Here is a 72,089-nt window from a genome sequence, read left to right as displayed (position 1 = left end):
AGTTTAAAATACGATTTAAAAAACTTATTTTAAATTAGCCCCATGATTAAAATTTACCATGCTAAAAAACCCCGTTTAAGATTAATAAATTTACAATTAAGATCCCAATTTAAGCCAGCCCCGCGCGGATAAAAAGATGAGTCTTGAGTTCGCGACGAAATGTCCGAAGGTCGGGTATTTGAAGGCTTCCTGGGGCCGCCAGCCGACATTGTTTGAGAAGTCCTCTCTATGGGAGAGGCATGTGGTAATTGAGACTGACTCAAAGGCTGCATGTATGTACTGTATACATTTTGTCCAGAAGGCAAAGGAAGGCACAAAAAGATCAGCTGTTCTTGCATTGATATTAACCAATAATTAAGAGTTAGTCAAGCAAGGGAAAATAGCAGGTACATTAGGAGTAAGTGATTGTGTTATACTAGAATTATTGATCTTAAGTTAAACAAAAGCTGAGTATAGATGAATGTATACCTTGGACTTCAGAATTTTGTTTTTCCTAATGAACTCAGAACAAGGACAAGTATGAACCCATGTCAGGAAATGGTTGTCAGCAGCAGGGGCTATTCGTTTATTTATACACATACATACAAAGTAAGTGTTAATCTCTGCAAATGTGCAACTCTGAGTGATATACAACAGCACAAAAACAAGACACCTGGTTCATCCTATCGTATGTGGTAGACATGTCAAAAAGCAAAAAAAAAATATTGGACAAAAATACATACATGGCTGGAAAAAAATGATAAAACAACATATAGATTTGAAACCAGAGACATTTTTGTTGGGCATTTTACCAGACAAATATAACAAAGAGAATGTATATCTAATTTTGCATGTATCGACTGCAGCAAGAATAGTATTTGCACAAAAATGGAAAAGTGAAGAGATCCCAACAGATGAAGATGTGATTAGAAAAATAGTAGAATATGCAGAAATGGAAAGCTAACACTTACAATTAAAGAAAAGAAAGAAACTGAATATTTTTTGACTTGGGATTTATTTTATCAATGGCTAGCTGACAAAAACAGGAGCGAGAAACAGGGAAATATATGGAAGGATCAGTGATATAAGGAAGATATGTTAACTTGGTTAAACAAATATTATGATTATTACTATCAATATTAATATAATTGATATTAATGCAGTGAATATTGTTGTAAATACTTTATTATTTGCTAAAATGATTTATACCCAGAGAACAAACTGTTCAATTGAAATTGGAATCTTTGTATGTTATAAAATAAAATAAAATTTAAAAACCAAAGAAAATATAAGTAATAAAATAATAATGAAACAAAATGATACACATATGGTGGAATAACTATCCGAGGAAGGAGAAAAGAGGGAATGGGTTAAGGGCAGTAATGGGTTTCAAATTTTTATTGGTTCTGTGGGTGTGGCTTGGTGAGCATGGCATGGCTTGGTGGGCGTGGCAGGGAAAGGATACTGTAAAATCTCCATTCCCACCCCACTCCAGAGGAAGGATACTGTAAAATCTCCATTCCCTCCTTACTCCAGGGAAAGGTTACTGCAAAATCCCCATTTCCTCCCAATCAGCTGGGACTTGGGAGGCAGAGAATAGATGGGGGTGAGGCCAGTCAGAATTTTTACTACCGGTTCTCCGAACTACTCAAAATTTCCGCTACTGGTTCTCCAGAACTGGTCAGAACCTGCTGAAACCCACCTCTGGTTAAGGGGATTTCCAGTCAGTCTTTTCAATCAGACTAGAGCTAGATGAAATCTTGGGGGTCTTCTAGTTCAGCTGCCTGCTCAAGCAGGGGACACTATACCATTTCAGACAAGTGCCTGTCTAGTCTCTTCTTAAAAACCTCCAGTGATGAAGCACCCACAACTTCTGAAGTCAAGCCATTCCACTGATTAATTGTTCTCACTGTTAGGAAGTTTCTCCTTAATTCCTGGTTGCTTCTCTCCTTGAGTAGTTTCCATCTATTGTCTTGCCTTCTGGTGCTTTGGTAAATAAGTTAACTGCCTCTTTGTGGCAGCCCCTGAAATACTGGAATACTGCTATCGTGTCACCCCTAGTCCTTTTTTCTAGGCTAGCCATATCCAATTCCTGCAACTGTTCTTCACATGTTTTAGTCTCCAGGCCTTTAATCAGCCTAGTTGCTCTTCTCTTTCTTGTTCCTCTTCTCTTTGTGGTTGCTCTTCTCTTTCATTGATGCCTATGAAGATTCAAAAACAGATCATGAAGTGATTGATATATGAGCAACTTGAAACCAAGGTGGTAATTAGTGAATTCAGCATGTCAGATTAACTCTGAGTTTTGATCAGATAGCTTCTGTAGTAGATTGTAGGCATTTTGTAAATATAGTGTTTAATTTTTTTATACAGTATTATATTTCAGCAAAGGATTTGACAGCATACTCATGACATTCTAATAAGAAGTTAGATAAGTGTGGGTTGAATGACATGACAATGCAGTGGAAAGCCAGCTGGCTCAAAGTGGGCTCATTGATGGTTCCTTGTCAAATCTGAGGGAGCTATTGAGCAGGACTTTTAAAATGCTTTTAAAAGTAAAAAAAAAATAGCCTCTGATGATCACGCAGCTCAGCTGGGCATGGGGGTGGGCAGGGATTTTTGCTACTGGTTCTCCAAACCATCCGCTGCCATTGCTACTGGATCGGGCGATCTGGTCTGATCTGGGAGCATTTCACCCCTGCTCAGGGTGGAATATGAAGTCCTTGATGCTCTTTGAGCTTGGTTGTTTTCTTACAGAAATTTCATTATCCAGCTAGGTAACATCTTCAGTGTCAAGTTCCGAAAGGACCAAAGACTCTACAGTATGGAAATTGTTTAATGTTGCCTTTTTCTAAGATTTTTAGCAATTTCCAGTCTGGTTTATAACCCTAGGATTTCCTAGGGTTATAACCCAGACTGTTTACTATTCTAGTACTATTTAGGTCCACCCCTGCTTAGCTTTTTGATTGCCTAGGTGCTGGGACTTATAGGGATGGACAATTTCAAATAGTTTCTCAGCAGTAAATGATATTAAATATATCTGGAAATAGGATTGACCCCATATATTTGTAAATACAAATGTGAAGAATCCAAAATAACAGCATTGAAAAATGTACATCTTCAGTAGTAATAAATATTGATATCCTTTACTTACTCTAAATATTTTCTACAAAAAGGGCAACTTAAATTTGTATACAGTAAGTACCATATTTTTTGCTCCATAAGACCCACTGCCCCACAAAAAAGTGGGTGGAAATGTCTGTGAGTCTTTGGTGAATAGCAGCCGGGCTGCTGTGGCGGGGTCTTTTTACAGTGCTGAACCCTGCCTCTTCTGTCTTTGTCATTGCCCGCCTTTTCCGCAATGCAGGAGTCAATAGGCAGAGCTGGCACATGAGAAGACACCTATCTGTGGTCCTCTCAGGCTCTACCTGAAATTTTTTGGTCTTGTTTTCCTCCTCTAAACCTTGGTGTGTCTTATGGTCAGGTGCGTCTTTTGGAGCAAAAAATATGGTACATTATAAATACAACAGAAATTCCATCTAACATGACATTTCATGTATATGTGGTTTTCTCTTCAGGCTAAATAACTATGATATTTTAGATTTTTTTAAAAAGAACTAGTAAATTTATCAAGGGATTTCATGTTTCTATATGTGGTGAATTCAGAGGTTTTTGTATAACCCAAGATGAATAGTGCAATAGCTAAAGAGCCATTATTGACTGAATGAAATTTCTGCTGTGGTCGAAGACTGTGTATAATGCCTGTTGCTTTTCAAAAATTATCATTCAGCCTTCAAAATTAAACTGCACATAATCAGTCTTCTTTCTTTTAGTGGTTCGGTCTTAATTTTACAGAACTTCAGGTATCTTGCTGTTAGTCATCTTAATACTTCATCAGAATAAATATGTCATCAGTTTTTAGTTTCAATCTAAAGGAAAAGTATGCAGAATGCTTGCATTTTGGTTTCAATAGATGAAGATGACAAAAATAATAGAAAACTCCATGAGCTGTCAGATTCAATGAAGGATTCAATTATTTTTCTATATCTTTTTACCATCTGGAAGTATGCATGTATGTAGAACTCAAATCTTTCTCAATGAGCTCAATAATATTGATAGTTTTCAACATACCATCTTGAAAACTAAATAATAGAGGAGCTAAAATTATAATCTTAAATTCAATCTTCAGATAAAAAACCATTACCTGCATTCCCATTTTGAGTATATAATGCTTTCTTCACTCAGTTCTTCAAGACATTTAAAACACCTAATCTAAAGTAATGTTGCTTAACATTTGATCTAATACGTTCCCAAGGATTGAAGGTGGAAACCGATGGCTATGGAAATTGCCTTAACTCATTTGGAATTAAGTGGAATTATCAGAAGGAGCAGGCTGAATGCTTTGGGATTCACTGTCTTGCGGTTGGCACCCCTTTTATCAGCATTTCGATTACCTATTAAAAGTTCCTATTCTTATGCTATATTTATGGGGTTTCTTTTAGGTTGCTGATTTTTGTTTGGTCCTCTGTTTTAAGAAGTTCAGGTCAGACCCCTCAGAATAATGCATAAATGGATGCTGGTTTTAAGAGCAAAATCAGAATAGAGTTGAAATCAAAAGGCAGAAATCATAGGCAAAGAAAGACATTATGACCCATGTGAATATGGAAGGGGACATGACAGAGAATGTACTATTTGCCATAAAATTGCAAGGGAAAACTTCCCATTTCTTAGAAATTGCCATGGGGTATTTAAAGGAGTTGTTTAAGAACAAACAAACTTTTCTGCCTCCCCTTCCCCCAAAAAGAGAGAAGCCAATGCAACTAGAATTCATTGTCTTCAAAAAACAACAACAACCATATTGTTACTGATGGACTTCACTTTGCCAATAACTTAACAACAGTGTAAATCAGTTAAGTCAATGAAATTCTATTGCACTTGAGTCAGTAGTAAATTAGGACCCATTATCTGCTGAAATAACTTGGTTTCATAATTACGAGAGAAACAGGAACATCTATACAAGTGAAATTAGAATTAAAAGAACCGAACCACCAATGAGAGTTTTCAAACAGTAGCACAGTAAGTAACAGCATCCAAGGTTAAAATTGGCAATATAAAAAATGTTGTGTACTACAGAACCAAATTATTGTTTATTCAAACAAATTTAAAACATATCCAACTCAATTTAATATCTCTCCAGAGTAGATCTATAATTTATGTACACAATGTGCTCATTGTTTATTCATTCTTACAAAAATCTTTATTGTAAGTTAACGAAGTGATTGCTGATTCACTATTATTTTTCTGTAGCCCATAAAGAGTCAACAACAAAAGTAAGATAGCTATCCTCAACTTTGTTGGAGATTACAAGTCCAATATATGGTTTTCCCAGTTGTAATGTATGGCTGTGAAAGTTGAACCATAAGAAAGGCTGAGTGCCAAAGAATTGAGGCCTTTGAACTCTGGTGCTGGAGAAGACTCCTGCGAGTCCCTTGGACTGCAAGGCGAACAAACAAGTCAGTCCTAGAGGAGATCAACCCTGACTGCTCTTTAGAAGGCCAGATCCTGAAGATGAAACTGAAATACTTTGGCCACCTAATGAGAAGGAAGGACTCACTGGAGAAGAGCCTAATGCTGGGAATGATTGCGGGCAAAAGAAGGAGACAACAGAGAATGAGGTGGCTGGATGGAGTCACTGAAGCAGTTGGTATGAGCTTAAATGAACTCCAGAGGATGGTAGAGGATAGGAAGGCCTGGAGGAATGTTGTCCAGGGGGTCGCGATGGGTGAGACATGACTTCGCAACTAACAACAAGAAGAAGTCCAAACAATCTGAATCAGCATATCCATAGAACAAAGGTAAGAGAACAGAGGCTGGAATAATATCTGCTCTTTTAAGTTGATTATTTCTTACAAGATAATGACCATCCCAGATAAAAGTGCACAATTCAAGGGTGAACTCATAAATCCATAAACGATTGGTTCACAATCTATAGGCTCATTACATGTGGGGAAAACCCACATATGCATAGGAAAAAGAAAAAGATTGTATAGCCTACTCTTCAGTCTGCCTTTAGCCTAACCTTCAGTCAAGGATATATGATAGATGTATTCCCTTGCTAGAATCTTCAAACAAGCTCAAATCTGCTCTTCTGATTATGAGAATAGACTTTCTGAAACTTGGTTACTAAAAAATACTTACCATATTTTTTTGCTCCATAAGACACACTCCACATACCCGCCCCCCCAAAGTGGTTAGAAACGGTGCCGGTCCACCCCTGCTTAGCTTTTTGAGAATAGCACAAATTGCCCAAGTGCTGGAACTTTTATAGGGGATGGACAATTTCAAATAGTTTCTCAGCAGTAGGGTATATTAAATTTATCTGGAAATAGGATTGACCCCATATATTTGGAAAATACAAATGTGAAGAATCCAAATAACAGCATTGAAAAATGCACATCATCAGTAGTAATAAATACTGACATCCTTTACTTACTCTAAATATTTTCTACAGAAAGGGCAACTTAAATTTTTATACAGTAAGTACCGTAATTTTCGCTCTATAAAATGCACTTCCCCCCAAAAAAAGTGGGTGGAAATGTCTGTGCGTCTTTGGTGAATAGCAGCCTGGCCGCCGCCGCGGGGTCCTTTTACAGTGCTGAACCCCGCCTCTTCTGTCTTTGTCATTGCCTGCCTCTTCTGTCTCTTTCCCGCAGTGCAGGAGTCAATAGGCAGAGCTGGCACATGAGAAGACACCTATCTGTGGCCTTTTCAGGCTCTGTCTGATATTTTTTGTCTTGTTTTCCTCCTCTAAACCTTGGTGCGTCTTATGGTCAGGTCCTCTTATGGAGCAAAAAACACAGTAATTCCTGAACCAAAGAGAATAGAAGCAACTCATCTATATTATCATAGTTATCACCTACAATGTAAATCAAAACAATGTTGGCTTCTTACACATTTTCCTAAAAAAAAAAATGGATTCAAAATTCAGTCAATTAAAGTCCACAAATGGAGATCAGACAGCTAATAAGAGGAATGAGCAGAAGACACCAGCAAGAATTAATGCCAAATCTCAGATATAAGAAATCTGAATGTGAATTTTCCAGTAAGCTGCGGAAGATAACATTGTGACTTCCATGGAGTTAGATGAAGTTGGATATGAAAACAACCCTGAAAGGGATTTGTAATAGGGGCTGTTTTGGGGGGATAAGCAAAAGCCAGACAAGAAACATGCTTTGTATTTATTTTATTTTATTAATCAAACTTATATACCGCACCATCTCCCGTAGGACTCAGGGCAGTTCACAGGCATATTAAAACAGTATAATAAATAAACATTAAAACCCAATTAAAACTAAATATTATCATGGCCTGATCACTAAAACAGTAAAACCTATAAAAACCCCATTAAAATATGCTAAAACCTTCTATCTTAGGCTAGTCCTGCACGCTGAAACAATAGAGTCTTCAGTTCACGTCTGAAGGTCCGGAGGTCGGGTAGTTGTCGTAATCCTGGAGGAAGCTCGTTCCACAGAGCTGGTGCCGCCACAGAGAAGGCCCTCCCCCTGGGGGCCGCCAACCTACATTGTTTGGTCGACGGCACCCTGAGGAGGCCCACTCTGTGGGAGCGCACAGGTCGTTGGGAGGCAATCGGCGGCAGAAGGCGGTCTCGAAGGTATCCCGGTCCTAAGCCATGAAGCGCTTTAAAGGTGGTAACCAAGACCTTGAATTGCACCCGAAAGACTACCGGTAGCCAGTGCAGGCCGCGCAGGATAGGTGTTATATGGGAGCAACGCGGTGCTCCCTCTATCACCCGCGCGGCCGCATTCTGGACTAACTGGAGCCTCCGGGTGCTCTTCAAGGTGAATTTAAAATGTATCATATTGGTAGAATTAAATTATAATTTAAATTAGCCAGGTCCTAAAATAATGCTATCAAATTTGTACTGCAAAAATCAAAATGGTTGTCAGATGACAGCAATGTTAAAGAGGTTTGCCTGCTTTTAAAGAAGCTGTCATCTAGTGGTCATCAGGATTTTTGCAGTATCCATTGGATAGTGCTAGCCCAGAGCTGTCAAACTCATGGCCCCCAGGCCAGATGCATCATGTGCTGGCCCTGCCCATGCCTGGTTTAGCGAAGGGGAAAATAGTCGCGATACGTTATGTGACGATGCAACTTTCACACCCCTGTGCTAGCCTGAAAGCTAATTAGTTATTAATTGTTTGATGAAATGATTAACTGAAGGCTTATTAGCTGCTACTAATTTGTCTTGTAACTAAGTGGCTGATTAATAATTCAGTTATGTATTGATTTGTAGCTACTAAAATTTCTATTATGAAAAGAAAAAGAATTTAAAAATGTTTGGATCTATAAACTTCTAACACTTTGGGAAGGAAAGAGTGTCTGTGAAATATGAAGCCGATTCTAGATAGATGACTGTTCCTGCCACTTCTGATTTTTGAAGTCATTCAAAATCTTGCCTTACCAGCACGATTCCAGGTAATCAATTTAAAGATTATTACATTCAGCAACAGTATGATAATTTGGGGAGATCTGCAGCACAAGGATGAAGCCAATCAGTTGAGCCATCTTCCCAGACGCTAAACCCATTCTTTCTGCAACTGAGCACATGGCAGTAGTGGGTTTCAAATTTTTTTACTACTGGTTCTGTGGGTGTGGCTTGGTGGGCATGGCATGGCTTGGTGGGGGTGGCTTGGTGGGTGTGGCAGGGGAGAATACTGTAAAATCTCCATTCCCTCCCAACTCCAGGGAAAGGTTACTGCAAAATCCCCATTTCCTCCTGATCAGCTAGGACTTGGGAGGCAGACAATAGATGGGGGCAGGGCTAGTCAGAGATGATATTTACCAGTTCTCCAAATTACTCGAAATTGCCACTACTGGTTCTCCAGAACTGGTCAGAACCTACTGAAATCCACCTCTGGCACAGGGGTCTACAATAGCTCTCCTCTGAGTTCTGCCAGGTTGGTGGCAGAAGGTGAAAATGGAATTGAAAATTTAAGTGCATGTTTTATTCCATTTTACTTATTTAGATTTATATGGATTCTTCTTACTTTATCTACAGCAACACTGAGCAGCTCATATCAATGATGCCTGTGTCTTTTCTTTCATTGGAAATACAATAAAAATCATGGCAGGGCTACATCAGATGGTTTGCTATTTATCTTTCTTGTTGGAAACAAATCTTCAGATGAGATTACTGTACTATGTTGTGGACTAGCTTTAATAATGATGTGGGAACTCATGTAGAATGGGCAGCAATAAGACTTTCAGTGTTCATCAAGTGAAACACATTTCATGGCTTTTATACTTGTTTTACTGGTTGCCTGATGGTTTACAGCATCTATTTAAAGTTTTAGACTTGGTTTTTGTAATGGAATCAGACAGAAAATGATCTGTAGTGGAGTGCACCCCTTTTCCTATGCACATGTGGGTTTTCCGCACACGTATTGAGCCTACAGACTGCAAAACAATCATTTAGAGATTTACGGGTTATAGTTTATGAGTTAATGTTAATTTACATTCTTAATTCTTTTCTTTTATGTACAGTGAGAGCATATGCACCAAGACAAATTCCTTGTGTGTCCAATCACACTTGGCCAATAAAATTCTATTCTATTCTATTCTATTAATTTCAAGGATCGTCACTTGGTATAAAAAATTAGGTGTGTTTTCTTCATTTATGTATATTCTTTATCTTTAGATTGTCCTTCACTAATGGTGGGTTTCAATTTTTTTTACTACCGGTTCTGTGGGCGTGGCTTGGTGGGCATGGCATGGCTTGGTGAGTGTGGCTTGGTGGGTGTGGCAGGGGAAGGATACTATAAAATCACCATTCCCTCCCTAGTCCAGGGAAAGGTTACTGCAAAATCCCCATTTCCTCCCAATCAGCTGGGACTTGGGAGGCAAAGAATAGATGGGGGCAGGACCAGTCAGAGGTGGCATTTGCCAGTTCTCCGAACTACTCAAAATTTCCACTACCGGTTCTCCAGGACTGGTCAGAACCTGCTGAAACCCACCTCTGTCCTTCACATATATATCAGCACCTTGACTGTGTCTTTTATTTTCTTATATGTTCTGCTTGCAGTTGCTTTAAAAAGGATTTGGTAATTGATGTAGAATAGGCAACAAGGAGACTTGCAGGTACTCATCGCCTTAATTGTTGATATTACAAAGGAAAGAGCGTAAAATAATGTCATTATATAATTATACTTGTATAATACGTCCTGCAAGATAATCCAAATCGTTCAATAAAGAAAGATAAGCTGATAGTTTTAAAAAAATCATTTTTCATCTGTATCTAAAGCTTGAATAGAAGAACCTAGAATTCTACTACCTCATTTTGCACAAGGGTCAGATCATCCTAACCCAAACTTAAGTATTTTGTAACTGCATTCTTTTCTTAAGAAAAGAATCTGTAAGAAAAGAATACATCTGTAAATATTTTAATCACCCATCTCACGTATTCTGCAATGGCGGGATCTGCTTACCAGCAATTTGGCCACTGTGTTCTCTACTATCTGGAATATCCAGGTTCTAATCAAAGGCTGTGCCACCCAGAGCACACTGCAGTAATCCAGTCGTATGCTCATCAAGGAATCAGTCACTTTTGCCAAAGACTCTTGAATGCAGGTAAAGATGGATTCCTTATCCCAGCCATAGCACCCACTTGCTACATAAGCAAGAGTTGTCACTCCAACAGTACCTTGGACACAGACTGGTCTTTCAGGAGAGTGTGATCCTGTATTGCGTGTAAGGCAATATCTCTGTGCATGAACAACAGCACCATGTTGCTAGGGTTTAGTGTGAGATTATTCCTTTTTGTGTAGATCCTAGCAGCATCCATGGACCAATACGAGACTGGTCCAAGCATGGTGGAGTTATAGAACTAAGTATCATCAGTATACTTATACAGAATTTGAAAAGAAATGGGCATTAATTTATCCATTTTTGTAGAATATCAATATTGCCACAGAAGTCAAGCAAAGGAATAAAGAAGGACTAGTGGAAGTTAGTAAAGACTAAGTAAGTTTTTTGTAATACTAACATTTAGTAAAGATATTCTTCATAAATATTCCATCAAGTTGTTAAATTTTCTAAAAAAGTTAATATTATTCCAGTGCCACAGTCTCCCCATCCCCCCTTCTGTTCCATAAATCCACCAGTGAGTTGCTTTCAAACTGATTTAAGCTCGGTATGTCAAGTTCATTGATCATTCTCTTAAGCACAGAAGGAGACTAGAGTTAGATTGCATGACCATGACACTGGATTGCTCTAGAGGAGGAAGAAAATGCCTAGAATAAGTGTCAACTCCCATCTGGAACAAATGATGAAGTACTGGGAAGTTTGAAGGTCATAATACAGGAAAGGATGCCATAGTTATTTCAGATGAAGTTGCAAAATTCTAAAAACACTGATATCTAGGTATAAATCCCAACACCATCACGAATGTTTAAGAAATAAAAAAATCAGAAAAGTATAGGCTGATTGTGAGCTCGACTAATTATAACTACAGCTGACCTCTCTTCTTTGAGTTATAAATCTTGCACTTTCTGTTGTTAACCCCAATACCTTGTGTTTGAATCCTCATCCTTTGTGCGCTCTACTTTGTAATGACATTCCCATGTAATTATTTTACTTTGCAGAGTTGATGTTGTGATCAAATGTCGAGTTCTGCTCCTGCATTTGGATTTGACATTTGTGGAGCTTTCTAACTGTGATAGATTTGGTCTGGATACATAGATCTGATTGGGGAATTCTTGTCAGTCTCTGAGTTTGATTATTCAGTCACAGACTTTTTATTATCCAACTAGGTAATTTCATCAATGTGAGTGAGTGTGCGGTTTGTAACCTGTTTATATATAGTAGCTTGCCATGCCAGTTTTGGTGGGAGTATGGTTTCCTTCTGACTGGTTTCTTAATTAAAGTGTTGTTTTCTCCCTCTTTTATTATCTAGTGTTGTTTCCTACTTATTTGAGTACTGCTTGCTGGAGGAGATGTGTTCTAGTCTTTTTGTTTCCTTCTTAGGTTTTTTATTGTCTCTTTGAAGGCAATATTAATGTGGTTTATTCCAATGCATCTGTTGATGGTTGATTTGCCTGATTACCAAGTTTCCAGTATTTTGTAGGCATATTTGGAATTGACTTGACCTAAAATGCTAATGGTTTCCTGGTTGAAACTGTGCTATATTTTGTCAATATGTTGTGAGTTTAAGGAGTTTTTGTCATGTCTTCTAATTGCTAGTTGATGTTTATGGATGGGCTATGCTAGTCTTCTGTCTACCTGGCCTACATAGTGGGTGTTACAGTACTTTCATTGTATGTTTTAGATGACTCCTGTTTGATTTTTTTCCAGGCTTCCGGGTTTTTTGGTTGGCTTAAAATGTTTTAGAGGGCTTCAGTTCAGTGGTAAAATAATTTTATTTTTTTTACTACCGGTTCTTTTACTACCGGTGGGCATGGCTTGGTGAGCGTGGTGTGACTTGGTGGCCATGGCTTGGTAGGCATGGCAGGGGAAGGATACTGCAAAATCTCCATTCCCACCCCACTCCAGGGGAAGGATACTGCAAAATCTCCATTCCCACCCCACTCTGGGGCTAGCCAGAGATGATATTTGCCGGTTCTCTGAACTAGTCAAAATTTACGCTACTGGTTCTCCAGAACCTGCCAGAACCTGCTGGATTTTACCCCTGCTTCAGTTGATTTGTGTGCTGCAGCCATTATGATAGTCTATTAGTTATTTCGGTGATGTTTTTAATGCACGGGAGTGTTGTGTTTCATAGGTTGTACTAGTTGTGCTATAGCAGGTTTTGTAGTAAAGCACTTTTTGATAAAGTTGTGTGGATATCCATTTTGTTGGAATACACTGTATTGGTGATCTGTTTCCTTTTTCCATTGTTCAAGGTTGCTGCAGTGCATTTGTGCTCATCTGAATAATGTTCTGAAACACCTCCTTTTGTGTAAGATTGGGTTATTGCTTTGGTGGTGGAGCATTTGGTTATTGTGGGTTTTTTTCTGATTGTCCTGGGTTTCTAATTTACCATCATTTCCTCTGCTATTGAGGAAGGTCTGATTGCCTATTGATCACCAATGACCTGAATAGGAGATAAGGGTTACAAATGAAACATGGGAACAGAGATCAAATACCATCTATCAATCTAGATTCCTGTCCCCTTCTTCACTATACCAATATATTCTGATTCTGAAGATACTTAACTCTACAGTCAGGAAATTGCTTACATGAAGAACTCATAGGCATACTGTAACAAGACTAGATTAATTGCTTTATTGCAGACAAGATGGAAGCCATATTTATGGAGAAATTTAGCCTATTGCAGAGCACAGAAAGAAGCTCTATGCATATATAAAGTTTAAATTCTAGTCTCTTCCATCTCTATGAGTGAATAGAAATTTGGCTGGCCTTGAGATTTGGGTACAACTACACAGTGTTTACACAATTATTCTGCCTAGCTTAACAAGTGCTGTTTCTTCTCTCCCCAGCTTCAGTGTTACATTTATGCAGCAAAGTCATACAAGTCTTAAAAAGCAGGGCTTAATCATAATTGCTAATCACATTCATAGATATATGAGTGAACTTTAGCTATTCAAGAGTCTTTCCACATTATAGTTATTTTATGATCAAATGTATCTGTCTGTATATCATAGTCAACCATCCGCTATACCATTCATTACACAGTTACTTAAATAATACTTAATCACTTTGCAAGAGTCTTAATTTTACCTTTTTACTTAATTATGAGACAGTATGTCCAATTCTTGCAGATACTTCCATGTCATGTATTATTTAAACCGTAATTATAGCCATTTTGTATTTTACTCTGATAAGACAGTGACTCAGCTTCTGACAGCTTCTTTCGGAGCCTGGGTTTTTATGATTTCATTCTTTGAACTGTATCTTTTGAAAAACCATTATGAATGCAAGTTAGTGTCTTGTGGAAAACGTCTGATGAATTTGATGTAAAAAGGAGGAGGTGTGGTAAAAAAGGTACCTGTGAAAGGGAAATAAGAGAGCTAGAAGGAAAAAAAAAGTATGTTTTCAAGGTACAGGGGGATAAAAACATTGTCTTTCCCTACAAAGGGTTGAAGAATTGAAACCCACATCCTACTTTGCTGTTGTCTTTATTTAAGATTCTTTAGTTGCCTGCAATCATTATGAAAGCAATAATCTAAAAAGAAAACTTGATAAAAATATACCAGTGTCTCAAAATGACTGACTCATCAGGACTAATCAAATTGCTATGAGTCATCACTATAGTAACAGCATCATTGTCTGATATGCATTCATTAAAATAAATAATTAGTACAAAAATGTAAGTAAACAATGGAGTTGGCTTAAGAATCCTAGAATTTTTATATTTATCTCATTGTTAAAATGTTGTGAGCAACATTTGTTTATCTAGCCATTTATCTATCAATCATAGAAAAAATCTGTAGCACAAAATGTTTTCTTTCACATCGGTGTCTTATGTCATACTTTTGAAGTTTGATTCTTAAATAAATATTTATATACCTTGAAGAGTTTACTTAAGTTAATGTTTTAATAACATGGAAATTTTAAAAAGCCAGCACCTTCAATTTTCATTGGAGGATATTATTTGATAAGATTATGCAGCACTTTGAAGACAAAAATACTGCTTGGAACATGCTACAGTGCTCACATCAGGGGTGAAATGCTGCTGGTTCAGACCAGCTCAACCAATCTGCTAGTGATGGCGGCTGGTAGCAAAAATCCCTGGCCCCGCCCCCTGCCCCTGCTGAACCGTGCCATCATCAGAGGTTTTTTTTTTACTTTTAAAAACAGTTTTTCTTCAGCCGAAAACATGCTTTTAAAAGTAAAAAAAAAAAAGGCTTTGAGGATCCTGCAGCTCAGCTGAGATTGTCAGAACCCTTTAAACTCTTTTTTTTAACAACAAGGTTTTAAAAGGCTCCTCTGGCAATCCCAGCTGAGTTCCTCATCACCAGAACCTTAAAAAGCTCTTCAGCCGATCCCAGCTGAGTTTCCCTTCCCACTTACCTAATTACTGCTGCTTTCGGGCTGGCAAAACTTCAGCTGCAATCAGTTGTATCAGCTAGCAAATGAATCTGCCTGCCTGCAATCCATCTCCCCAGTGAGCAACTCAATCTGCCTGCTTTGCTGGCTGAGGAACTCTGGGAGTTGAAGTCCACAAACCTTAAAGTTACTAAGATTGGAGACCCCTGATCTAAAAAATATAAATAAAATAAAATAATAAAATAAAATAACATATTTGTGCAGCTTTCTGAGATTTGGTGTGTTTCTGTAGTGTTTCACTCTAACTACACAAACACACAAAATCTCACAAAGCTGTATGTGGCATTTTGTGTGTGTGTGTGTGTGTGTGAGTGAGTCAGTTGTGTTGTGTTGTGTGTGTGTGTAAAGTGTGAAAGTGTGAGGTTCCTGCTTGTTTCATGGGCCATTTTGGGTGAAGTGCAGCTGCTTTTACATTTATTTATTTTATTTATTTATTTATTATTTAAATTTTTATACCGCCCTTCTCCCGAAGGACTCAGGGCGGTTTACAGCCAGATAAAATAAACATTCCTATTACAAAATAAATACTATTAAAATACCACTAAAAAACTTATTCAATTTGGCCGCAATTAAAATTTAGCAAATAATAAAACCCATTAAAAACCCATTAAAAACCCATCGATAAAACCCAATTAAAAACCCATAAAAAGCTAACCCAGTCCAGCGCAAATAAATAAGTGAGTTTTGAGCTCGCGGCGAAAGGTTCGGAGGTCCGGAAGTTGACGAAGTCCTGGGGAGTTCGTTCCAGAGGCGGAGCCCCCACAGAAGGCCCTTCCCTGGGTGTCGCCAGGCGACACTGTCGCGCCGGCGGCACCCTGAGGAGTCCCTCTCTGTGAGGCGCCTGGTCGGTGAGAGGTATTCGGTAGCAGCAGGCGGTCCCGTAAGTAACCCGGCCCTATGCCATGGAGCGCTTTAAAGACGTTCACCAATACCTTGAAGCGCACCCGGAAGGCCACAGGTAGCCAGTGCAGCCTGCACAGGATAGGTGTCACTCGGGAGCCACGAGGGGCTCCCTCTATCACCCGCGCAGCTGCATTCTGGACCAACTGCAGCCTCCGGATGCCCTTCAAGGGGAGCCCCATGTAGAGAGCATTGCAGTAGTCCAGACGAGACGTCACAAGGGCGTGAGTGACTGTGCACAAGGCATCCCGGTCTAGAAAGTGTGTGTGAGTCAGTTGTGTTGTGTTGTGTTGTGTGTGTGTAAAGTGTGAAAGTTGGTTTTTGGTACCTTTTATTGTTTTGTATACTTTGTTTATTATTTTTATTATTTATTGTTATTGGTCATGCCTGCCGTCATCTGATCACCAAGCCACGCCCACCAATTAAGCCACACCCACAGAACCGGTAGGGAAAATTTTTAGATTTCACCCCTGGCTCATATCCCATCTCATTGTAACCTCATAAACCAAATATATCTTTTCTCAGGTTCAGAATAGAACCCCAAACCCAGCTGCCAGAAAAAGGCAGTTGCTCTAACCTTATAAACCTCCAAGTGGCCTCAACGACTCTCAGAAAGAGTGCTAACAACCAGATGATTGCAAGGAATATAAATTCTTCCATCTTCCACCATTCAGTCAAAACTGAAGAAGTTTTGGGGATGAGAAGCAAAACGTCTTCAAGCAAAGACAAAGTCCAGTTGCTTTTTGAGACAACCTTTGAGACAACCTGGATGACTGAGAATCTCCATAGATGTTTAACCTCATGATGATGCTACTGAGATCCAAAGGGTTGCTTATTATTTGATGTTGTCCTTTGGTTATTTAATGTTATCCCACAGGAAGCCAAAATTAAAGCAAAGAGACATCCAGCATATCATGACAAACAAAATAAAAGTTTATTTTTAGGACATTTCCTCCTGATCTTGTAAACATGACGGGGGCCAGATTCAGTTTTCCACTTTTTATTTTATTTTATTTTTTAATTCATTCAATTTTGACCCCAAACAGAGGAATATGACTCACCTTAAAAAAACAAATTGAATCTGACCAAAGGTAACAAGGAATTCACTCCATGTTATTGTCCAACCACAGACCTGGTGGAGAAATTGCAGCAATGTTACTAGGAAAAACCCACAAACATTTCATTCCAAATTTAGAACTCATGTCTAAACCTATCAACATTCCACACTGCTTGTTAACATAGGAACGATGTGCATTTGCAATAGCATTGCCACTTCAGAAAAGTGTAGCCTTTCCTAACAATGAACATGACTCTATTTACATAAGCAAAAACAATCTTAGGATCCTTACATCTCAAGATCCCCAAAGATTGTCAGTAAATCTGTGGCCTAGAACTTCCTGCTCTGCAAAATCCTTATCTTTCCCTGATTCCCTGCTCCTCTTATTTTGAAAGGTAGAATCCAACAATCCTTGTTTCGGTATAATTTTTCTCCTTGGAGTTACTCTTCGTTCTTTGCCATCCACAACAAGAAAAATATTTCTTTTGATTATCTCAGAGCATACAGGGACTGATGCTGTGTTGTTCCATCAGGTTTTTCATAATGCAGAAGTGACGGATTATGACCAACACCCTTACCTGTCTTAGTGGCAGATCTTTCTGGGCTGCTCCAACCTTTGTACATAATCAAGTTGTTTTTTTCTAACTGTCAGGTACACTTTTATTTTTTATGACAGGGGCCTTGGTTCTGCAGAAACACTTTTAAAATTTAGTTAAGTATAATGAGTTTTTTAAAAAAAAGGTATGATACTGTTGTGTCTGAGCCCTCCGAGCAGGGCCTGCTGCCAGAAAGTGACTTGGACAGTGAGGGGGAAGGGCCGTCAGGACTTACCTCAGGAGCAACGGCTTGCCTGGCTCAGCTCCAGGAGCCAGAAACAGGCCAGGTGGAAGAGATAACGAGGCCTCCATCCTCTGACTCTTCCCCCACCCCGGCCACGCCTGCAGACCCAGCTGATGGCAATCAGGCTTGGTTTCGTAGGCAGGAGAGGAGGGAACAACAGAAGTAAGGGTGGGGCAGGCCTAGGAAATGCTGAGTCATGGAGCCACACCCCACAGGATATAAAAGGCAGCAAGAGCTGCTGTGTCTCTTTGTAACAGGCAAATCCACTGATTACGAGCTGAAGTTTGTTTCTGAGTGACTCACCAGCGTCGTGGAGATAACGGAGGCTCTTGGCAGACGCTGGCTATTCTGCTGCCAGAGCTGATAGTGATGGCTAATTAAGCCATCATTCGGACAGAGGCGAGGGAGGACAGAACAGATACAGAGGGTTTCATATAAAGTACCTGTTGTGACTCAGGCCCAAGTAGGTAGTAGGAAACTCAGTCAGTTTAAAAACTAACAAACTTTATTAGAACAGCTGAGAATTAACTCATTCTCAGAGTAGTCCAAACTAAATAAAAGCAAATTCTTCCCAACACAATTCCACAGTCTTATCACCAACCTTGGTCTAATTAGGCAAACTTCCAAAGGTCTTTCTTGGCAAAAGTTCAAAAACAGAAGACTCCAATAAGAAACAAATACAGCAAGACAAAGCTATCAATGTTGTTTTCCGGCAAAGATCCCAAATGCTGTTGTTGGTCTTTTAAGCCTTATGGGAGGGGCCAATCATCTCTTGGCCGTACTCCTGAGTCGTCCTCTGCTTTAGCTGCTCTTGCCTTCTGGCAGCTCTTTTCACGAGTGCATTAGGAACAGGCTCCTCCTATTCCTCTGCCTCACTACTGTCCACCTGTGGAGGCTCTGGAGTCAGCACATCACTCCATGATGGCCCTGGCCCACCTCTGCCTCTGATGCAGAGCCCTCATCCAGGCCTTACCCAGACTCCAGGACTGGTCCATGTTCTTCCTCAGCCTCATTGCTGTCTGACTCCATTGCCAGATCCGCAGGCTGCTGGCAGACCACAACAGTACCATGAACCATGACTGAAGCATCTATAAGACACACATATCACACATACTTCCTGGGATCTCCCCCACCACCTTTGGAGAATAGAGTCATCTGGCTGTTCAACCATTCTTCTTGATTTCTTAAAGTAATAGAAAAGGGGTTTGGCCACATCATCAAGTAGTTCGGTATAAAGTCTGCAGCCTGGGTGAAATGTAAAATTTGTTACTATCGGTTCTGTGGGTGTGGCTTGGTGGGGGGTGGTAATGTGACTGGGTGGGCGTGGTCAACTTTTTTTTTTAACCTTTAAAAGCTTTTTTTTACAGCCTCTTCAGCCTAAGAGCGTGTAGAAGAAAATGCTTTGAAAAGGTTCTGACAATCCCAGCTGAGCTGCGTGATCATCAGAGGCTTTTTTTTTTTACTTTTAAGAGCATTTTTTCGGCCAAAGAAAAATGCTTTTAAAAGTAAAAAAAACCTCTGATGATCGTGCAGCTCAGCTGGGCATGTGGGGGGAAGGGGGGCATGGATTTTTGCTACCGGTTCTCTGAACCACCTGCCGCCATTGCTACCAGATCGAGAGATCAGGTCCGAACCGGGAGCATTTCACCCCTGGTCTGCAGTCCTCCAGGTATTTTTGCACTATGAATGCAATCCTTGAGATAGTCCTGAGATAGTTAGGTTTAAGCTCCTCACTATCCAACTAAGATGGCGAGAATCAAATGTGTGAAAGCAGGGAAAAATGAGGCATGAAGAATGTGTAGCCCTCCAGGTACTGTCAGAGCACAGTTTTCACATCAAGTGTCCAGGCTGATTGGGATTGACAGGTGTTGACTTTCAGCATTGTTTGGAAGTCCACAAGTTCCCTGTCCCTGTTGCAATAGATTCAAGAGTAGATTATTTATTATTAGCACTAATGCATTTTTTCCCAATTGGCAAATGAGCTTGCCTAGTTCATCAGTCTGATTTCTTTGTAACGAAAGAAGACATCTGGCAGGAGATGATGGACACAGTGAATCGAGACCATTTTTAATGCACTGTTTCTCATTCTCGAAAACCACACGTTCACCCACAGCTATCAAAAACCTGCCGTATCAGCCTGTGACAGATTCATGCTTACAGCTTTCCTTTGGTTATTCAGAGAGCTATGGCAAGATTAGAACTGAAAAGAGGCAGCACTTTTAAGATGACAGTCTAGGAGCAATTTATTTGGGACAGCATCTACTAAAGAGAGCCATCAATGCTAACTGCTTTGTTTTCTGGACAGGATTCTCTGCGTTTATGTTTTCTTCTAGTGAACACTGAATGTTACGAGTTTAAAGCACACTGAGACCTGCCTATCTTTTCAATTCTCCCCCATCAAGAATTCGGAGAGATGCTGTGTAGTAGATAAAGGGGGCATCATTAGAACTTGCAATGTTTTTAAAAAGTTGTCGTTCCTCATCTTTCTTTCAAAGCACCCCATCTATAAAATAGATTTAAGGATGCTTCAAAGAATGTGGTGTAAGTGTGGGTGCAAACTTCTCTAGGCATGAAGATGAGACGCCTTTGTCATTTCCAAGCAACTAGGGAAAATGCTGAATAAAAAACAGAGTGCCACCAGGCACCTCTTTATACAGTATTTGCGTTGTGCCAGGATCAGTTCTGCACTCCTGTGATCTCATGCCATTATCTTAATTGGACAACTGCACCAATTTATTGTTGATTTAGCTTTTGTATTGCCACAAAAATCATAATAGCCTCAATGGAGCAAGTCACAGGCTTATCTAACCCACCACTGGCCAACTGGGTGCATTTGTGAAGCTCACAGTCTTGGACAGAAGGACAATGGCTCTGTTTATTGTCTTTTCCCAGCAAATAGCATTTAAAGTACCCTGCTTATAATTCAGGAGATTTTTCATTTTAACAGAGTTGGAGGTTATCTAGGTCATCTTATAGGTCATCTAGTCCAGGGGTCTCCAACCTTGTCAACTTTAAGATTTGTGGACTTCAACTCCCAGAATCATGGAGTTTAAGACTTGTGGAGTTGAAATCCACAAGTCTTAAAGTTGACAAGGTTGGAGACCCCTGATCTAGTCCAATCCCCCACTCATGTAGGAGACCCTACACCATTTCTGACAATTGTAGTCCAATCTTTTCTTGAAAGTCTCAAGTGATGAAGCTCCCACAACTTCCGAAGGCAAGCTGTTCCATTGGTTGATTGTTCTCACTGTCAGAAAGCACTGGCTACCTGTGGTCTTCCGGGTGCACTTCAAGGTGCTGGTTACTACCTTTAAAGCACTCCATGGCTTAGGACCGGGTTACTTACGGGACCACCTACTGCCATCGACGACCTCTCACCGACCCGTGCGCTCTCACAGAGAGGGACTCCTTAGGGTGCCGTCCGCCAAACAATGTTGGTTGGCGGCCCCCAGAGGAAGGGCTTTCTCTGTGGGGGCTCCCACCCTTTGGAATGAACTTTCCCCTGGACTTCGCCAACTTCCTGACCTTCAAACCTTCTGCCGCGAGCTGAAGACATATTTATTCATCCGTGCAGGACTGGCATAGGGTTTTAGATTTTATTTGGTTTTAATTTTAGTGGGTTTTATCGTTTTAAAGATATTTTAATTCGGGCCAAATTGAATAAGTTTTTTAAATATTATTTTATTCTGTATTTATATTGGTGTTTTTTATCTGGCTATAAACCGCCCCAAGTCCTTCGGGAGAAGGGTGGTATAAAATTTTTTTATTATTAAATAAATAAATAAATAAATAAATAAATAAAACACTGGAGTCTGTAGAACTGAAAGATAAGTCATTTAGCAGAAAATTCCCAGTTTATGTGCTCTTTCTCTTTTATTACTTTTATTATGCTTATTTCTTTTCATTGGACCAAAAAGGATGCTGTTCACATTGATAGTCCATCATAATTATACTGATTTTTTTGTTTTGTTACCTATCACCAAACGAGCAAACACAGCAGGATGGTAGAAGTTGTATGATGGATATTGGATATAATTTTTACCCTCTTCCATTGATTAGTAAGAAAGAGCTCTGATTGGCTCAGGAAGAGTTCTCGAAGTTTCAAAATTGGCTGTGATGCTGACTGTCAGAAACAGTTTGGGAAACAGTGCTGTGGAATAAATAAATGGATGGATAGATACAGATTGAGATCAAGATCAAATGGGAAAGCTAGGGACTGGGAAACATGACTCTTGGTCCCATCTTAGACACAAAGCTAGATGGGTGACTTTGGGCCATTCACTGTCTCTCAGCTCTAGGAAAGTGGCAATGGGAAATAACTTTTGAAAAACTTTGCCAAAACACCCTTGCATGGACTTGTCTAGGCAGTCTCCAAGAATTGAACATGATTGAATAGGGGAAAAAAGAGAGATATAGATAGACAGATAAGTTCAATATCTTTAAGGAGTTTATTCCTGGCCTCCTTAATTCCTCTAATTGTGTTTCATGTCATTTCCTCAATAGTGAAGCTGCAATATAAGCAAAGTAATTTGATTTAATTGCTTTTATTTGAAAAACAACTTCAGGGTATTTGTCCCAAAGTAGTAGGGAATCTTCACAAACTGTGTGTCAGATTTCATCCTTGGAACTCCTGGCTTAAGTTTGTCAACAAAACCAATTCTCCACAGCAGTGCCTCCCAAACCTAGGTAAATTACCCACATTGGGTCAAAGTGTTTTGTCTTTGGATAACAACATACAAACCCATTACTCAATTACAGCAGGGACAATTAAATTTAAAGTGCTTTACCTACTGTACTTTGGGTAAAAAGCAGGGGTGAAATCGACTTACCTTCCTTACCGGCTCGGAAGTTCACACGCCGCATGCACAGAAGGTAAAAACACATTACTTCCTGATTAAAACCAGGAAGTAATGACACCCGGGCAGTGGGTGTCACCAGTGGTTCAGCGATCGCTATCTGATCGTCAAACCACTGGCCATGATTGGTACCAGATCGCGAGATCCGGTCAGAACCGGGAGCATTCACCCCTGGTAAAAAGCACTTTCTGATAAGTAGTTTTGGGTAATGGAGAAAAAAGTTTGGGAAGCACTACCTTACAGAGTTCTGTCTGAACTGTTACTAAGGAAGACTCCATGGTGAGTGAGGGTTCTGCCATTTTATTACAAGAGAATTCCATGGAGATAGTGAACAATATACAGAGACAGGCCTGCTTTCTGGAAAACTAGCATTCAGGATTTGCTAATGCAGAAAAAAAAAGGCTGATGACTTGTTTTTTTCCCCTTCTCACAGGACTATCATTCATTATTTAATTTATTCATTAAATTAAATATTAAATTAAATATTCCTTAAATATTAAGGTAGAGTTGTCATTCATGTGAGTAAGGGAACCCCTTCAATCAGTTTAAAGACACAGAACGAGCATATAATAAACACATTTTTGAACTCTTCCAGTTCAGATGGCAAGACCACATTGCAATGTTCTTCTACATGCAAATAAAACCAGAAAATCCTCCTCCTCTCTGACATGCTAATTTTGCAAGTAAATGCAGAGTACTTGCTTGGAGCATTCAAGCATTCGACTTTTGCCTTTGAAGTGGTACGTTCCAGAAATTGTGGAATTGTGCCTTCGTTTTGAAAGCATGTTTCAAAAAATTCTCAAAACAGACAGAAAATGATTGTGTTTTTCCCCCCAAGTCATTTTAACTATACTAAATGTTCAACTATGTTCATGATGACATTAAATTCATTAGTTGTTCATAAGTTAGGTTGATCAAGAAACCAATACCATTTTCCAATAAAAAAAACAACCAGTGAAAGTATTTCTATATGACATTCGTAACTTCTATTTTGCCCATGCACAAAAACAGAAACTTAGTCACCAGTTTACTATATCAATCATCCATTTATCCATGTCTAGCGTAAAAATCTGTTCCATCAGCTGAAACAAAATACTCATTAAACACTTGTTATGATGTTCTACTGAAAGAACATTTAGCCTGCAATTAAAATAATAAATAAAGTCCAAGCAGCTTCCAGCTGTGTCTACTATGGTGGTGAATACTGATCACCTCTTTGGAGGAAGAATAATAAAATAAATAATCCAAATGTGAAACATTTGGCCCACCTTGCATTTTGTGAATGGCACACTATCTCCCATGATTATCTATGGATTTCCCAGTTCAGTTTATTTGTTTTGAGATAAAATACCCATGAGTATTGCTATCTCAGCATTAGAGCTAACGTGAAGTATCATGAAAGCAAAGGGATTTTCCTAAGAAAGTTTTAAATGTTCCATTGCATTTGGACAAAAACAATAACATAAAAAAAGAGCTAGATGTAAAATCCAAAACCCAGTTGTTATGCTAGTGTTATGTCACTGAACTAAATGGTGCCAGAAATCCTCTGGTTATTGATGAGCCAGAGTTTAATGCTTTATGACTGGGTCTCATCTCTGTTTGGAAATTAGTGCCTAAATATGTGCATATATATAGTATATAGTATATAGAATATACCTTTCTGACTTTCTATTAGAATAATGGCTCTATCAGAGACATTGTCTGTTGCCCATAAATGCCATAGAGAAAACATGATAGAAGGAAAACTCAATGTTAGTATAATTCGTAAGATCTGGCATGGAGTCAGGGTGAAAAAATAAGACTCAAGCTTAAAGATGGAGCAACATTAGATCTGAACTGATGAGCGTTAACAGAATGTGACATAAAAAACAAAAGAAGGGTTTGTCACCTGTGAGGACCTGGTGGGAGGCCCAATCCAGTCAGTCAGAAACAGTGAATAAGCTTTTGGAGGACTTGGGCGTTTGCTAATTTATTTTGTGACCTTTAGTTGGTATGTTTTGAAATATTAAAAATAACTTAATCATAAAAGGTGTCTCTGTGCCAGTCTGTGACAGGACAGACTGTTTTTTATGGCATGAGAAAAGGAACCAATTCAGCTGGAGCAGCTCTGTGAATGATTGATGACATAAATTGAGTTCTCCCTTTCAAACAGACACTTCTGTTATGTGCTTCTTGATTCCTCCTGTCTTCTGTAGCAGACACACCAGAGAAGACTTTTTAGCATGTGTGGGTTGGAATATTCCAGTTGAACTCAAAGAAATGTAAAGAAATTTAAGCAACTGAAGCTATCCTAGCTGCATGAGTTGGCATTAAATCTGTCATTCTTTTCCAAAGTCATGCCATCTAGTGGATTGAGGCTGGATACAGATTGAGTAGACTTGATTCCAGGCTTCCACTCAGCCATAAAAGGTCACTTACTGGCTTGAGGTAAATCACTGTCTTCCAGCCCAGTCCCAATATTAAAAAGGATGATTTGGAGGAGAAAATAAAGCAATCCCTTCTACCTGAATTATTTGGAACAGCAATCACAAATTATATTGCCCACACTTGTACTGTCTCTGGATAAGAATCAAAAAGATTCATAGCCTGCTATGGAAGAAAAGTCTGGCAGTGCTGAATTTCTCTGATCCTGAGACATGGCAAAACAACTTTTCTAAGCATCCCCTTTCTACCTCACTGGTTCATGTGGACTTCAACAACTTCTGAAAGGCTACAGATGATATATTTGGTTTAGGATGTCCTTTAATAGTGATGCATGCAGTAAGCCTAAGAGGTTTTGTAGAGTGTATTCGTTGAAGAGTGGGTAATGGAATAGAAGATGGATAGTTGCTGAAGGCAGAGCCAATGTCTGGATCTGTATTGATATGTGGGAATGACCTTGGGAGACACAGGAAGGAAGAGACACAGACTGGACCACTGGTGTGTGTAAAAGATATCTCAGTCCATAGAAAGAGAGAAGGGAATACGGGAAGCATTACAGAAATGAGTTTTCTAGAGAGTAAAAGGAGAGGACAGGAGAAATACTTTCAATCTTGCAATATTCTGTTAATGTAACTTTGCAATAAGGACAGAGTTAGTACTCATAGATGTGCTTCTTGTCTGGATTACCTCAAAGGGCTAAAACAGCATTAGAGCTCTATTAGCCTGCTTTCAAGATCTTGACAACCAAGTTTATCTGAAAATTAATTTTTTCCTAGAGTTTTCTTTTAGCAAGATTGTATCAGGGTTCCAAGTAACACCACCAACGAAAGAAGACTCCGAGGCTTGAATTTCCTCAAAGTTCCATTTTATTGAAGATGTCATATTGGCACATCTGGGAAAACCCAAATCTGAAAGCTTCCAGGTTTTCCTCACCCAAAAGAAAGTTCAAGTCCTTTCCCCTGCACCCATATGTCCATCACATGATCCAATCAGTCACCATCCAAAACTGAAGATACATCTCGGTCCCCTCATGGCAGTTGCAGGGCACTGTGGCCTTGACTCTGAGAAGAGAATGTTATTTTGACTATATATCACCTATGCTCTATACAATCCCCCCTCCCATTTTCCAACAGTAGGAAAATGTGGCAGGCCTGTAGGCCCAATTGTAAAAGATGACTTCCAGGTCTCACAGATTGATTGAAAGGGAATGAAATAAGCTTACAGAAATCTTAACAATTAATTAGTTTTAGAACCTGATTTATCTGTCAACTTTTTAAGCCAGAGATGTAACAATCTCTATGTGACCTAATGAGGATTGTATTAATTTTTCTGACAAGTGGAGTGTGAAAAAGGCCAAAACTTCCTTAATCAATCCAAATTTCTGTTAAACTCTGAACATATAAATATACTTTCATAACTATAAAAAATGGGAAAATGATCTGTGCGCCAACTTTCTCATGCACTGTACTTTTCCGTATGTTGTTGAACCTTGAAACAATTAAAATGTTCAAGGCTTCAGTTCAGCTGCACTACAACTGACCTGAAATGGTTTGGTCAAATTTCTGACCATGAAAGAAAACATCTTTCCAGTTGTTCACACCTTTTAACAAAAACATACAAATCTAAAAGAAACTTTGATGATTTAAGCTATGCCCATTTCTACATGGTTTCCCAATGCCTTCTGACTTCCAGGATTCTGGCACCTCTCAAACTTTTTCAGGAACTATCCATCTGGGTCTTTATTAGTATAGCTATCCTTGGTCTGAGACTGCACTGAACTCATTTCTGTTTTCTGTTCTTGATGATTCCAGCACTGGTTCCTTTCTGTTGGAAACCTTTGACATTGTTACACTGAAGCCACTACTATTGCCATATGTGGCCCTGCCCTCTAGATGAATCTCCTCTGTCTTTACTGACCCATATACTTTCCCCAAATGCTCTTCTCTTCACTGCAGTGTTGCTGTAGAGTTCTTTGGCTTCTTCTAAAGACAGTCAATCTTCTCTTCTATTGGATGCTTCCAACATCATCCATAAAGGAAACAAGAAAGAGTAATGCAAACAACGTTGTGACATTATGACCCAAGCCCAGCCATTTTCTACATGTGTCACAACATTGCACACATGCCCCAAAGGGAGGGACTTGGTCATGCAATGGTGTGTTGCTGCTATTGTCAAAATGTTGAAAGCAACATAAACCTATGGAGGCCACCTCAGTTTCTTTGGAGCTTTTTCTTTTGTTCTTCTTTGTACCAAGTCCTCTTCTTTCAACTTTTTTTCTCCAGCTCTTTACTTTTTTCTTGCACCACCAGCAATCCAAACCAGTTCTTCCTGCTCATTCACACTCTTTCTGGTACAAATCTCGTTCCACAATGTTTTAACATTAGCTTTGTCTCTAATAAAAGCATTGTCTCCTTAGGATGCCTCATATATCAGTAGCATGACTTCTCAATGACTTTCAATACCATCCATAATACTATTCTTCTGGATTATTTCTGGAGAGAGGGAAACATGATGTTGCAGAGATTCTCCTCCTCCTCTCAGGCTACTCCAAACAGAATGGAAGGGGTGGTGAGGGAGGTACACTTTGGTGCTCCATCTGCAGGGTGCCTCAAGGCTCAGCACTTTTGCCTCTCCTATTGAGCATCTTCCTGAAATCTCTGAGTGAGGTCCTCTACCAACATAGGGTCCAATGTCATCAGTATATCAATAATACTCAGTTATATATGTCAACCTGGAACCAATCAACTTATGATATCTAGATCATGTCCTAGTGACTAGAAACTGCAGAAATCTATACAGGAAGGAACAAGCTTAGACCCTGACAATGCAAACAGTAGTCTAGTTCTTGGTTCCTTCAGTATCAAGGATTTGACATCTTTAATTTTGGATGGCGTGGAACGTCTCCAGCCAGAACTGGTGTGCAATTTGGGGGTCTTTCAGATTTTCAGCTTCTGCTTGAAGAAGCAGGTAGCAACTGTCACTTGAAGGACTTTTGGCCAGATTCAATTCACAATGGATTCTATAAGGACTGCCTACTCAACTCACTCAAGAGGCTGCAACTAAGCCAGAATGCAGCCATGTAGGTACTTATGTGCCTGCTTTGATAGAAGGGCCATGTGGCCCTTCTGCCATGCATCTTGTATTGGTTGCTGGTGTGTTTCCAGATGTGATTCAGAATGCTTCAAATCAAAGGTGATACAAATGGGGTGGCTCATAATAATAAAGACTTCTTCCCTTTTGCTATTTTCGTGATGTAAATGCTCCTTCCGCAAGCAATCTCTGTTCTGAATAGAGGAGATTTTGTAAATGTATCACGGCTAACCTCTTTTTTTACTTTTCAGCTGTGATGCAAAGTGAAGTTGAGACAGCAAATTAGTTCAGGGGAATGGCAACCTTGAGAAATGTTTGAAGGAGAGGGTAAACTGCCCAAACAAATCTCTGAATAATTGACCTGTAGGAATCTCCCATGATATATATTACCGGCATTCTAGTAACATGCTGTGAAAAGAGAAGCAGAGTTGGGTTTTGTGACATAATAAATGAAAGAGCTCTTTGCATCATGTATGGTGCCTGGATTTCTGCTACTGCATTCCCAGTCCTTCTACACTTTGATATTCCTTCTGAAGATACGGTGAATTTCAGAATTTTTTTTCCCATTGTGAATATGTTTTAAGCAGAGATGGGTTTCAGCAGGTTCTGACCAGTTCTGGAGAACCGGTAGCAGAAATTTTGAGTAGTTCAGAGAACTGGTAGTAAAAATTCTGACTGGCCCTGCCCCCATCTATGCCTCTCTAGTTCCAGCTGATTGGTAGGAAATGGGGATTTTAGAGTATCCTTCTGCTGGAGTGGGGTGGGAATGGAGATTTTACAGTATCCTTCCCCTGCCATGCCTACCAAGCCACACCCACCAAGCCACACCCACAGAACCAGTAGTAAAAAAATTTGAAACCCACCACTGGTTTTAAGTCTCATCATTAGGAAAGGCCAGAGATTCTTGTTTTTCTGTCAGCAAAAAGTGCCTTAGTGTAATGGTTGAGATGCCAGGCTAGAAACCAAAAAAAACCCATGAGTTCTACCAAGCTTTAGGAAGAAAGCCAGCTGTATGACTTCAGGCCAATCACTCTCTCACAGCCCTAGGAAGAAGACAGCAATGGCAAACCATTTCTGAAATCTTGCCAAGAACACTTCAGGGATTAATTCAGGCAGTAGCTAGGAGTCAATAATAATTTATTAGACTGCCTGAATCTGGGCAGCTCGGTACAATCAAACAAAGAAATTATAATGAAATCAATAAAAGGCAGAAGAGAAAGGCAGACCAGATGCAATGAAATGAGAACTCTCACTCATCCTCACCAAAGGTGTAGGTGAAGAGCTAGATCTTCACAGCTGTTCTTAATAAAAGCAGAATTTTTGGGTAATCCAGATATTGGGAGGAGATCACTCCAGAAAGCAGGTACTGGTACAGAGACATTGCATTTCTGAGGGGGTTCCTATAGATTACATTGTTTAATTGATGAAACCTGGAGCACACCAACCTTGCAGGATTGAATTAGGCTGGCAGATACTATGGGAGACAGGTAGTCCTTCAAGTACCCAAGCTCTATGATATGTAGAGCTTTATAGTGAATAACCAGCAACTTGAATCTTACCTGGAGCTTGCAAACCAGAAGCATTACATGTTACATCATTGCTGACACTCTACATTATGGGCTCGTTGAAGCTTTTGGATTGTCTTCAATGGCAGCCTAATCTGGAGTGCATTGTAGCAGTCAAGCCATGAAATGACAAGAGCATGAAGGGTTTGAAGGGCATCCTAATTTAGGACTCAGTGCAATTGGTTACCAGATGGAGTTGTGCAAAAGCCTTCCTGCCCACAGCTGACCCCTGTTCTTCAAGCAGGAGATATGATCCGGAAAGACCCCTACAGACCTTGAAGGGGAAAGCGCTACTGCATCCAAGGTCAGAGGTGGAGTAACCCAGATCTGGGTAGCCCAAACATCTACAATCACTTGACCTTGGTATGACTGAGTCAGACGCTAACTCAAAGAACCTATCTTCAAGTCTCTCAGTGCCTTTTTTAAAAATTAAAACATTGCTCTCAAAAATACCTACACCATTCAAAAAAAAAATCTACCTGAATTAAAGAAGTACAAGGAGTAAGTGCGTGAGTTTATTTCAGGGGTGAAATCCAAATTTTTTCCCCTACCGGTTCTGTGGGCGTGGCTTGGTGGGCGTGGCAGGGGAAGGATAATGCAAAATCTCCATTCCCACCCCACTCTGGGGCCAGCCAGAGGTGGTATTTGCCAGTTCTCCGAACTACTCAAAATTTACGCTACAGGTTCTCTAGCCCCTTTTAGAACCTGCTGGATTTCAGTCCTGATATATTCCATAGTTATGATTACAAGGCCAAAAATGGCTGATTTATAAAGCCTTTTAACCACCGTTCGTTTGCTGAATTATCCCCAAGGGCTCCATATATCTCACACAATACTAATGATCGAAAAATTTGTGTAGGTCATTGATCACAAATGCATTCCAAAGCAGCAGCAAATCAGAAACTTTACATTTCCACTGAGGTCTATTTACATAAGCAAACACAACAAATGCCAAGGGAAATGGTTCTTGAGGGCTAGATGTTTCTTCAGGTATTCAAAACAAGGTAAAGCTACATCTAATCAAAACAGTAACATTTGGCATAGCAAAGCAAAGAGAAATATACTGTAGAACTTAAAAAAAAAGAAGGACAATCAAAATGGATCAGCCAGAAAGGAGATAATATGGTTTACAACATACCCAGTTATTTTGTGGTCAGATTTATTGCATTCTCTGAATGTGCTTACATCAATCATGGCTCTGCAGGTTACTGAAACCCAAATAGTTTGGATAGTTTGGATATAAAATAGATGATAGAAGCAGACATAACATGGAACCCTTTGCAGAAATATTTGTGAAAAGAAGCTAGGGAAAGACACAACATTATTTAGTTCTGTGAAGGGTGAGCTACTTAAATGACTGTATTTTTGTTTGGCAGTTAAAAACATAAACCAGTCACCGCAAAGTTAGATGAGATGCTGACTAGAAGGATGGAGAGGCATAAAGCCTCTGTCATTTGCATTATTGTTTGGAAAGTTTGTAATGTCTCCTTCTGCCCCCCCTCCCCAATTAACATTTAAGCTTGTGAATGCATTCAGTGTGCAGAGCCCTAATACTTTGAGGTAAGCAGAGTTTTCTATATATAAAAAAAGATATACTAAGACATTGCAGGGTGTGAAAAAATTGGTGAGATGGATTTTTCTCCCTTCCACATAATCTTAGAATCTGGGGCCCCGTAATCAAGTTAAGAGATCACAGGTCCAGGAGAAACAAAAAATAACACAGAGCGTTTACACAATCTAGAGCACGGGTGTCCAACTCGCGGCGTCACGTTGTCGTCACGTGATGTATCACCATGTTTTTTCCCTTTGCAGAGCTGGGGTGGGCGTGGCCTGCACGTGACACATCCATCCCACAGGCCACCAGTTTGACCCCCCCCCCTTTGCTTCATCAGGTTCTGACATTGACCACCCAGCTGAGGAAGGGATTAGACACATTCATGAAGGATCTTGCTATTAATGATAGCTCATTAGCTGCTGTGAAATGCTGTCTTCTTACTTTGCATGTCTCCTTCCATAGACATCCAATCAGTTGTCTATAAAAAACAAAATGAGTTAAAAACACAGCAAATCTAGTCCGTGCTTTTAAAGGTAACTTGATGTTCTGCTTGCTATCACTTTTGCATTATTACTTCATGGCTACTTGGTTACTTATAGTTTATTGCAGGATTTATTTTTCTTCTTTCCAACTGCAGGTCCTGCTAATTACAACAGTAGCCATGTAGCTGACTTTAACAGGATATTTAGATTATTCCACCGTTACTGAGTTTTTTCTTTTAAAAATATTGGCTTCTCACAAGCTTAATAACAAAAAAAATCCATACTCAGTTTGAAATTGAAGCTTTTTGTTATATGGAATGGACACTTCATCTTTGAATTAACCAAAAAAAAAACCAGAAAAAAAATAATTTGGCTGTTTCTTCCTATATGTGAACAGCAGTAGTAAATGGGAGCTTGTCTTGAATAGAAAAATCTCATGCCAAATCTGAAAAGACAGATTCAATTTTATTCGGGGTTTCATGTTTTTTCCACCAATTGTTTTCAGCAATACTTTAACCTCTAGTTCAATGAAGCAGAGAAGAAACTTTGTCTTTATTTTGGGAGATGGAAGGATAAGTCAATGCATTGCTAAGTATGCAAGATACGCCTTCAGGAATTGTTCAACTGTTTATTTTAGAGTTCATTTCAAAATTAGATATTCTGAACAGCCAAATAATTTATTTTTAATTAGGACAGTTAAATCCTTTAAAATGCTATTAAAAGCAATGGAAAAATTATAGAGCTTACATATCATTATCAGCATTGGCAAAGGGCATGGAGGGAGTCAGATAGGCCAAAGTAGCACCAAAATGTTACCTTTCTTTTACATCCATTGTGACATCTTCCTAAAAGGGGTGGAGCTTTCACCACCATGCTGTCACCCTGCTTTCATTATCCTGAGGAAAGTAACAGGTTCTTATGATATACTATGGTGCTCAATTCTCACACTGAAATGACTTTACAATTTTCAAGAAGCCTGGCAAAGCGTAGAACTGCCCTGATTGGTCCACTTTCATTTTCCAAAACATTGCCGTTAACAATGTCTTTATTTTTAACTCAGAAAAAAGAATATCTCTGCCATGAGAACCTTAAGAAACACAAAGCTTCAGCAGGACCATAGGGATACAACCATATTTTATTTATTTATCTGGTTTTTATCCCACCTTTATTATTCTTTGTAATAATTCAAGGTAGTGAAAACTATTTTCTAAGTTTTTATGCTGTCACTGTGGGTGGCCCACAACAGCAAACCTGTAAGGAGGTTGAGTTATTTTATTTTATTTTATTTTTTTATCTTATTTTAGCTAATGCTAGTTTGATATTTTCCTCTTGTTTTTGAAAGGGAGAGTTGTATATTCTAGCTAGATCTAACAGAGCAGTTGTTAATAAGCAAAATATAAATGGCTTTAAAATATGATCAGTCTTTAAGAAGCAGAATTATGTTGGCTTCAGTCCTACGTAGTAGATAAAAAGCAGCAAACTCCATTAAAAGTACTGGAATAAATGGGCTAAAGTGTGTTAATTACAGCAATGCAATAACTCTTGTACCATTTCCATGAACAGAATACCTGCTGAGCCTCTACTTGGACTGCTCTGGATCAGTATCCTTTCAGCCTTTGCTACTGCACATTAAATAATCTTGCACCTCCATCTGAAGCCAGAACCTCAAACTTATGCAGCCCTTCTCATCTCAAAGGAAGACTAAGTTGTAAGAAATGGCAGAAGGGCAACAGAAGGAGAAAGGGGAAATCAGCAACGGTATATACTGGAATCTGGCAGCTGCTTTGATTGGCTGGATTTCTGAGTTGTTTGCAGGGCCGGCCAATCACAATTGTATAATGAATGGAAAGGAAGATAAAATAAAGCTGCTGGTGTCAACAAATAACCCTCAGCCAGCATCACAATAGAAGTAAGGAGCGGAGACAAAGAGCAGGAGCCAGGCTGGGGAAGGAAGGTGGGCACACAGGAGTCAGATAGTTGGACTGCATCAGTCCAATGCATTGCTGGATGTGCAACGATGCACACTCCATCCCCTGTATGGCATATTCTGAGAAGGCGCATCATGGAAAACACATCCATTGCAGCATATAAGTGCAGAATTGGATAACTCGCCATAGCCAGCTTGCTGCAGCCAACTTGTTGTGGCCAACTCACCACCAACTCATCGCGGAACAACTCACCACAGCCAAGTCGCCCAGGAACAACTTGCTGTGGGATAATTTTAACAATTCAGTTTAATTATTTAAAATAAATTTAAAAAAAACTATTTTAATTTTTGTCATTCAACATTTCATTTTGTCTCTCCTTTGGCCTCCTTTCTTTAATGGTTCTGTTCCAGCATTTCTTTGATATTAGTGTAACTCTTGTCCCTCAGCAAGTTGTCCTGTGGCGAGTGGGCCATGGCTAGTTGTCCAGTGGTGAGTTGGTTGTGGTGAATTGTCATAGACCCATATGGGTGTGTTGCTTGAAAACGCTGCCCCCCATTCCAGGTAAGAGGGACTGCACATTTACCCTAGGAGGGCAGTTGTCCCTAAGCCTGCTCTTCCTGGACATGGAGCCATTTTATTCTCAGCCTGGGTCCACAATGCCGCAACTTCTTTTGGTTACTATTCCACTGTGTGTTCAACAAATGAGTCACTTTCTATTGTTCTGGGACATCTCCAAAGCAGCCTCCTTCTTTTCTTTTGCTCTTTGGCTATATCAGGCACGTATTTTAATTGTAGATCCCTGAAGATGCACTTCTGTTTTCTCCTGATCCACTGAAGAGCAAGTTGGCAGTTAATAAGCAGCTCTTAGCTTTTCAATTTCTATTATGCATCTTTCTTTCTTTCTTTAAAAATAAAACCTTAACTATTGAGGAATTTATACAAAGATCTCCGCTATTATATATTTGGCAGACAGAACCAGGAAGCTTCCTCCTCCATTATTCATTTCTTTGCCATTGTAAGTAATCTTACTTTCCTTTCAAACACATGGCAAACAGGTTTTTTAAAAATAAAAATAAAGTATGACATTAGTCTTCAATAAGACATGGGCAGCAAGCTGCTGCATATATTTATATATTGCATTCAGTAAGTTTCACAAATATTTCCCAAACAGCTCTGCGGAGTCCACTGTATCAAACAGTAGCCTAGTAGCAGATTTATGGCATCAAAATAATTTATTGGGAAGAAATCAAAATATCCAACTGGATAGAGTTATCTGGGAAAGTGTATTAAAGGTCTGGACTCTAATTAGAAGAGCCTAACAGTTAAAAAAAATATGCCAACTGAGAGTTCCAAACTTCAATTTAGACTCAAATCTTAAACATGTTTCTAACCCCCATGATGTGTAAACATAGTCTATTATGAAATGAATCATTATGGTTGAGGGACTGTTTTAATTACATAGCTGAAGATGGCTATGCTGAGGGGAAAAATAAAAACCAGGGCTATGAAGCTGAAAGAAATTGAGACGTGCAAAGATAAACAGGTGATAGCTAAACTGGCACAAAAATAAACCAATATTCTTGCCTTTTGTCAATACGTTTTTGCTACTTATTTGTTTACAAGGAGGAGACAAATTTCGCTCACTCCTAATATTAGAAAGGGATTAAGCACTTCTTCAATTTTAATAGCCACAGGCATTTCCTGGTTTTGTAGAACACACATACATGCATGCATACATAAGTCCATTAACAAGCATACTTCCAATAATGGCTTTAGAAATGTACAAAAGCAGGGACTTGCAAAATGCTGGAAAATGAGTGGCTGTGTTCTTTTACAAGAAATCAGACTACAAAAGTAAAAAGAAAAATGTCAAAATAAAAGAAGAGTTCAGTTCTAGTTCATTTGACATCATGGCTCATATTGGTCCAATGGTCCAATGAAAAGTGTCAGTAAATATGCTAATATGTTGATGATTTAACCTAAAATTGAGACAGAAAAAAATTGATTAGAATTTTTCTAAGTTCTCTCTCTCTCTCTCTCTCTCTCTCTCTCTCTTTCTCTCATCAATCTGTCTACTTACAGGCAGGAAGTGTAAGAAACACGGAATCCGTTTTATAAAATAAGAGTGAAATTTCTGGTAATTCAGATAACTAAATTTTCCGAGGATGCACTCAAGAAGCCAGTGTTGGATTTCAACAACAGCAAATATGGAGTCAGCTGTGTAGATGCCAAGAAAACTGCTGATGCTAAGATATCATGTCCTTTGGTTTATTAGACAGCAAAAGGTCAGTTTGCTAGAACAATTTTTAAATTTTCAGTTACCTAGATAACTAATCTTTTCTCGTAGGGATTCAGAGTAACATACTGAACAAAAACACGTCCCCTTTCTATCTTCATTCCCAGGCAATTTTCCCCTCTATCTATGCTTTGTTCAGTGGGCTACGTTCCTGGACATAAAGTGTCCCCTACACAATAATTCTCTAGACTTTAAATCATGGCTCAGTCTGCGTCTGAACAATCTGATATAAAAAAAATGTTAACACAAAAACTAATTTGCCAGGTCTTAAAAAACACTCTTCAAAAAATTATATCAAAATAACAATATATTCTTCTATTAAGGAAGGAAGGAAGGCTGGCTGGCAGGCAGGTGGCAAGCATGGCCTCTGTGAGGATATAAAATTATAACGCTTCTACAATTCCACAATATGTTATCAGAGTAGGGGTGGCGGGGTGGCGGTTATTATTAAGGAGAGTCTGGAACCGAGGGAGACCACTGTGCCTCAGATAGCTGGGTGTGAATCCCTCTATGTGAAGTGGGGTCGTAGGACTCATGTGGGCTTGTTGATTACGTACCTGGCTCCTTGCTGCGTGACAACAGCCCTGCCTGAGCTGTTGGAGTTGCTGGCTAGGTTGGCAGTTGAAACCCCCAGACTGTTGGTCATGGGGGATTTCAATCTGCCATCAACTGGCGCGGCATCCTCGACTGCTCAGGAGTTCATGGCTTCCATGACGGCCATGGACCTGACTCAATTAGTTGATGGCCCTACCCACATCGGGGGAGGCACCCTAGACTTGATTTTTATCTCTGGTCAGTGGCTGAATGATCTGATTTTAAATGATTTAGTTGTTGAACCTTTGTCATGGTCAGATCATTTTCTCCTTCGTCTGGACTTTCAGACCGCTACCCACCACTGCAGGGAGACGGAACCAATATGTTGGTTCCATCCCAGGCGCCTGATGTACTCAGAGAGGTTCCTGACAGAGCTTGGGCCATTTCCCGAGAATCTGGCCCATGGCACGACTGAAGAGCTAGTCGTGGCCTGGGAACAGACCGCGGCTGGAGCTTTGGACCATGTCGTGCCTTTGCAGCTTCTGACCCGGCGTCGGTCTCAACCAGCTCCTTGGTTTTCCGAAGAGCTGAGGGAGATGAAACGCCGGAGAAGATGCCTAGAGAGTGCCTGGAGATCCAGCCGTTCTGAGTCTGACCGGACACTAGTTAGATCCTACAGTAGGACCTACCTAGTGGCATTGAGGGATGTGAAGCATTCCTACGTTTCCTCCCTCATTGCGTCGGCAGATAACCGCCCGGCTGCCCTGTTTCGGGTGACCCACTCTCTCCTTCAACAGGAGGGGCGGGAGGACCCCTTACAAGGGCGTGCCGAGGAGTTTAACGGTTATCTATATGATAAAATCGTTCAGCTTCGGGACGGATTGGATCAAAATTGGGTAGATCCAGGCGAGAGTTTCGAGACCCGTCTTGTTGAGACCGTTTAGGATAGTTTTGACCCTGTGACTCCCAAGGACATGGACAGGTTGCTGGGAAGGCTGAATGCCACCATATGTTTACTGGACCCGTGCCCCTCCTGGTTGGTGCTGGCCACGCAGGAGGTGACACGAGGCTGGCTCCGGGGGATTACAAATGCTTCTTTGCGGGAGGGGGTCTTTCCCGCTGCCTTGAAAGAGGCGGTGGTGAGACCTCTCCTCAAGAAGCCTTCCCTGGACCCAGCTGTTTTAGGAAATTATCGTCCAGTCTCCAACCTTCGCTTTATGGCGAAGGTTGTAGAGAGTGCAGTGGCATATCAGCTACCCGTTCCAGTCCGGCTTTCGGCCCGGATACAGTACGGACGGCTTTGGTCGCGTTGGTGGATGATCTCTGGAGGGCCAGGGATAAGGGTTATTCCTCTGCCCTGGTCCTATTAGACCTCTCAGCGGCTTTCGATACCATCAACCATGGTATCCTGCTGCGCCAGTTGGAGGGTTTGGGAGTGGGAGGCACCGTTTATCGGTGGTTCTCCTCCTACCTCTCTGACCGGACCCAGACGGTATTGACAGGGGGGCAGAGATCGACTCCGAGGCGCCTCATGTGTGGGGTGCCGCAGGGATCGATTCTCTCACCTCTCCTGTTCAACATCTATATGAAGCTGCTGGGTGAGATCATCAGTGGTTTTGGGGTGAGATTCCAACTATACACTGATGACACGCAGCTGTACTTTTCCACCCCAGGCCACCCCAACAAAGCTATCGAAGTACTGTCCTGGTGCTTGGAAGCCGTACGGGTCTGGATGGGGAGGAACAGGCTCAAGCTTAATCCCTCCAAGACGGAGTGGCTGTGGATGCCGGCACCCCAGTACAGTCAGCTGCAGTTGCGGCTGTCTGTTGGGGGCGAGTCATTGGCCCCGATGGAAAGGGTGCGCAACTTGGGCGTGCTCCTGGATGGGCAGTTGTCTTTCAAAGACCATTTGATGACCGTCTCCAGGAGAGCTTTTTATCAGGTTCGCCTGATCCACCAGTTGCGTCCCTTCCTGGACCGGGATGCCCTATGCACGGTCACTCATGCTCTCGTTACCTCTTGCTTGGACTATTGCAATGCTCTCTACATGGGGCTCCCCTTGGAGAGCACCCGGAGACTCCAGTTAGTCCAGAATGCGGCTGCGTGGGTTATTGAGGGAGCAGTTCGGAGCTCCCATGTAACACCTATCCTGCGCAGACTGCACTGGCTGCCTGTTGTCTTCCGGGTGCGCTTCAAGGTGTTGGTTACTACCTTTAAAGCGCTCCATGGCTTAGGACCGGGATACCTACGGGACCGTCTACTGCCATCGTCTATCTCCCAGCGACTGGTGCGTTCTCACAGAGAGGGACTTCTTAAGGTGCCGTCAGCCAAGCAGTGTTGACTGGCGGAGGGGAGGGCCTTCTCTGTGGGGGCTCCTACCCTGTGGAACAAACTTCCCCCTGGACTTTGACAATTACCTGACCTTAGGACCTTTTGCCATGAACTTAAAACTTATTTATTCCGTCTTGCTGGACTGGCTTGATCTTTAAAATTTTAAATTGATTTTATGGGTTTTAAATTTCTGTAAATTTTATAGGGAGATATTTTATTTAAATGTGGCCAATTGAATAAGTTTTTTAAGGGTTGTTCTTAGTATTGTATGTGTACTTTTTGTATTTTACTCTGCTGTGCACTGCCCTGAGTCCTTCGGGAGAAGGGCGGTATACAAATTAAAATATTATTATTATTATTATTAGAGAAAAGAGGACATGGCCCACAAGGAAATGTATAAATAATCAGTGAGTATAAAGATTGAATGTATCAATATTCAGTTGATCCAAAAAGCTGCCCTTGTACCTGTGGGGAAAATGCTAGGAAGACGGTGTGTATAGGTATATCTGTATATCTGTATGCATGTATATGCATGCCCATACACATAAATATACAAATACACATGCACAAATACCTATACACATACATACTGTATAATAGTTAATTCTCATGTGGTTTTTTTGCACAATAAATCTTATTTTTAGTTAACAAATTAAAGTAGCTATTATTGCACTGTGTGGTTTACCGCTCACAGTGTAATATTTTAATAAAACATGCACGCGCGCACACACACACACACACACACACACATATTGTGCTCTTAGTTCGGTACAACTGTTTTAAAATTTGTCATTTGTCTTAGAAACCCTCTTTCTTTCTTGAAGTCGCTGGCAGCCCTGGAAGCCATTGTTTTCTTTGGATCTTCAGGGCTGCCACATTTAGTGCTGTGGAAACTGGGAGGGGGATTGCATGGAGCGGTGGAGATATATAGCCATAATAACATTCCTTTCTTTGAGAGTCAATGTTGTGGTCTGTCAGCAGCCTGCAGAGCTGGCAACGAAGTCGGACAGCGATGAGGCTGAGGTGAGGCCAGGGCCATCGGGAAGTGAGGTGCGGACTCCAGAGCTTTCAGAGACTGATAGTAGTGAGGCAGAGGAACAGGAGGAGCTGTTCCTAATGCACGCATGAGAAGAGCTGCCAGAAGGCAAGAGCAGCTCAAGCAGAGAGGACAACTCCCATAAAGCTTAAAGCAGACCAGCACAGAGGTTTGGCCTTTGCCGGAAAACACCATTGTAGCGAATGCTTTGTCTTCTGCTTCGTCTTTTGCTTCGTCTTCTGCTTCGTCTACATCTTTGTTTTTGTGGGTTCTGGACGTGTGCCCGGAAGGGCCTATGGCAGTTTGCCTAATTGGAGTAAGGTTTGCGGGATAACTGAGGAATTTGTGTTGGGAGGCATTTGTTTTACTTTGAGTTGAATGACATTGGGAATAAAGTAATTCCCAGCTGTTCGAATAAAGTTTGTTTGTTTTTTCACGAACTGAGTTTATTACTACCTACTTGGGCCTGGGTCACAACAGTCAAGGACTTTTGGCCTGCACCTGGAGTGGCGTGACTGGGAGGCATCTCCAGTTGGGACGGTGCATTGATTGGACCATGTGATGGACATGTGAGTGCAGGGCAGTGGTGGTATTCAGCTGGTCCTATCCAGTTTGAGTGAACCAGTAGCGGCTGCTGCAGGTGGCTTCCCCACCTGCCGGGACGTAATCATGTCCCATTTATCCATGTTTTTGATGCTCTGCGCCTGCGCGGAAGGCCCTCACATTTGCGAACCGATAGTGAAGGTAAGTGAATACCACCCCTGGTGCAGGGAAAGGGACTTGGACTTTCTTTTGGGTGGGGAAAACATGGAAGCTTTCAGATTCAGGTGTTCCCACATGTGCCAATATGACATCTCTAATAAAATTGAACTTTGGGGAACTTCTAGCCTTGGAGTTTTCTTTCGTTGGGGTGTCACTTGGAGCCCTGACAGTTGCTTTTTATTCTTCCACTAAACTGTAAACACATGAACCGTGAAAGATTTTGGCCTTCACCTGGTAATGCATGTGCTGTTTTTAATCTATTTCTGAAGCCTAGATTCACTATATCCGCATATGCAGTTATTGTAATAATTATCTTCAGAATAAAATAATAAAAGAATAAAAAGTATTTGAGTGTGAGGCTCAAGGTGAGATTGCTAGACTTATTATTATTATTTTTTGTAGAATTCCATGTTTTTATCAAGCTCTGTCTTATAACATGTCCTTCCATGTCTTTGTCTTCTTTTGCATCCTTATCTCATAAATACCTGTGAAGACTTAGGTTGACACTTTCTAATATTGACGTTCTGCTATCTGGAGATTTTATCTATTCAATTATCCATGTCAAACAACCTGCACAATAATATAATTTAAAATCTGGAAGAGCAAGTCCACCTCTATCTTCTGAACCTTTTAACATTTTTTATTTTACTCTGTTTTCCCCCTTTCCAAATAAATTTATTAACTGTTCTTTCCCAATCTTGGAAGTTTTCTTCTTCTTCTTGGATTGAAATTGATGCCATTTATTTATTTATTTATTTTTATTTATTTATTTATTTCGATTTTTATACCGCCCTTCTCCCGGAGGACTCAGGGCGGTGTACAGCCAAGTAAAAATTCAATATATAAACATTAAAAAGAAGTTAAAAAGAAATATTATAATTTGAAATACAAGAATTGTCTTAGACAATATATTCATTTTAACAACTGCAATTAATGCTTACTAGGAGAGTTTAATTTTTTCCCCATCTTTCAAACCTTTTTTCTTTCCCTCTGTAATTTGGTATAATTATTTTAAATTATTTTAAACATTGATGGGTGATAGTTGGTTTTTGGAAGATGACTTCTACAATAGTGTATGAAATTGCAAGATTACCTGTAATTATTTTATAATTCGTCTTGGCCCAAGGTGTTTCTCTATTTGAAAAAATATTGGAAGGAAAAGATATCTGAGCAAAAATCTTATATATGAGGAAATCATCTCTTTATTTTAGCTGTTAGTTTAATCCTGGGGTTATCTATTTCCCCACTTCTGAGTCACATCTGAAACTAATTCTGTCTCAACTTCTTACCTTCCATTTGGTTAGCACTTCAGAAATGATAGTGGCAAACCAGTCCACGAGATTTAATGGCATGATGCTATACATATACTTCGCTTCAGCTGAATCAGTTGGTAGTGCTCACATATACAAAGCCAAGCGAAACTATGTTTTGACTAAATAGTTCAATGTTAACTGTATGTCCTCAAGCAGGATTAATTTTTCTTTGATTGTTTAGCCTTTTGGTCACTTCTGACTCTTTCTGGTAGTCATGGTCATATGATTACCAGGACTAGCTATCAGTAACTGCTTCTCTGAATTCTTGTAATTTCATGCTTGTGATATCAGTGATAGAATTTAATCCCCTTATATTATGCTTTTGTTCTGTTTCGCTTTCAGTTTTTCCAAGCACAAAGGCCTTCTTCAAAGACATTTGCTTCAACATTATATATCTTAGCTTCATGATGAGTGCTTATAATGTGCTGCATAGTATTATTTCATCAATTACACAGGTAGTCCTCAACTTACGACCACAATTGAGCCCTAAATTTATGTTGCTATGTGAGAAATTTGTTAAGTGAGTTTTGCTCCATTTTACAACTTTCCTTGACATGTTTGCTAAGTGAATCACTGTAGTTCTTAAATTAGTAACACGGTTGTTAAGTGAATCTGGTTTCCCATTGACTTTGCTTGTCAGAAGGTCACAGAAAGAACATGATTCTGGGACATTGCAATCCTCATAGGTATGAACCAATTGCCATGTAAAACCATGTGACTATGGGGATGCTGCAATGATCATAATGTGAGAAACGGTCATAAGTCACTTTTTCAGTGCTGGTGTAACTTTGAACCATTACTAAATGACCCGTTGTAAGTCGAGGCTTACTTATATAATTATAATTTGTTCTTGCTGTCTAAATTATTCTCCTTGCATTTCTTCAGCATCTCAATTCAGAGGCACCAACTTTACTTCATTCAGCCATTCTGATAGTCAGCTTGCACAGCCAATTGTCATTAAGAGAAAAACCAGAGCCTTAATAATACATACCATTTGTGGCAGTGTGATATATCTCTATTGTTTAATGTTTTGTCTAAATTTGCCAGAATCTTTTTCTCAAGAAGCAGAATCACTTTTTCCATGTGGGTTTCAATTTTTTTTACTACGGATTCTGTGGGTGTGCCTTGGTGGGCGTGGCAGGGAAAGGATACTGTACAATCTCAATTCCCTCCCCACTCCAGGGAAGGTTATTGCAAAATCCCCATTTCTTCTCGATCATCTGGGACTCAGGAGGAGAGAATAGATGGGGGCGGGGCCAGTCAGAAGTGGTATTTACCAGCTCTCTAAACTACTCAAAATTTCCGCTACCAGTTTGTCAGAACTGGTCAGAACCTGCTGAAACCCACCTCTTTTATTGACCAATCTTATGGATGTTTGAGCCACATAAGATTAAGTCTATTTCTACATCCACTTTTGTTCATGTATTTGATTTGTCCTAACAGCTGACATAGTGATATAGTTTATCTATGACTATATTTTTCTTTTTATCATCCTGTAGTCCCTTCATTTGGGATAGAGTCAGGGTGACTGAATGGAGCTGAGCATTTATTGGTCAGATGTCCTTGCTGATGCCCATGTGCTGTACATCTACATCTATCTAAATATTCTATATGACATCTATATTATTTATTTATTTTTATACATATATATATATACACACACACACACACACGCACACACACACACACACATATGTATGTATGTATGTATATATATATATATATTTGTGCATGAATTTGCATTATTATTTTTTGTCTTCAACAAAAATTCCTTAATTTTTTCTAATTAGTATATCTGAGATTGTTAATATCTTTCCACAGCTTTAATTGTAGCTTCTGTTTCCTCTAGTTTAGCATTTCTCATGGCCTATTCTGCATATCAAAGCAATTTCTCAACAATATGAAAGATGTTTCACATTGCTGAATATGTAAACATTTAATTACTTCAAATTACATTTAAAGGTCTTTTGGTAATTATTCTGATTAGATTTCTGTGGAAAATTCAGAGACAAGCCATGAAAAAGAAATTGATCTGATACTGTGAGTAAAGGAAATGACTCAGAGGAGTTTGCTATTCAAAAGGAATTATTAAATATAATTTTTTTCTTGCTTCAAGAAGTTCAACATCTAGAGTGCAATCATATTCACACTTACTGATGATTAATCCCCATTAAACACATAGGGAAGTATTTTTGAGTTAATCAGCCTAATATTTTCCATTCTCTATGAAATGGCTGATTACTATATCGAATGTATAGGGCAATGCACTCCATATTTACTCAGAAATATGCCCCCAATATATTTAATGATACTTATATGTGACAGCTGCACTGAGTATTACACCAACTGTAAAGTCCCAAGCATAATTATTGGAATGAGTTCTTCAATTCTATAACTACTAATCAGAGAGTTCCATTATTATGACTGTGGACTCTTTCCTATTCCTGAAGAACTTGGACTTCAGCTGCTTGCTGTTTCATCCCTTTCTCCTACTCAACCTTATTGTCACTGGGGCAAGGAAATATTATGCATTTCTATAATAGTTAGCTTGGAGGGATTCAATTTCTATACTTACTGTTTATTGGAAAAGGTCAACCCGGTATCAACTCTTGCAACCACATAGAGCTGGCCTTAAGTTGTGCCAATCTTCTGGAGATGCTGGAGGCCCAGTTTTGTCAGAACTGGTCAGAACCTCTGAAACCCACCTCTTTTATTGACCAATCTTATGGATGTTTGAGCCACATAAGATTAAGTCTATTTCTACATCCACTTTTGTTCATGTATTTGATTTGTCCTAACAGCTGACATAGTGATATAGTTTATCTATGACTATATTTTTCTTTTATCATCCTGTAGTCCTTCATTTGGGATAGAGTCAGGGTGACTGAATGGAGCTGAGCATTTATTGGTCAGATGTCCTTGCTGATGCCCATGTGATGTACATCTACATCTATCTAAATATTCTATATGACATCTATATTATTTATTTATTTTATACATATATATATACACACACACATATGTATGTATGTATGTATGTATATATATATATATATACACACACACATGTATGTATGTATGTAGGTATGTATGTATGTATGTATGTATATATATATACACACACACATATGTATGTATATATATATACACACACACATATGTATGTATGTATATATATATATACACACACACATATGTATGTATATATATATACACACACACATGTATGTATGTATGTATATATATATTTGTGCATGAATTTGCATTATTATTTTTGTCTTCAACAAAATTCCTTAATTTTTCTTGCTTCAAGAAGTTCAACATCTAGAGTGCAATCATATTCACACTTACTGATGATTAATCCCCATTAAACACATAGGGAAGTATTTTTGAGTTAATCAGCCTAATATTTTCCATTCTCTATGAAATGGCTGATTACTATATCGAATGTATAGGGCAATGCACTCCATATTTACTCAGAAATATGCCCCCAATATATTTAATGATACTTATATGTGACAGCTGCACTGAGTATTACACCAACTGTAAAGTCCCAAGCATAATTATTGGAATGAGTTCTTCAATTCTATAACTACTAATCAGAGAGAGTTCCATTATTATGACTGTGGACTCTTTCCTATTCCTGAAGAACTTGGACTTCAGCTGCTTGCTGTTTCATCCCTTTCTCCTACTCAACCTTATTGTCACTGGGGCAAGGAAATATTATGCATTTCTATAATAGTTAGCTTGGAGGGATTCAATTTCTATACTTACTGTTTATTGGAAAAGGTCAACCCGGTATCAACTCTTGCAACCACATAGAGCTGGCCTTAAGTTGTGCCAATCTTCTGGAGATGCTGGAGGCCCAGTTTTGTCAGATAACTGAGCTGAGTATGATCTTGTGATTCCTGAAAAAGTGGATAGGCCATTGGGATTCTGAGTTCTGCCACCTGTGTGTTAGGCAAACGCTCCTCCCCCCCCGGGTTTTTTTAAGACTGCCCAATAAGTCTCATACAAATGAGTCCAAGCAGTGGTAAATGCTTATTTGACTTTGAAGGAAATGGGGTTTGCTCTCTCTCTTCAAGAGGGCATTCCTGAACCCAATAGTACTAGACAATTTCTGCCCAGTCTCTAACATTGTCTTCTTGGGAATGCTGTTGAGAATACAGTAGGCTTGCAGCCCCAAATGATTATGGAGGAAGTGAATAATCGGGACCTGTTGCAATCAGGTTTCAGAGCAGGATATAATACTGAAATGGGACTAATTTTGCTCAAGGATAATGTCCAGTGGGCTCAGGATGGAGATAGTATATGGTTCTCCTTGATAGCTTTTAACATAATTGATTATAGTATCTTTTGGGATCAGCTGAATGGGTTGGTAGTCTAGGAGCTGATACAAGTTAAACCTATGCATACATACTTATAGTATATACTACAATAATTTGGCCCTTGAAGTTAAACTAATGCCATATCCTAATTACCAAAAAAAAGGTTAGTTGATCTACCAAAACAAGTTGGGTTTTGATGGACAAAACAACTATCGTTCAAAATAAAATCTCAATTTAAATACTGTATATGTACTACATAACATAATTTCGTAAGGCAGGAGTGTCAAACTCGCATCGTCACGACAGCATCACGTGACATCTCATGACTTCCCCTCCTTGCTAAACCAGGTCTGGGCACGGCCAGCGCATGACACATCTGGCCCACGTGCTGCGAGTTTGACAGCCCTGCTCGAAGATATCTAGGTACAATTGATTTAAAATTTTTGAGTTTAGAACAAGGTGCTTTCTTTTCATCATGGAAGATCCGAAACTATTCATAATTTATCCAATCTCCTTGGGTGAAAAATATTACCAAGGTTGAAGGAAAGAAGAAGGGAATGACAACATAATGTCTCTACCTGACAAAATACTGTAGCAATATGTGAGTGATAGAATTAAACTGGATTAAACTGATTTTTTAAATGATCCTTATTAGTTTATTAAATGATTTGGCTCCCATGTCAGATTTATTGTGTGTGGTCCAAAGGAAAGCATGCAATCTTTTAAAAGGCTCTGCTAAACCAAGAGGAAATGATCATAGGGATTAGTAGTATTAAGCCTCTCCTGTGGCCATCTGTGGAGTTTTTCCTTAAACGTCTTCTTTGCATTTTCCAGCAAATGGAAAATCGAATCATATTCAGTAATACTTTGCACCAGATTCCAGCCGAAATGGTATTAAGTCATATTTGAATCAAAAGAAAATGTGACCTTCTTGTGTGTCCCAATATTCACTATAGGTATGTTATTTTTATTTATGTATTGTCTCATGGATGTCAGTCAATGGATGCCTGTTATATAACTCAAGAAGTCCTTGACATATTTTAGGTTTAGTCATGTTTAGAAATATTTGCTTAAGCCTCTTATCCTAGAAGAGGGAAGAGGTAGCTTGGCAACCTATCGTGCATATTAATACATAATTATCCAAACTAAGCTTTGCTTTTTTTTTTTAACTGTTGCTTTAACTTGAGATGAATATAAGTGAAAATTCAAAGGACAAGATATTTGCTGCCTGAGATGAAGAGCAGAAGATGAATACCTGTCCTGGGACTGTTGAGGACACACTGCTCTTTGAAAGAATTGAAAATAAAGGAGAAGTGCCTAGCTCTTATCAGAATGTGATTGAGCAGAGAATGACACTCAAGAACTGTCCCTATCTGATCTAAAAACACCTAGATAAGATGCTGTCTTACACTGTTTTCAGTCAGGTCAGGCAAGAAAATCATGCCCTGGATGTATAAGTAGATATGTATTGATACCAGTGGTGAAATCCAAATTTTTTAACTACCAGTTCTGTGGGTGTGGCTTGGTTGGGGTGTGGTGTTGTGTGACTTGGGGGTGTGGTAGGGGAAGGATACTGCAAAATCCCCATTCCCTCCTCACTCCTGGGGGAAGGATTTGCAAAATCTCCATTCCCACCCCACTCTGGGGCCAGCCAGAGGTGGTACTTGCCAGTTTTCCGAACTATTCAAAATCTCTGCTAGAGGTTCTCCGAACTGCTCAAAATTTCTGCTACTGGTTCTCCAGAACCTGTCAGAATCTGGTTGACACTCCCTGGTTGACAACCCCCCTGGTTGACATCCAAGTTAGGGAAAAATGTTTGCCCCCCTTGCCTTTCCTGACACAGTTTTATACCTGTGAGGGTCAGAACACTTGTAAAGGAAGTAGGGGCTATTTTTTCCTGTTTATTTCTTGAATAGATAGACAAACTAATTCTTAGCAAAGGTTGAATAATATTTAAAGAAATGAAATTTATTGACTATCACAAAAAAATAGAAACAACTAATGAATAAATAGATCTAAAGCAATAAGAAAGTTTTTGAAGCTATAATAAATGCCAAAGTACGGAAACTGCCTGGACCAGATGGTTTACCAGCTTCTTATTATAAACATTTTGAAGGCAAACTCTACAATTGTTGCAAGATATGAAGAATTTTATTTACTGACTGGAAAGATATTGAAAAGTTGGACAGAGGTTAATATATTTATACCTAAAGAAGGTCAAGATTACTGCCTGATATCATTACTGAATAATGATTGTAAATTATTTACAAGGGTTTTGGCTGAGAGAATGAAGATGCTTCTATTGGACTTTATTCATGAAGATCAGTGTGGGTTTTTCCCTAAAAGACAGCTAAAGGACAATATTAGAAATGTGTTCAGAACATACATGGAACAATATAATGTAAAATGAGCATTGATTTTTCTTGATGTAGAAAGACCTTTGACATATTGAACTGGACTTTCTTGTTTAAAATTTTGGAGGATATGGACTTTGATGAGAATTTTAACAGATGGGTAAAATCAATTTACACTTTGCAAAGGCACAGACAATTGGAAATGGGGAATTACCAAAAGCTTGCTAGATACACAAAGGGACTAGACAAAAATGACCCTTGTCACCATGCCTATTTATTTCAGTTTTGGAAGTATTGAATAGCGATATAAGATGAAAAGATAGAATTTCACTATTTTTTTTTATAATTTTCCTTTATGTCTTCTACTTTGTTAAAAAATGTCTTCACTAAAATACATAAAAATAGATAAACTACATTGCCCATAGATTTTTAGCATTACTCATTTATTTATTAATCACATCCTTAGGATATATTTTTTTTAATTTTCTGAAAGAAAAATAGAAATAGAAAAATTTACTCTGTGAAAGAACAGAAATTCTGCCAAAGATAAACATCTTTAATTGTTTCTACTTAAATTAAAAGCTTTCAGAAGTTTTAGTAGATATATTATTTCTTGCTAATTCTAAACACTGGCCCAATCCAACTGGCATTTTCTACACCAAATGAAAAGCCACTATTGGCCAATATTTTATTCCATTTTTTTTTGGCCTTACACAGTATAGATCACAAAGGGTACCAGGTAGATTAAGAAGAAACTATTCCATTTTTGGATTAAAATGGATGAAAACATTTCCCCCATAAATATAGATTTGTTTTGCAGTGGTGGTAATGTAGTTCAAAAGCCATATCATTACACCTGTCAGCCTTTGCAGCTTAACTTAATGAGCACTGAATTCTGAATTATATCTTTTGCAGGAGAGTCAACTGCGAGATGACTGACATGGTTATGCATCATGATTGCCTTGAATGCAAGTGCTCAGAAAGGAAATGAAGCATATCATGAATACGATTTATAGAAAGCTAAAGAGACAAAAGACCAAATGTTGTCACTATCAAGGCCAATAAGGGGATGGAGGCCAACAAAGTGTTTTAGAAAAAAAATGGTCTGATGAGTGTCAGAAGACAGTTTTTTTAAAATCAATGAATATTGTTGTTGGATCTGTAAATCTGATAACCGCTGTTCAGTCAAAAGACTCCCCGAGGGCTTTGCAATAAAATAAAAACTACAATGAAATCAATGCAATGAAATCAATGCAATACTGCAAAACAGATCAATCATAATAAAGCCTGCAATATAGCAACAATTAAAATTGGTTTAAGACACAGAATATTAAAAGCCCAAAAGAACAGGAAATGTGTATGCTTGTCTAGTGCTTAAAAGGTATCAAAGGAAATGTTTTAAATATTGGTTGCATTTAATGGCTGGAAATTGAAACTGAAATCTAATGATTCACAGAAAGCAGAAAACCATGGTACTGGGAATCCTATAGCTGAGGGATTTAGAGGGCTGTTACCAAGATAAATACACCAAAAGTCTTCCATCTACTAGAAGAAGTCACAATGAATTTAATCAGTGCTGTCACAGAACAAGAAAGTACCTAATTTGACCCAATTCTTCATATTCACATGCGCATCTTGGAATAGAAATTTGTTGATGATCACTTAGGATCACTTTTATGACTTGTGGACTTCAGCTCCCAGAATTCTGGGCACTGAACTGCTCAAGTCATAAAGAGGCCATTGTTCCCCACCCCTGACTTAAGAAATAGGCAAGATATGACCTGTTTCTCATTTTAACTTTCATGTTAAAGTTATTTATTACTTCATACTGCCTGAAGAACTATGGACGGAGGTTCGCAACATTGTACAAGAGGTAGCAACTAAAACCTTCCCAAAGAAAAAGAAAGGCAAGAAAGCAAAATGGCTGTCTGAGGAAGCTTTGCAAATAACTGAGAAAGGCAAGGGAGAAAGACAAAGATACACCCAGTTGAATGCAGAATTCCAGAGAATAGCTAGAAGAGATAAGAATACATTCTTAAATGAACAATGCAAAGGAATAGAAGAAAACAATAGAATAGGGAGGACCAGAGATCTCGTCAAGAAAATTGGAGATATGAAGGGAACGTTTCATGCAAAGATGGGCATGATAAAGGACCAAAATGGCAGAAGAGATTAAGAAGAGGTGGCAAAATTATACAGAAGAACTATACAAGAATGAGCTTAACATCCCTGATAACCACAATGGGGTGGTCACTGACCTTGAGCCAGACATCCTAGAATGTGAAGTCAAATGGGCCTTAGGAAATCTGAGCAACAATAAAGCTAGTGGAGGAGAAAGTATTCCAGCTGAGCTATTCAAAATCTTAAAAGACAATGCAGTAAAAGTGCTACACCCAATTTGTCAGCAAATTTGGAAAACTCAGCAGTGGCCACAGGATTGGAAAAGGTCAGTTTACATTCCAATTCCAAAGAAAGGCAATGCCAAAGAATGTTCAAACTATCGCACCATTGCACTCATTTCACATGCTAGTAAGGTTATGCTTAAAATCCTACAAGCTAGGCTCCAGCAGTATGTGGATCGAGAACTACCAGAAGCACAGGCAGGATTTCGAAGAGGTAGAGGAACTAGAGATCAAATTGCCAACATACGCTGGATCATGGAGAAAGCTAGGGAGTTCCAGAAAAACATCTGCTTCTGCTTTATCGACTATGCTAAAGCCTTTGTGTGGATCACAACCAATTGTGGCAAGTTCTTAAAGAGATGGGCGTACTAGACCATCTTAGTCATCTCTTGAGAAATATCAACAACCCTCAGATATGCAGATGATACCACTCTAATGGCAGAGGGCGAAGAGGAACTAAGAAGCCTCTTGATGCAGCTGAAGGAGGAGAGTGCAAAAGTTGGCTTGAAACTCAACATTAAGAAAACTAAGATCATGGCATTCCTGGCAGATAGATGGGGAAGAAATGGAAATAGTGACAGATTTTATTTTCCTGGGTTCCAAAATCACCGCAGATGGGGACTGCAGCCAAGAAATTAAAAGACGCTTGCTCCTGGGGAGGAAAGCTAATCTAGATAGCGTACTAAAAAGCAGAGACATCACCCTGCCAACAAAAGTGTGTATAGTCCCAGTTGCAATGTATGGCTGTGAAAGTTGAACCATAAGAAAGGCTGAGCGCCAAAGAATTGAGGCCTTTGAACTCTGGTGCTGGAGAAGACTCCTGTGAGTCCCTTGGACTGCAAGGCGAACAAACAAGTCAGTCCTAGAGGAGATCAACCCTGACCGCTCTTTAGAAGATCAGATCCTGAAGATGAAACTCAAATACTTTGGCCACCTAATGAGAAGGAAGGACTCACTGGAGAAGAGCCTAATGCTGGGAAAGACTGAGGGCAAAAGAAGAAGGGGACGACAGAGAATGAGGTGGCTGGATGGAGTCACTGAAGCAGTAGGCGTGAGCTTAAAGGGACTCCAGAGGATGGTAGAGGATAGGAAAGCCTGGAGGAACATTGTCCATGGGATCGAGATGGGTCGGACATGACTTTGCAACTAATAGCAACAAATGTTGCCATATCTATCATTACTGCAGCTAAGACAGTAGTGCAACCTTGCAGCAACATTCAAGAGTCTGCAGTCCAGGGATCTTTTAGAGTGGCAAGTGAAAGAACAACAGCAAACAGATTCAGTGATAGCATTTGAGCCAGTGGTGGGTTTCAATTTTTTCTTACTATCAGTTCTGTGGGTGTGGTTTGGTGGGCATTGCATGTCTTGGTTGGCGTGGCTTGGTGGGCATGGCAGGGGAAGTATACTGTAAAATCTCCATTCCCAACCCACTCCAGCGGAAGGATACTGTAAAATCCCCATTTCCTACCAATCAGCTGGGATTTGAGAGGCAGAGAATAGATGGTGGCAGGGCCAGTCAAAGGTGGTATTTACTGGTTCTCCAAATTACTCAAAATTTCCACTACCGGTTCTCCAGAACTGGTCAGAACCTGCTGAAACCCACTTCTGATTTGAGCCCGTAGGAGTACGAAACAACTAACCAGATTTCACCATAATATCATCTCTTCAGTCTTAACATAAACACCTGAGCCCAATTACAGATAATTCTTTCATTATTTTATTATTCCAAATACAAAAAAGGTGCTTATGTTCCTTCTTTAGCATCTAGATAGCAGAAAGTAACCCCTTTTTATACTCATTTTTAAAAATGCAATTATAAGTGAAAGTGCACATACTTGGAATCTTGTTATTTTTCTTCCCTTTATTCCACCCAGCTCAGTTTCAGGAATGCAGAGTGGCTGTAGAGTAAAGAATTGAAGAAGGGAAGAGGAGAGATAAATGATAATTACATGCGTCACAACTGGAATAGCACCCATGGGCATCTAAAGAGGACAGTGATGGTAGTGCATAAAACCATTCATCCCAAAGTGTTAAATTAACTAGCTCTATTGTTTGCGATCCACACATTTAGAAGCTCTTCATAGAAATAACACTTTGCGGTTGACCTTTTAAAACAACCTCCAATAAAATCCAAACGACTCGTTTGCTTTCTGAATTTATTTATCTCAGTTTATCCACTTATAACCTCTTATTAAAAAAAAAAGAGCAAAACATTGAGAGAGGTACTTTTCGCAAAAAGCATTGAAATGTTGGATATTAGGAAATAACATATTGTGATGCAAAGTAACTTTTAGATTAAAAAAGAAAAAAAGTCCCTACTGGATCAGAAAAAGAATCTTTCCAAATCTTGTTTTCCCTGTGGCTCAGAGATGCTTATAGAAACTAGAAAGCAGGAAAAAATTATCCATCTGCTCCACTGACCCCATCAATAATGGCTAGATGTTTTTGCAAGAACCACAATAAATAGGGAAATGGGAGCAAATATAGTTACCCACCAATGTTTGTTTGAAGCTTTATTCGCTGTTTCCCTCACTTTCTGGTAACCAAAGGTATACCTGTGAACGGGGAACCCCATTTAGTAATTGCAGCTAATAACTGTTGACAAACTTAAACTCCTCTGTGAATTTCTGTAATCAGTTTTTAAAAGCTATCTCAGCCAGTGGTTGTCATCGCTACATCTAGGAGTCAATTCCACAAACTAATTAGGTTTTAGAAAAAGTTGTTTCTTCTGTCTCCTGAAAATCTGTTTCACTGGAAGACCCTGGTTTTTATCATTATGAAGAAAAAGAGTCAGTGAAAGAGTATGTCTCCTTAATCCTGTCTCCTGTGCTGATAATTTTACAAGTCTTCTATTATTTCATCATGTCATATTTTTTTTCTTTGTAAACGGAAAACCCCCAAATACCGGTATATACCACGGAAAGAATACCCTAACCCATATATATATATATATATATATATGTAGGTCTTTGGTTGTTCGGGTTTTTTCCCGTGTAAAATTGGAAGTGTCTTGGCAACGTTTCGACGAAATCTCATTCGTCATCTTCAGGCTTCAGCTTCGTGCTTCTGGGAGCAATGTGTGATCGCAGCTGTTTCTTCCTTTTAACTGCTAGTGGGGGTTTGAACTGGGTGGGAGCTTGGCTGTGCTCTGATTGGATGGGTTTTTTTTGTGATCTGATTGGCTGTGGGTGTGTCCTGTTTGGGTGGGGGCTTGAGTCTGAGTTGCAGGGGGGTTTGAGCTGGTGAGCTGCACTGCTGCTGTTTGGCTTCGTGTTCGTGGTCGTGCTTCCCTGGTCCAACACCTTAAAGCCACAGGACACGATAGTGACTTTAAAAAGACCAGAACTATCGCCAAAACTGAACACTTTAACAACAGAATAATCAGAGAAGCCATCGAGATAGAAAAACGCCCACACAGCATGAACAAACGAGATGATACCTCCCGCCTACCAGCCATTTGGAAACCCGCCCTTATTGACAAACGAGTCCTTAACACGAGGAATGACACCAGACCTACACTCACAAGGTCCACACAGGATGTCACCATCACACATCCACCCAGAAAGCAGACCCAAACCCACACTGATCAGGAAGCACAACCAAGGACCAGAAGCCAGACCGCAGCTGCAACATTAGCCATTTCAAACCCCTCCAATCCATACATGCAGCAGACTGACACCCACTATGAAGATGTAGCACGACCACGACCACGAAGCCAAACAGCAGCAGTGCAGCTCACCAGCTCAAACCCCCCTGCAACTCAGACTCAAGCCCCCACCCAAACAGGACACACCCACAGCCAATCAGATCACAAAAAAAACCCCATCCAATCAGAGCACAGCCAAGCTCCCACCCAATCAGTTCAAACCCCCACTGGCAGTTAAAAAGGAAGAAACAGCTGCAATCACACATTGCTCCCAGAAGCACGAAGCTGAAGCCTGAAGATGACGAATGAGACTTCGTCGAAACGTCGCCAAGACACTTCCAATTTTACACGGGAGAAAACCCGAACAACCAAAGACCTATATATATATATATATATATATATATATATATATATATATAGATATATATAAATATAAATATAAATATAAATATATATATATATATATATATGTAGGTCTTTGGTTGTTCGGGTTTTCTCCGTAAAATTGGAAGTGTCTTGGCAACGTTTGAAATCTCATTCGTCATCTTCAGGCTTCAGCTTCGTGCTTCTGGGAGCAAAGCTGAACCTGAAGATGACGAATGAGACTTCGTCGAACGTCGCCAAGACACTTCCAATTTTACGCGGGAGAAAACCCGAATAACCAAAGATCTACATACAAACACCCGCGAAAACCTCAGAATATATATATATATGTGTGTGTGTAGGTCTTTGGTTGTTCGGGTTTTCTCCCGTGTAAAATTGGAAGTGTCTTGGAGACGTTTCAACGAAGTCTCATTCGTCATCTTCAGGCTTCAGCTTCGTGCTTCTGGGAGCAATGTGTGTAAAAGGTTCTTCCTTTTAACTGCTAGTGGGGATTTGAACTGATTGGGTGGAAGCTTGGCTGTGCTCTGATTGGCTGGGGTTTTCTGTGCTCTGATTGGCTGGGGTGTGTCCTGTGTTGGTGGGGGCTTGGTTGTGCTCAGTCTAGTCTGTGCTGCAGGGGGATTTGAGCTGGTGAGCTGCATAGCTGTTGTTTGGCTTTGTGGTCGTGCTACATCTTCATAGTGGGTGTCAGTCTGCTGCATGAATGGATTGGAGGGGTTTGAAATGGCTAATGTTGCAGCTGCGGTCTGGCTTCTGGTCCTTGGTCGTGCTTCATGATCAGTGTGGGTTTGGGTCTGCTTTCTGGGTGGATGTGCGGTGGTGACATCCTGTGTGGACCTTGTGAGTGTGGGTCTGGTGTCATTCCTCGTGTTAGGGACTCGTTTGTCAATAAGGCTGGGTTTCCAAATGGCTGGTAGGCGGGAGGTGTCATCTCGTTTGTTCATGCTGTGTGGGCGTTTTTCTATCTCAATGGCTTCTCTGATTATTCTGTTGTTAAAGTGTTCAGTTTTGGCGATAGTTCTGGTCTTTTTAAAGTCAATATCATGTCCTGTGACTTTAAAGTGTTGGACCAGGGAAGAAGTTGGTTCCTCTTTTTTGAATGAGTTCTTGTGTTCTTCAATGCGTGCACTTATTCTTCTGTTGGTTTGTCCAATGTATGTGGTGGGGCAGGCGGTGCATGGGATTTCATATACTCCTTGATTTTCTAACTCAATTTTGTCTTTGGGGTTTCTTAGGATGGTGGATATTTTTCTGTTTGTGCAGAATGCTGTCTTGATGTTGTGTTTGTGGAGGATCTTGCTGATTCTGTCTGTGGTGCCTTTTATATATGGGAGGAGGGCTGTGCCGTTTTCTTGTTCTCTGTCTTGGATTTTAGTGGGGGGTTCTTTTTGGATTAGCTTGGTAATCTTATTTGTTTGGAATCCATTGGATGTTAGTACGTTAGTGAGAGTGTCTAGTTCGGGTTTTAGGTGTTGTTCATCAGCTAAGCATTTTGTTCTGGAGATGAGTGTCTTGGCTACGGAGTTGATCTGTGCTGGGTGGTGGTGTGAGAGTGCGTGCAGATAGCGGTTTGTGTGTGTTTTCTTCTGGTAGATGGTGTGTCCTAGGGAGCCATTGGGTTTTCTGTAGACTAAGACATCCAGGAAGGGAAGTTGGTTATTAACTTCTGTTTCCATGGTGAACTGTATTTTGGGGTGTAGGCTATTGAGGTGTGTGAGGAAGTTGTCAAGTTTTTCTTTCCCGTGTGGCCAGATTATGAAGGTGTCGTCTACATATCTGAGCCAGAGTTTGGGTTTGTGATCAGATTTTTCTAGAGCTTGGGTTTCAAAGTGTTCCATGTAGAGATTGGCAATGACAGGTGAGAGGGGTGATCCCATGGGTGCTCCTTCTACTTGTTTGTATTTATATTTTATTTATTTAAAGTCACAGGACATGATATTGACTTTAAAGAGACCAGAACTATCGCCAAAACTGAACACTTCAACAACAGAATAATCAGAGAAGCCATTGAGATAGAAAAACGCCCACACAGCATGAACAAACGAGATGACACCTCCCGCCTACCAGCCATTTGGAAACCCGCCCTTATTGACAAACGAGTCCCTAACACGAGGAATGACACCAGATCCACACTCACAAGGTCCACTCAGGATGTCACCACCGCACATCCACCCAGAAAGCAGACCCAAACCCACACTGATCATGAAGCACGACCAAGGACCAGAAGCCAGACCGCAGCTGCAACATTAGCCATTTCAAACCCGCCCAATCCATTCATGCAGCAGACTGACACCCACTATGAAGATGTAGCACGACCACAAAGCCAAACAACAGCTATGCAGCTCACCAGCTCAAATCCCCCTGCAGCACAGACTAGACTGAGCACAACCAAGCCCCCACCAACACAGGACACACCCCAGCCAATCAGAGCACAGAAAACCCCATCCAATCAGAGCACAGCCAAGCTCCCACCCAATCAGTTCAAACCCCACTAGCAGTTAAAGGAAGAAACAGCTGCGATCACACATTGCTCCCAGAAGCACGGCTGAAGCCTGAAGATGACGAATGAGACTTCGAAACGTTGCCAAGACATTTCCAATTTTACACGGAGAAAACCCGAACAACCAAAGACCTATATATATACCGGAAAACCTCAGAAAACAAATATATATATATATATACATATATATATTTGTTTTCTGAGGTTTTCGCAGGTGTTTGTATGTAGGTCTTTGGTTATTCGGTTCCTTGGTCGTGCTTCATCATCAGTGTGGGTTTGGGTCTCCTTTCTGGGTGGATGTGTGGTGGTGACATCCTGTGTGGAAGAAACAGCTGCGATCACACATTGCTCCCAGAAGCACGAAGCTGAAGCCTAAAGATGACGAATGAGACTTCGAAAGCGTCGCCAAGACACTTCCAATTTTCCACGGGAGAAAACCCGAACAACCAAAGACCTATATATATATACCCGTGAAAACCTCAGAAAACAAATATATATATATATATATATACATATATATATATTTGTTTTCTGAGGTTTTCGCAGGTGTTTGTATGTAGGTCTTTGGTTATTCGGTTCCTTGGTCGTGCTTCATCATCAGTGTGGGTTTGGGTCTCCTTTCTGGGTGGATGTGTGGTGGTGACATCCTGTGTGGAAGAAACAGCTGCGATCACACATTGCTCCCAGAAGCACGAAGCTGAAGCCTAAAGATGACGAATGAGACTTCGTCGAAACGTTGCCAAGACATTTCCAATTTTACGCAGGAGAAAACCCGAATAACCAAAGACCTACACACACACACACACACACACACACATCAGATTATTTATTTATTTATTCTAACTTTAAAACCATATTTCTATCAGTTCTTCATTTAAATCTGTTTTTTTCCTTATTACAGGTATATGAAACAAAATAAAGTTGGAAAATATTGCTTCTTCTTGACCAAGAGCAAGAATTGCTTCCAATTAGCACTAATAATCAGGCTCGGCAAGCACAAAAAAATTGTATCCTGTTTTCATTTGTAAAAATACTACTCCTCCATACTGGTTTAATATTAATATTTCTGGTGAAATAGTGAAATATTAAACTTCTATTCATTTCCTTTCATTATTATTTTATTTTAATTTATGTTTTGCTATAAACAAATACTCTTTAATCAACTAAATTTTTATCTTAATGAAACTGAAGCCCAATAAAAAGCATTTAAGAACTTATACCATCAGAAATAACATAGACAGAGGGATAGAACTGCATGAGCTAAAGCAATCATCCTGGAATTAGCAGTAATGAAAAGCACGATCAAGGCCACAGATGTTAAAATAACAGTATCTTAAAGACCCAGGAGACTGAAAAGAAGAAATGAAGTCTCACATGATGGTGCCATTATAACAATATGGATACCAGGTGAGTTTTTCTAGACAAGGACCTACCTTCCCAGAAGCTTTTTCATGTGTAGATGATCCCAAAACTTCAGTCTGTGGGAGCACAGAGTACAATGCTGACTGGAAATTTGGGGTGTGTGTGTTTATTTTGTACTTATTTACTTTGTTCATTCCAACATTCAAGGCAATTTACAATAAAAAATACAGTATAAATGTTTTAAAAATATATAGAGTGATGATTTCTTAAACTATATTTTAACCTGCCTTTATTATTTATTTATGTGTTAAACTTTAATGTCGCCCATCTCACTGGTGAGTCTAAATGGCTTACAGTCACTCAGTAAGTACCCCGTTTCCCTGAAAATAAGACGTCCCCTGATAATAAGCCCAATTAGGCTTTTTGGCGCATGCGCTAAAATAAGCCCCCCAAAATAAGCCCTCTCTGAAAATAAGCCCTTCCCAAAAATATTTAAACGCATGTGCAGCTGGTCCCCGCCATTTCTTGTGGTTAGGGTTAGGGAGACAGAGCTGGAAATCAGGTAAGATGGCAAGAGGATCCCTGTCTTGCTCCATGTGCCCCAAAATAATAAGACCTCCCCGAAGATAAGACCAAGCGCTTATTTTGGGGTTCAAAAAAATATAAGACATTTTTGGGGAAACACGGTATATCATATAAAACATTAAAACAATAAAGACCACAAATTCAAAAATCAGTTAAAATTAAACAGACCAAGATGGAGAGGAAGGAAATAAAGTGCGCACAGGGAGGAGGTGGGGTCTGTCAACCATCACCAGGATGCTACTCCCTTATTGGGGAGCCAGGCCAGTTGGCACAGCCAGATCTTCATGCCCTTTCAGAAAGTGAAAAGGAGGATCTCACCTTGGGGGTACTATGTTTTAGAGCAGAGATGACAAACTCAAGGTCCGGGGGCCAGATCTGGCCCCCAGGGTATTTAGATCTGGCCTTGGAGCCATCCTGGAAACACTGAAGGACTGGCCTGCAGTGCTTCTGCCAGTGAAAATGAAGATTGCTCTGGACCACCACGGTTTCACTGGCAGAGGGTAGCAGGAGGCTGTAGCAGCAGAAAACAAAGCTTGGAAGCCCCTTTTCACTGGCAGAGCACTCAGGCCACCACAGGTGCCCCCGAAACGAGTGACATTGAGCTGGCCACATCCACCCTGGCCCCCGGAGGTCAAACAGCCCTGATGTGGCCCTCAATGAATTTTTTTTAATTTGCATTTATATCCCGTCCTTCTCCGAAGACTCAGGGCGGCTTACATTGTGTTAAGCAATAGTCTTCATCCATTTGTATATTATATACAAAGTCAACTTTATTGCCCCCAACAATCTGGGTCCTCATTTTACCTACCTTATAAAGGATGGAAGGCTGAGTCAACCTTGGCCTGGTGGGACTTGAACTTGCAGTAATTGCAAGCAGCTGTGTTAATAACAGACAGACTTAGTCTGCTGAGCCACCAGAGGCCTGTTTTAGAGGGTGAGCACCATGGCAGGAAAGGCTCTTCTCCTTGATCCCACCAACAAAACTTCCTTGACTGATGGGGATCCGTTGCATGCCTCTTCTGATAAGAGAGGGGCAGGCTGATCTCATCAGAGTGAGATGGTTTCTCAGATAACCTGGACCTATATCATGAAGGGCTTTAAAAGTGATAATCAACACTTTGAATTGGGCTTTGAAGCAAACTGGCAACCTGTGCTGCTTGCAGGACAGCAGTGTAACATGGGCTACCGTAGGAACTCCAAGAACTGCCCACATGTTTGTGTTCTTACCAGCTGATGTTTCAAGATACTGTTCAAGGGAAGCCCCATGTAAAGTGCTTCGTAAGAGTATAAATAACTCAAGGCAGCGGGCGTACCTAATAGTCATTCTTCCTTCTATTTTTCCCACAACAATAACCTGCGTAATGAGTTAAACTGAGAAAGAATGAGTGCCCCAAAGTCACCCAGCTGGCTTTCATGGCTAAGGCAGGGTACAACTCTCAGTTTCCCGATTTCTAGCGTGGTGCCTTAACTACTAGATGAAGCTCAATTAAAACAAATCATTCAAAACCAAAATCAACAGAAACCAAAATTAAAATAAACCCTTGACAGTTAAAAGTTTGGCAAAAGAGACAAGTTTTCACTATCTTTCTAAGTACTGAGAGTAGAGCAGATAAGTATAGTGGTTAATGCATCAGACTAGAAACTGGGAGATCATGAGTTCTAGTTCTACCTTAGGCACCAAGTCAGCTGGGTGATCTGGGCCAATTACTCCCTCTCAACATGAGGAAGAATGAGGCAATGGCAAACCATTTCTGAAAATCTTGCTAAGAAACTTGTCCAAACAGTTGCCAACAGTCAAGGGAATACACACAGAAAGTGGGCGAGTTGCAACTAGATATACATTCTATAAATTGCTAATCATACAGAAAAAGGTCTTTTCTAAGCATACCGAATCATCAAACATCTGGCAGAGAGGCCATCTTCACAAGGGCCTCTTCTACTGATCTGAGTAACCAGACAAACACATTGCAGGAATCACCCAGATAGTCAGGCCACAAACAGTTTATGGCTTTGAAGTGCCACAATTACACCTTAAATGGTTACTAAAAAGCAATTAACAGCCAATATAGGTTTGTTTTTACTATAGCCATCATATGATCCAGCGTTCTATATCCTCGGTATTGCATTTTGCACCAACTGCAATTTCTAGACCCTTTTCAAGACAAGTCATCTTATAAAGCACACTGAAGTAGTCAGAAGTACTATAATAAGGCATTGATAAATGTTGCTAAGTTTAACTCAGAAAGGGTGGCAGTTTATCTACTTTTACTACTACAATGGCAAACATGCTCCCTGATATAGATGCCAATGAAACTTCAGTGAACATACTCCCAAAAATTAACTTTTGGGGAGAGTACAACCCTATCCAGAACAAGATTTACCTCAAATCCCTGCATCCAACTTTCTCCTTATCAAGAGTATCTCCATGTTCTCTCCATGCTAATTTCAGCTTGTTCTCCTTTATCCAGCCATTACTGAGGCAAGCATTTTCAAGAATACTGATTGCTCTTTAGAGCCGGAAAGAATGCAGGAACTGGCTTTCCATCACATACTGATGCTATCCTTCTGTGAAGCTGTCAGTGACCTCTTCCAATGGCTTCAGGTACAAGTAATCATTGTATAACAACTTCCTCATTAAATGACTATTTGCAAATACAAGAGTAATACTACAGGTAATCTTCTATGTACAACAGTTTGTTTAGTTTGAAATTACAATGGCTGTCAGCCTGCCCCAGATCAGTGTTTGGGAAAATAAAAACCCAACTTCATCATGTTGAAGAATTTGGTAATTTATATCATACAAGTCTGGATGCGGTGGAAGCAAAGCTGGAACTGGAAGTAAATCAAAACCCCAGAGTCATATTCTCTCCTGAACCCTCCCCCTACTAGAGTTCATACAGTAATAGTCCAATGTCTTTTTTCTCCTCAGCCACGTGTAGTTTCACTTCCGATATTCTCCCTCTGTCAATCTTCTGAATGGAATGTGGAATCAGCAGCTGCCATTTCATTCATGCGCCAACACAATTCAAACCTCTGGTTTTGAAAATGGCATTTCCCCTCTCCCCCACATACAATGTCAGCCGACGCTGGGAACAGTGAAAACCTCCCCCCCTTCTCCATAAAGCATGTAAGACAATCAGTAGAGCAAACTTTTAACAAGGTAATAAATAAGAGAATAAGAGAATAAGAGAATAAAGAGAATAAAAGAGAATAAAGAGAATAAAATAAAATAAATAAATACAAATAAGAGAACCCTTTTCCAACAGTGATCATTGCATGATTGACTTCCATCTTAATATACGTTGTGACTTTAACCATCATATCAATAGCATTCCCATTTACAACTTCAAAAAAGCCAATTATGACTCTATAAACAATGATCTTTCATTTCTAGACTGGCAAAATCTGTTCTCAACCTGTATAACTGCTGAAGACCACTATAGAGTTTTTCTACTCGAAATCAACAGAGTCATCGAACTATATGTACCACTAACTACCATCAAGATTAGGAAAAGCAAACTACCCATATCAATAAAAAAGCTTCAATCTAAAAAAAGATCCCTCTGGAAAAGAAACAAAAAGGGCTATGTAGCTAATTTTAAAAAACGCTACAGAACTATATGCAACCAAATAAAAACTGAATGCACAAATTACCACACCAAGCAAGAAGAGGATCTTCTGCACAAATTGCAGTCGTGCCTTCTATAATTTTGTCAACAACAAGCTTAAAAACTCTAGACGCATGCCACCTCTAAAAGATCCTGATGGCAATGAATACAATGATGAAGAATCTAGAGCAAACCTCTTTAATAAATTCTTTGCATCAGTTTTTGTCAACAGTGATGGCACTCATCCAACATTCCAAATTTGTACAATCAATGAGCATGACAACTTAACAATTGTTGATTTTACAGAAGAAAATGTTGGTAAAGCTCTAAGTAAATTGAAGCCATCTCTATCCATTGGACCTGATGGTCTTTGTGCTTACTTTTTAAAAACTCTCTAGTAATCTAGCAGAACCCTAAGTATAATCTTTAATATAGCCTTTAGAACCAGTTCCCTTCCCAGTCTCTGGTCGCTAGCCACAGTCATTCCAGTTTTCAAAAAAGGCGACCCCAGCTTAGTTGATAATTATAGACCTATCTCCCTATGTTGCGTCGCCTGCAAGGTTATGGAATCCATCATCAACCAATCCATTACCTTACACTTAGAAATGCACAACCTTCTCTCAAATAAACAATTTGGCTTCAGGAAAAATTATCATGCAATCTACAACTTCTCTACTGTAAAAACCTATGGACTACTAATCTTGATCTAGGTAAATCAATAGATGCAATATACATAGACTTCTGCAAAGCTTTTGACTCAGTAGTACATGATAAACTTCTCCTAAAATTAAAATCCTATGGCATTTCAGGACCCTTACACCACTGGATATCTGCTTTTTTGTCAAACAGACAACAAATAGTTAAAATTGGTAATGCTCTTTCAAATCCTGTTCCTGTCAAGAGTGGTGTTCCTCAAGGCAGCGTTCTTGGACCTACTCTCTTTATAATATACATAAATGATCTTTGTATTGATATTTCAAGTAACTGTGTTCTCTTTGCTGATGATGTCAAACTTTTCAACACCACTGACAATGCATCCACAATTCAAAAGGACCTTGATCATCTATCTGCCTGGTCTAAAATTTGGCAACTACAAATTTCAACCAGTAAATGCTCAGTCTTGCACATTGGAAGAAAGAACCCAATCACAAAGTACATGCTTGATGGACATTGCCTCAGATGACCCCACCCTGTCAAAGACCTTGGGTTTTACATCTAACGATTTAAGTTCCAAAGCCCACTGCAACTACATAGCTAAGAAGGCTCTAAGAGTTGTCAACTTAATTTTACGTAGCTTCTTTTCAAAAAACACCATGCTACTGACCAGAGCATATAAAACATTTGTTAGGCCAATTCTTGATTACTGCTCTCCTGTCTGGAACCCTTACCATATATCTGACATCAACACAGTTGAGCGTGTCCAAAGGTATTTTACGAGAAGAATTCTCCATTCCTCTGAAACTAATAAAATACCTTATTCCACCAGACTTGATATCTTGGGTCTAGAAAACTTGGAACTTCGTCGCCTTGACTGGATCTGGGTTTAGCATATAAAATCATCCGTTGTAATGTCCTTCCTGTCAATGACTTTTTTAGTTTCAATAACAATATCACAAGAGCTACAAACAGATTCAAACTCAATGTCAACCGTTCCAGTTTAGATTGCAGAAAACACGATTTCTGTAACAGAATTGTATATACTTGGAATGCATTACCTGACTCTGTGGTTTCTTCTCATAACCCCAAAGGTTTCACTCAAAAACTGTCCACGGTTGACCTCACCACTTTCCTAAGAGGACTCTAAAGGGGCGTGCATAAGAGCACAAACGTGCCTACCGTTCCTGTCCTACTGTTTCTTTCCCTATGTATATACACGTTTTTAGTACCTCATTTCTCCTCATATATACGTTCATATATTTATAACCTTTTATGTAACGCTTGTATATATTATTATGACAAATAAATAAAATAAATAAAATAAATAAATAAATAAGTAATAAAATAGTCGGACAATCTAGTAGGAGAAATACACTAAATTAAAGCGGAGGCTGACAATGGCACTGAAAAAGTGACATGACCATTTTTCACAACTTATGACCATTGCAGGTCATTTAATTTACATTCAGATGCTTGACAACTGACTCACATTTTTGACCGTTGCAGTGTCTCATGTATTCCCCTTTTGCAACCTTCTTGACAAGCAAAGTCAATAGGGAAGCCAGATTCACTTAACAACTGTCTTATTAATTTAACAACAGCAGTGATTCAGTTAACAAATGTGGCAAGAAAAGTTGTAAAATGGGGCAAAAGTCATTTAACAAACTTGGGAACATAAATTTTGGGCTCAATTATGGTCGTAAGTTGATGACTATCTGTAGTAAAAAAATTATTTTCCAACCAATGAAATCACTTACATCCAAACTTCCATACCTAACAGCAATGCATGTCAGTGAGAATAATGCTGGCATTATTGCATGAGATAATTTTATCTAAATGAAGTGGCAGCAAACAGAAATCTTCACAGTCTCTGTCTCTCTTTTTCTTTCTTTCTCTTTCTCTCTCTCTGTCATGTGGTTTACTTAGCAACCATGTAATATCTACAAAGACTGTAACAACTGCAAAATGCCACCTTCAAAACCATACCCTGGAAGACAGAGCTGATGGTTTCAAAACGTCTGTGAAGATTAAGACAACTAGAAGAACTCTAGTTTCTGGTATATGTCCTCTATCAAATTTAACCAAACTATTCTTAGAATTATTTCCAAAATAACAACCAGATTGTAATGGATTCAGGATATCAGTTTGGAACTGCAAGGTCTCCTTTTTCAAAAATAGAATATTTGAAACTGGCATATAGTAAGGAAGATCTTCCATGTCAGTAGAAATCTTTTTTCAATAAAAGATTTTTAAATGTCTCCTTTAAAACCTGACTTAACCATGGGGCCAAATCCATCTTGTTATTTAATAGGAAGACAAGAGTAGTTATCTTTTCACACAACGTTCTTCATATCTTTGAAGTCTACATTTATAAAATATCTATATGAACCTGATATGTGGCTTCAGCTCCTTAAGGTCTGCTCCAACCCTGAAGTTAAACTCAAGCAAACACAATCAATTTTATCTGCAAAGAATGATAAAAACAAGCTCAAACAAGCCTTTGTTTCAACTCCCAATATCTTACTGCCATTTTTGTGCAACATGTCTAGAAAACAACTGATTTTAGACAGTTACCTTAACACATATGGAAAACAATACTCTGTTGAGTAACATTGTACTATTGTAAACTCAGTTTCCAGTCCAGGTAAGAATGTATACCATAGTTCCAGGATTATAATTTTTATATGAATCACAACCCATATTATGTGTGAAGATCTGAAATAATATGCTGATAATTTTTGATCCTATTAGTACTGTCTCTGCCTTATTCATTGTATGAGGGGCCACTTTTGAAAGAAACTCCAGAAAGTTCAGTTGATGCAGAAAAATGCAGGAAATAAAAGAAGATTGTGCTCTTGATGAAAATTATCCATAGGGTGACTAAGGTTGTTATGCTGTTAAAATCATGCCTACATACCAGCTGAAATGAGTATTGAAGGTAATTTTTATTTATGAAATATAGTTCAGATTAACTATCATGTACTCAAGTACCTACCAACTTACAATTGTCAAAAGATTCTGAAGCCAAAGTAGGCTGGTTTTGTGGTTAATGATAAGCCATTGTCTTTTCCTTGTGAAATATAAAACGTAATTAATTCAAAAGAGAACAAAAAAACAAACAAAAAAAAATTCAAAGAACAGACTCAGTTTTCTATGTTTTTGTTATGTAATCAGATTCAATCAACAAACCAAAAAACCAACCAACCAGCCAACCAACCAACAAATCACTAGCCAAATTCTAGCAAGCAGTTTCTCATCTTCACACAACATAAAATGAAAGTCATCATATTGAATAATTTATAAATTTTAAAGAATCAGAAATTGTTCTGGATACCTGTATTGACAAGAAATGTATGAATACATGAGATAAATAGATAGAAAAACAATATATGCATCCGTCTCACCACCAGACTGTTTGTGACATCAAATAAGTTAAAAAACTTAAAAACAAAAAACTCAGTTCAAATCTTCAGTAGAAGCAGACAACACATTAATAATTCAGTATGGAAACTGCTAAGTGTAATTGATGCTACATCATAAATATATACCACTTGTCATCTGTAATATGGATCATCAAATGAGTGACTAATAACTAAAAACCAGATAGAATATTTTTAAGCCACAGAAATCAATGGCACAATGTAAAGATGGAAGGTTCTTCCAGAATAGTATCTAATTTTACTTTACAAATTGCATATTCCTCAGCTGCACACAATATTGATATTATTATTTTTTTTAAAAAACCTTCCTTCCTGTTTCTTAGGCTGAAGGTTTAATAGTGAGAATATCATTGTTATAGAACATGATAACTTCTAAACCCACTCCCAGGTTCACTATGTCTATAATAAGGAAGAGAATTTTAGTCAAACACATTACATGTTCTGATAGACTGCAATTTTGGTGAATCTTCTAGTCAAATTTTGCTGCTCACCGCAGAATTCCCATTAGTCAAGAGATTGTGGAAATTGTGGTCTTAAATAATCTAATGCGTTATTTAAACTTCTGTTTAACCATTTAGCTTCTATTTCATTTTGTGAAAGAAGATATATTGTATGATGCTCTGTGCACATTCAACTCATTGGGAATTATTGGCATATTTTTAAGGAACCAAATATTACTGGCAATATTTTAAAGACATTACAATGGCATTTGTACACTATGCTAAGTTGTCCAAAGGCAGACTAGTATATAGTGAGAGTCCAAAGATTTGAGTACTGTAATAGATAAATTAAGCATGTTGTATGAAAACAATATCTGTTGTTTGGAAAACTCCAGGGCAAATAACTTGGTTACTTGAGGTGATTTTTTTTAAGTTGAATGTAAATTTTGCTATTATTTCTTGTTTTCATTTTTTCATTTCATTGTTTTCATTTGTAAACTCATTTAAGTCTTCAGAGACATAAGATGATAATAAATGAAATAAATAAATAATTATATTTGGAAAATAGCAACAGCACTATAAGCACTCAAAGAATTTGAACATCGTGAATATAGAGTGAAGAATTCAACCCATGGTTCTCCCCATCTCAGCCAATGAAATTATTAGCTGCTCAGTGTATAATAGAAAGAGAGAGAGAGTGGCCATTATTTTCATTCCCAAATAAACAGTTTAGGACACTTTCATTGGCAGTACAATCTTGACATTTTTGGCATCACGAAAACAATAGATTAGAACTTGTCCTATAGACATTAGTTAACTATATTGGTTAACTACAATGTTAACTAACCCTTGTGAGGAGGCGTAACTGAGAAAAAGATCAGAAGATCTTTTACTGTTGAGATTTCTGCTGCTATTGATCTCTTTGAATAGACACCCCCCCCCCAAAAAAACATGTTTCCTGAAATCAGGGCAAATCCTGTTTGAAGGACTGAATATTAAAGCTCCTAAGCATGTTTTTTTGGTACAAAATGATATTTAAACGACCTTGGAACAGGCAACTTTAATAAAAAGAACTCCTACTTGTTCATGCAAAAAGTTGGCATGCATTCACCAAAGTTAAATTCTGTAATACATTTATGTAAGCTTAAAGCCATAAAAAGAAACTCCAAATTTAGGATTTTCCTGTTTTTGTGCAATGCACTAATGGGTTAGCCGAGCCTTAAGGTTCAGACTAATAAGGTACATATCTGTCCACTCTAAAGTCTGTTGCTGTGAAAAGCTTATTGTTCCATTTTTGACACTGATTGGCTTTCAGTTTGCATTTCCTGTCAGTACTTGTATCCGAGAGAAAGTACTGCTGTTCATAATAAATATCTCCAATGACTTAAAAGGTATGATCTTGTTTTTCTCTCTCACACCAGCTTGTACTCTTCAAATTATCTAGAAAGCAATTTGTTGCTTCAGATTATCCACATTCAGATGTTCAGTGTGTGGACTCAGTTTGCATTTTTGGGGGGTTGAGGGGGGAGGGAGGGAAGGACTTTGTTTTTCCCCAAGGCTGGGCAACTTAGTCAATTTAACAGAGAGTATCTCATTATTCAGCAACCATAAATACTCTTTAGGCCTTCAAATAGCATACATGCATGTGCCCTTACAGACAGAAAATCCTATAGCCTAGACCGCACACTATTTTTATCCAATACAAAAGCAAACTACAGGTAGTTTTCAACTTATGACAACAACTGAGCCAAAAATTTATGTTGCTATGTGAAACATTTGTTAAGTCAGTTTTGCCAATTTTACGACTTTTCTTGCCTGAGTTGTTAAGCAAAAAGGGCCGTGGTGGCTCAGGCTGTAAGATAGCCTGTTATTAAAACACAGCAGCCTGCAATTACTGCAGGCTCGAATCCCACCAGGCCCAAGGTTGACTCAGCCTTCTATCCTTTATAAGGTAGGTAAAATGAGGACCCAGATTGTTGGGGGGGCAATGAGTTGACTTTGTAAATATACAAATAGAATGAGACTATTGCCTTACACACTGTAAGCCGCCCTGAGTCTACGGAGAAGGGCGGGATATAAATGTAAATAAATAAATTTAAAAAAGCGCATTGTTGCAGTTGTTAAGTTAGTAACATGGTTGTTAAGTGAATCAGGCTTCCTATTGACTTTGCTTGTCAAAAGGCCGCAAAAGGTGATCATGTGACCCATGGACACTGCAACCATCATAAATATGAACCAGTTGCCAAGCATCTGAATTTTGATCATGTGACCAGGGGGAAGCTGCAATGGTTGTAAGCATGAAAAACAGTTGTAAGTCACTTTTTTCACTGCTGTTATAACTTTGAACTGTCACTAAATGAACTGTTGTAAGTTGAGGGCTACCTGTATATGGAAGGCTCTTTGTCAACTCAGATCAAGTTTTTCATACCATTTGTTACTATGTCATTTACTTATTTTTAATCATATTTACGTGGCTGCCCATTTCATGCAGTGTTACCACTAACAGGATACAATGGTTTGTTGCCAGGGAAAAAATAAAGATGATAATTAAGAAAAACACACTGAATGCATGTATGCATGTATGCCAAAAATACAATTCCCAAGTCTTTTCTTAGAACATGTTAAAACTGGAATAGAAGCTTTATTCAATACTAAAGATATCCTAAATCTTTGTCAGAAATCTATCCCAGCAGATGCAAAAGATACTTCTGTCGATCATTTGGATGCATAAGGTAATTGGGCTATTGATCCCATCTAAGCCCATTCACTGTTAGATGTGCAATTAAATGAGCAACAAATGAAGCACAAATGGACCATTTTAAACCAATCTCTCTGTCAGCAAATTTAACTATCAAGAGAAGAAAATAATTCATATGAAATGGTACCTGCACACACTCTATTGATGGGAAAATTAGTGATGAATCTTTTCTACAAGGTAAAAGTTATTAAGTAAATGGTATCCAACATCAAAACTCAAGCGGTCAATTTAATAATTGAATTAGAAATACTAAGAGTAAATGAGAAAGCCTGTAAGAAAAAAATCAGCTATCTCAAGATGAGTCCAATGTAGAGAATTGTCCATCAGGAATTTCTTGGCTGGCAAGGCAAAATATTGCAAGAATATATTTCCCAGGACACAGATTCAGATAAACAGATTTATCATAGGAAGCCGTTTAAAAGATTTACAGCCGCCGTTCTATACCAGATAGAAACTCTATTTATTCTACAACCAATGCTAATTTTTTTGTGTCTCTTTTTCACTGTCTCCAACAGGGTAGAAATAATTCCCTTTGGGCAGGAGGTATAGTCTATTCATTCCTTGTTTGCTAATAGCCTAAACTAATATCAGTTTGCTCACTTTTGACCATGGGAGTAATCCAGTGGTGAAATCTGAACCGGTTTACTGCCGGTTCAGTGGTTGCGCATGCACTCTGCGTGCCAAACGCGTAGTGTGTGTGTGCATGCGCAAGCGCAGTGCCTGCCAAATGCACCTAATGCAAGGTGTGTGCACGTGCACGCACAGTACATGCCAAAAGGAAGGAAGGTAAGTAGAACAGCGTGCACGTGTGTGTGTGTGATCAGCTGTGGCTAAAGTGACCAGATTTCAGCGATGGCAAAGCGGGACACCATTGACGGGGGGGAGGGGGGGCTGCGCATGCGTGCTGAGTCTTGCCATCTGCCTGAAGGAGGAGGAGCGGCTGCTGCTTCTCCACTCTTCCAGGCAGGCTCAGCTCTCCTCTCAGCTCTTCCAGGCAGGCTCGGCTCTCCTCTCAGCTCTTCTCTTCCTCTCGGGTGAAGTCAAGCAGCGTCTCTCCTCCCTCTCGCGCCCCCTTCTCTGCCACTGCCCCTTCTCCGCCTCCTCCTCTTGCGTTGCCGCCTCCCATTTTCAGAATGGGAGTGAAACAAAAAAAAAATCGGGACTTTTTGGAATTGCTGCGGGACGCGGGACAAATTATTAAAAAGCGGGACTGTCCCGCCAAAAGCGGGACATCTGGTCACTATAACTGTGGCGCGAGATCATTGAAGCCTTTTTAAAAACTTTTTTAAAGCATTTTTTAATTATCTATTTGGGCAAACAGGTAGTAAAAAATGCTTTTAAAAGGTAAAAAAAGGGTCCGATGATCACAGCTGATCAATTATACTTTTTTACCTTTTAAAAGCATTTTTACAACCTATTTCTATCTTTTGGGCAGGAAAAGCGAGCAAACTGGAAAGAAGCAGCAAGCGGGTGACTAGGTGATTGGGTGGGCGTGGGCATGGGGGCAGGGATTTTTGCTACCAGTTCTCCAAACCACCTGCTGCCCTTGCTACCGGATTGACCGATCTGGTCCAAACCAGGAGCATTTCACCCCGGAAT

At 39.5% G+C, this 72,089-nt stretch overlaps 1 long non-coding RNA gene across 1 annotated transcript; it reads right to left on the bottom strand.

Annotated features, from left to right (window-relative positions):
- Nucleotides 1–26,117: 26,117 nt before the first annotated feature.
- LOC131186435 (uncharacterized) lies at nt 26,118–44,706 on the bottom strand. Its single transcript, XR_009152368.1, has 4 exons — nt 44,602–44,706; nt 35,513–35,733; nt 27,052–27,149; nt 26,118–26,195 (listed from the first exon to the last, which is right to left on the bottom strand). It is a non-coding gene; the product is annotated as an uncharacterized LOC131186435 (long non-coding RNA).
- Nucleotides 44,707–72,089: the final 27,383 nt, after the last annotated feature.

This window comes from Ahaetulla prasina, chromosome 1 (assembly GCF_028640845.1).
Source record: "Ahaetulla prasina isolate Xishuangbanna chromosome 1, ASM2864084v1, whole genome shotgun sequence".
Classification (NCBI taxonomy): domain Eukaryota; kingdom Metazoa; phylum Chordata; class Lepidosauria; order Squamata; family Colubridae; genus Ahaetulla; species Ahaetulla prasina.
The sequence above is the reverse complement of the archived record's forward strand: the minus strand, read 5'-3'. Positions and strand labels throughout refer to the sequence as shown.